We start from the raw sequence: 72089 nt of genomic DNA, 5'->3' as shown, positions 1-72089 counted from the left end.
CGGAGTCCACACGATTTGTATGTATGGAGGCAGCTGGTGCGCTCCATTCAGAATGCGATTGCAGCCCTGGAAATTTTGGCCCAGGAGTAATTTCTGCATGCCGTCTGAGAGTCCGTCAAAACTATGACGCAATTCCACTGCGGTCTCGTTGTGATGGCTAACGCTATCGCTAGTTCCTCTGCCTCCGCAGCGCTCACTCTGGAAACCGACGATGCATTTATTTCGGTCCCGTGATTATCGACTACGCTGGTGACGAATGCGGTGCATCTTGCGGTGCTGGCCGCGTCTACATACAAGACATTGGGGTGGTTTCCATACTTTCTCGCGAGCGCCTGCGCTCGGGCTTGTCTCCGTCCGATGTGCAAGTTTGGGTGCATGTTCCTGGGAATCGGTGAGACGTGCATAGTTTCTTGTATTCGTGTTGGGATTTTGGTCAGTGCGCTGGTCTTCCGTACGGAATAGCCAAGACGTTCCAAGACGCAGCGTCCCGCTATTGTGCGTAGTAGTCTTTCCTTCTGGCTTACCAGGTGGGCCTCTATGATTTCCCGTGCGTTGTTGTACACCCCTGTCTCCTCGAGGCGAAAAGTAGCCGTTCCGGGTGGGAGTCTGAGCGCTTGCTTATACGCCTTGCGTATCAGCCGGTCGAGTACCTCCACTTCCGCGTTCCTTAAATTTAAATATTGTGCCGAGTACGCGATGCGGCTCACAATCAGAGCTGCACTAATTGGATAAGGTCCTGTTCCTTGAGTCCCCTCTTCCTGTTAGTAATTCGTTGAATCATGCGCAAGATCTGCGTGGTCGCTGTGTTGTAGCTTCTGTATGGCGTATCCTCCGCCCCCGTCCTTTTGTACAGGCTTTATTACAGCACTGTGTGTGTGTGCAGTAAAATAACTTGACAAATCAAAGCTGTGGTTTTTCAGTATACTGAAAGCAACTTTGCATGTGGCTTAGGTAATATAATGCTCCTACATATGGGTCAGCTTAGTACCAGTCGATTTCTTTACTAGTTGTTCACTGTTACGCCTGAACTATACGGTGCCACCAGGCACTGCTGTATTTCTGCAGGCACGCCAGAACTGCTTGGCTATGCACAAACAACCCTCTCCATCGCGCCTAAATTAAGGTGGTGCAGATTTGCTGGCAGAATGTGCTTATCAGCATTGCTGCCTAGCATTCAAAAAAGCATTTGATATGTTAGGGTGGATGCTCAGCTTTCATTCATTCATTCACAAAATTTTATTAGAGTCCTGAAGCTCGGTTTTCTCAGACCGAGGCGGGCCGCGTCCACGTCTGCACCGTCAGGGCGAGCCTTATGGTGCAATCGTGGACCCTCTGGACAGCCCGTAGTTGATCTTGTTAAGAAGAGCTTGACATCGTGTTGTGCCAGTAAAGCCATTTTTCGTCGGGGTCGGCGAGAGTCGCGGGACAGCCCGCCAGCATGTGTCTGATTTCACTGATGCTTTCGCACGCGTTACATTCTTTCCTAATTTCTCTTTCAGGGTGAATTTTATTTACGAAATAGGGAGTTGGGTACGTACCGGTTTGCAGTAAACGTAGCGTGACTGCCTGAGCCCTGTTCAACTTAACGTGTGGCAGTGGGAATTGCCTACGCCCCAAGTAGTAGTACTTAGTTATGTCTTTGCAAGTTAGTAAGTGATCTTTATGATCCCCGGAAATGTAGTGGGCGTCGGTTCGGTTCTGACCGGCACGGCAGATGCTCAGCTTTGCTGGTGTCACATTTTACACTTATAGTACAAAACCACATCATTGAACAGGAAGGACACCACACAAATACTCGTGTTATGAGCTCTCAGTCATAATGCAAGTAGTTTCCTGAGGTTTTCTCTGTGGGTTTTAGCTGTAAACATGTGAAGGAATCTGTAAATTCGAAACTGTATTAAGTAAACTGAGACACAATGAAATGCACCATAGCACTGCATGAAAAGCAATATAACACTCAGGTGTACACAATTTTTTGTCACATCAGCTCTTTGTGGTGCATATATATATGCACTATTTGTAGCTGAAAACAGCAGGCATTTCACATTTACTCTCAGAATGATCAGTGCAAGAGATTTTTAATATGTCAGACATACACATGGTCACTTGTCCAATGCTGTACACATTGATAGCTATCTTTGGTGCAACTTGAGTAGCACGTATATAATGGACTACTACATACAACACCCGTTTTGCATCTCTACTTTGATGTTCTACCCTCCGACACAGCAGACATAAACAAGTACAGACTGGAATTTTTCTTGATGTCAATATTCAAAAGGCAAACCGGTTTTAGGCACGACACGTCTCCATTTTCCTCATCATGGCACGTATTGCGTGTTCTGAATGTGCATTCATTGCCGGTGGAATAACTTCTAATGTGAAAATACTTTGTTTGACGTATTTTTACCTGTATAAATTCTCTCTGCTCTACATGCACAGAGACCTCTATCAGTAGGGGTAAGTGTGCAGTGCCTTCATTAGTGCAGTAACTGTTATGAAAGCTGTGAATTCATAACATAGAAGGGCTATTAAATATAAATAAGAAACCGGCAGGCAAGAGCATGATGACAAGGCCAGCTGAGATGGTGGCACTATTGTATAGCTTAGTCCCCCTTGTGCTGTCATATGTTTGCGATCTCACGAAGGTTTGGGTCATTTGCATTTCAAGTGATGAGTGACAGTTGCATAAGTACAACATCTTCATCTGCCTATATCAATGACTTAACTATATGTAGCAGCTTCAGATCACATATAGCTCACGAAGGTTTGGATCATTCCCATATTAAGTGATGAGTGACAGTTTCATAAGTACATCTTCCTCTGCCTATATCAATGACTTAACTACATGTAGCAGCTTCAGCTGTGTGATTACTGGTGTAGCTGAAGTTATGTATTAGACATAGTTTCGGCACACAATCTGATTGGCCAAAAGCATGCAGTAATTGGTCTTGGAGATATTGGTTCAGTGGTGACTTTCCACTAAATTCACTGTTGAAGAGCCAGATTCTACTTCATCGAAAGGCCCAAGTGAAAATGAGCCTAGAACTCATGACACCAAATGCAGTCACCATTTGTGATTGAATCACAACATGTGACAGAACGATGAACTGTGGAATTCTCTCACTAGTGTACAAAATAGTGTAGCTGTGTTCAGTATTTCAGTGCTGGTATATTAAACACAGAATTTTATAAGAGTTGTTTAGACAGCATAATCAACAAGACCCCTCTAACAAGTGATGGCAAATAATAAAACAAAAGCTGCTGCCTCAGGTACTGTCATTGGCCTAAAATATGCATTCTCACATGCAGCAGATGCAGTTCATAAAGTGGTTTACATACAGGCAAGAAATATAACTGCATCACATGATAAAATATAAATAATACCAGCTGAGCATCATATAGAGCATCTTTCATGGGATCTAGTTGTAGTGACATGTATTGATATTAGAAGTTGTGCCGTTTTATTTACACACATAATGTAGGCATACAATTTGTGTTTACGTGTTACTGTGTTCATAAAATGAACAGCACAACTTACACAATTAATACGTAAATACAAATAAGTTTTTTACTGGACTAATGACTATTAGTTTCACAATTATTTATTTTCTCACTTGCAGGAACTCAACTGCGTGCATACGTTAAGCTGATGTTGCTAATCTAAGCAGGGCTTGGGTACCATTTCCAGAATATGATAAAATAAAGAAGTGTCCATGTGTATCAGAATAAAATTGATGGTTGGACAATATCTTATCTGGCTGGGTAGTAAATTTGTGTCAAAGAAAAATGCAGCACACTGACCAAAACATTGCGGCTAATATAACATAGGGAGCAAATATTCTGCCGGCAGAGTCACTTGGAAAATTTTGCCACCAGTTCGTCCTCATTGGCTGTCTTCAATCACATAACTAATGCTGACATAATAGTGAAAATTTCTGTTCAGAATATTCTCATGGCAGCCAATAGGCACCCTTTTTATTGTGATAGCAGCTTAATTCTCAGGCGCAAGGCACGGTGGCCATGAAAATGCTTAAGAATGATAAGGTGAGGCTCCTGTTTCCATAGTCTGGCAGCGCAGCTAATAACTGTTCAGTTAGTGAGTGGAACCATGGCCTGTCCAAAATAAATATCACCGAGATGGCGTCCATCATCCTACATCCATGAATGATAGATAGCAGTACGCTTACAGCTAGATGAAAGTTCACCTGAAAAACACCTAATGGACCTACTTTGCAGGCTCAAGTCAGTTTAACGCACATTATTTGGTAATGACTGTGGGCAGAATGAACATGACGATAAAAAGTATAGCACTTCTTAGTAAGATAACGCTGGTACTTGTGATAAATATTGTTCGCATTAAACTGAAGGCTCGTGCTAAAACACCCAGAGATTGAAATAAGGTGGATGCACACAGTAACGGCAAACTTTCGTTTAGCTTATTCTGCCTGCATTACTAACGCTGACCATACCTAGCCAGTGAGGAAGAACTCTGGGCAAAATTTCTTTCACGCGATTCTACTGGCTGCTAGCAGAATATATCCCCATACCTGTGTTCAGTCTTGTTAATTTTTTACATGCATATTGTTTTTTGTCAGGAAACGTAAATCTGTACTTATTCATAAGGAAGTATCCAGTTCTCATCCATACCATATTCATCTATAATACCACTGGTTTCTTCACAAACAGACTCTATGCTTAGTCACCAGCAAAACCACGCAGTTAACATTCTTGGGCATGGAAGCGGCTTGCATCACAAAATATAAAGGTATTTACTTCGTGCAATGTAGAAATTCCTGCTCTTCACAACACTGCTCACATGATAAAAATCAAGACTGCTAGAAATTTACATTCATAGCATTAGTGCTCAGGCGCGTCCACATTTCAGGACAGCGCAGTATTTCTTGACGTATGTAACTTTTATGATGTTCCCTAAATTACCCTCACCAATAGAAGCATCTTCAAACGTGCAGTAACAACTTTTGAAACAAACGACACATGTACGAAGCTGAAAGGGCGGTTTGATAGGGCTTCTCTATCGCGGTACTACACAAGAAAACGCGATCGGCAACACTTATGCATAGTCTACTTTTGAGTATACGCACATCGCATAAAACGGGCACTTTTACGCCTAGTACCGCTGCGACACATGAATATCCCGATTGGTATCTTGCGAACACTTGGTAACAGCAACAACACAGCTGTCACCACAGCGCATCGCAGGTGGCAAAACGGCTCACGCAGTATATCATACGAGGAATGACAGCAATACCGAAGCAAGAAATCTTATCGCTACTCATCTTGTCATCACTTCTAAAGGTTGGAACGGACTGGCGTTCACCACTTCGCTGCAACGAACCGCATACACAGAACACATACAAGTCGCTTACGCTGGGTGCGCCGATCGGACACCTTTCACTTCGCCATGCCCTGAAGATGTGTCGTACTCGGAACGCACGTGTATGTAATGGCCTTCTCGTTTGCAATGCACACGCGAATCACGGCACAATAAATGACGAAGTTGACGGCTTGAAGTATTTCTTCCGACGCTCGCTCAAACACAACACATTTCCTCTACTCCGTCTGCTTCTGTTGGTGATTGCCCGCACTGATGAGTCCTGGGAGGGTACACCGGCTTGCTATCTTCGATGACTATCGCCGTGGTTGCTGGATAACTCTAGTAAGGAATCACAAGAACTAGCAAAATAGACTGTTTCTGACGCGGCTGTAGCCTAGGCCTCGCGTCACCGCTTCGCTTCGCTTTGAGCAAGCGCCATATTTGCCGTGATGACGTCCTCCGCGATCCGCCTCGTACCAGCCAATGAGAGACAAGCAGGCATGCGGATGGCAAAGTTGCGTCCGCCCGTGCAGACGATCGGACAGGCTTACGCCCCTGTCCGTATGCTTGCGGAGCGGACGGGCGGATTGAGCGCGTATGGGCCCTAAAGAGTCCGTTGTCGACGGGCCTATTCTACATTGCGAGCCGCTGAAGGTGCAGCACTCCCCTAACGCCGAATAGATCACCTGACCTTCCCTTGGTCAGGGTCACGGAGAAAGAATAATACGAGGCGAAACTCGGGGCCGGCGCCAGCGCGAGCACTGGTCGTGATAATGTCACGCTGGGAGAGGAGGAGACGCGCTGGTGGATGATGATGATGATGATTTATTGGCATCCCCTTTGAAACGGGGTGGTGACAAATAGTCACCTAGCCTGCTTGATTTAATCAGGTATACTACACATGTTCTTTATCTAGCATTTATGTATACCTCTCATTATCTTTCTTTTTCAAAAATTTAGCTTGTACCGCTGCCTATGATTTTAAGAGATCAGGTCGTATCCATCTTTTCCCTGCTTTTTTCCCACCAGTACTCTAACCGTTGGAGCTGCAGCACCGGGCGGCCATCCGACTCTGCCTGGGCGTCCCCCGGAGCTCCCAGATTGCCGCTACCCTTGCGGAGGCTGGAGCATGGCCCCTGTCGCTCCTCTTCCTGCAGCAGGGGCTGAGGCACGTCGACCGCCTCCACCATGCTCCTGATGGCAGAGGCCTGCTGCGTCGCCTCCAGTCCCGGCCTTCCTCAAGGATGGGTCAGCTGTGCCGCCTCTACGAGGAGGTGGTTGGCAACCCACCGCCGAATGCGGTACAGCTGCCCCCACCACAGAGGCCTCCTGTCCCCATCGCCACGGAGCTGCCCGGGATTTCGAAGAGGCGCTCGCCCGCTTGCGCCCTGCAGCAGACGGCCACCTGCCTCCTGGACGAGACCCTCGGAGACCACCTCCTGGTGTACGTCGACGGTTCGGTGGTACCGGACACCGGCTCTGCCACGGCGGCCTGCACGGCACCAGCCCTGCAGAAGAGCAGGCAGTGTCGACTGCCCAGACACGCCAGCTCGACTGCAGCGGAGGTGGCAGGCCTCCACCTGGCCGTCGACCTACTCTCCGAGGAGCTTCCTGGGGTACCAGCGGCCATCCTCTGCGACTCCAAGGCAGCCCTCCTCGGCCTGCAGAGGCCAGAAAGCGCCAGCCTTGGAGTCGCACTGCTGTCTACCCGGCTGACAGCGCTGCAGGACGCAGGCCACCCGGTGTCCCTGCACTGGATCCCCGCCCACGTAGGGATCCCGGGCAACGAGGCAGCCGACACCCTGGCGAAGGACGCCCACCACACCACTGTGCCCCTCAGTCGGGCCGTGACGGAAGGCGACTTCACAGGACTGAGGCTGCGGCGACACCTGGCGACCCACCACCCAGACAAACGGGTGGCACTGGGATGCCCCCCACGACCACTCCCCCCGCGAGGCCTGGCTCGCAGGGAGACCTCGCTCCTTCTCCGGCTCCGCATCGGCTGCAGCTGGACGGCAGCGCGCAGCTACCGACTGGGACGAGCGACGTCCCCGGCCTGCAGCTCCTGCGGGGAGCCGGAGACGATCGAACATCTCCTGCTGGCCTGCCCGGCGTACCTCCAGCAGCGGGGCCCACTCCTGCAGGAGTTCCGCCGCCTGGGCCTCCCCTCTGGCAAGGAGGAAGATCTCCTCTTCCCCGGCCGACACCACCTTTCTGCACTTCGAGGCGTCGTGGAGTTCCTTGACTCGTCAGCTGACTCTCAGGCTCTCCGCCTCTAAGGACATTTCTACAAGCGGGAAGGCCACCCCGGGCCTGACCGGCCTGGCACAACACCCCTGCAGACTCTGCAGCACACCAAGGCCTTCCATCTCGGCCTGATACGTGTCGCCTATGCCTGCCGGTTTTGCTTCGCCCAGCCATGGCGACTCCACTCTATCCCTTCTTTCGCTCCCACTTACCCCTCCCCGTTGGCGCTGAGCCGTGCTCCCTCAAGGGCTGCAGAAGATAGCGCCAACCTTTCCCTTTCCCTCAAGAACCACTTATCATCATATCATCGGCGCAGCGCCCCTTGCGGCGACGGAAGGAACTACTTCCCTCGCGGTCGCAGCGGCGCGCGCGTGGCCGCGGTAGCCGCGGTCTCCGACGGCGCCCGGCGTCGTCTGCTACTGTCGGACACCGCCGAAAACGTTTTGCTCCAGCGCGGTTTGCAATCCGGGGATAGAAGACCTGTAGACCGTGTAAGTAGGATATTTTTTATAGATTATTATTTAGGATCACATGCTATTTATGTGGCAATAAGAACAAGAAACTTGAAAGATCAGACGATCTGCGATAGTAGCCAAGGCGGCGCACTGGCATCAAGCCGTCGCGTGCGAGCAGACGACAAGAGCCAACGGAGGCGTTGCAAGAGCGCGCTCGCCGCGCCACGGATCCGCTGCATCGCTTCGACAAACCATCACGTGACCATACGTTATGCGTCCGGCGTTCTGTAGGGGGCGCTGTCACGACGTCCGCCTATAGGGGCTTTACGTCCGCCGCCGCATGGTACGTCCTGTGCTCCTGTGTGACATTATGACGACGCGGGAAGGAGCCGAGTTGCGCCTCCTGTATTCTTTCTCCGTGGTCAGGGTCAAGTTACTCACAAGAATCATAACCTTCAACCACAAGGTGCACCCAGGAGAAACTTCGCTTAGCACCATTTTCCGGCAGGGGAAAGGCTGACGAATTTTTGTTACATTTGGTTTCGCATTGAAGGTCGACACCCTGAGAAGCCTTTGCTTCGAGCTCGTGCGGCAAGGCATTCCCGCGAAAGTAAAAAAAAATGAAGATAAAACAGGCTGCAGCAGTCTAGACCGCGACTTCAAAATCCAATTACTGAGTTAAAATTTTTTCAGAAAACCGTTACCTCATAGGATACTTTGATCAGAGAGGAGGCTTGGTGCTGCAAATCAACATATTTTGTAGACTTCACTACACGCATCAAAAGATTGCTTGCCTAAGTTGAGAGTTCTTCTCTTGCGGTTCTCTCCGCAGAAATACAGTTACGTGAGGAAAGTACTGGACACATTTTTGCCACGTACATTGAAAGTTATGCTCACACGGCGCATCGAAGAGGACGAAGAGAGGATGGGCTCGCGACCGCCAGAAGGCTGATGTTAGGCTTGTTAAGTTTATTTCGACATTTTTGGATGGATTAGCGCTGTGCTGCAATGAACCCGGCAGAAGTGTGTTTTTCCACATCGTATTTTTGGTGCCGAACGACTCGGTAAACCAGTCACTGTCTTTGCAACTAGCGGCTTCGTCTGAGAGAGACTCCGGCAGCCAGAACATCATAGAGCGCATCAAAAACAAGCAGACATCGCTGAGCGCAAAGCACGAGGATCATAAACGAGATGAACGAGATCATTCAATCCGGACAGTTCGACCCGTCTGCTCATTTATCACCGAGGAACCAGCCACAGCAGATTGACTCCGTCATTGAATATATGAATAAGGCACTGCTACCAGCGCCTTGGCCTTGCTCGATCACAATATAGACTCACTAAAGGTTTCCTCCTAGCCTCCAACTCAGCCACCGACCGTGTCTGACGGGAACCAACAGGCTGCTTCCTCAACGAACACGACACGTTCACAATGTGAGTTTTGCGGCATGTTACCGGTGCTAGAACTTATGCGTTTCGACGGAAAATCACCCGATGGCAGCCATTCTTGGATATGTTTCTGCTTTCTGTTCACGAGAAGTCGAGGCTGTCTGACACGGATCGCTTGCATTACCTGGTTCCTCTGATTGACGGAGCTGCGGCCCAAGCGGCCGCTGGAATTCAAGTGACGGCGGCCAGTTACAGCGGCGCGTTTGCAATATTGAAGAAGCGCAACGGCAACCGCAAATTCACCGAGCAGAAGCTCTTGGAAAACCTATGAATGCTCGGATCGGTGACATCTTCGAAGAACGTTACAGCCTTTCGGAAGTCGTTCGACGAGGTTTAACTCAACCGAAGAGGACACGCAAACCTTGGGGTGAGCCCTTCATCGTTCGGTTAAATACTATGTGTAATACTCCTGAAAGCTATACCTCAAGATATTGTAGTAGACTATTACAAAGGCGGAGGCATTGAGTCCACTACGCCATTGGTAGACACATGCAACAGTGAGAAATCATCTGAACACGAGTTGGAGCGCCTGTTGAAATTTCTTCAGGCTGAAGTAGAGAGAAGTGCGCTCAGACTAGAACACCAAGCATGAACGAGAAACGTGTTCAACACAGTCAGAGCTTCAATATTTCGTCGACTACTGCTGCAAGACTGCTTCACAACAAGGCAGAAGTCTTAACAGAACCATGCTTCTTTGGTTCAGCAGAGGAGCACAGGACCGAACGATACACCAGTGACGTTATCCTCGAAGACAAACACAGTATGCTCAGGAAAGATGGCCGATGCTTCGAGTGCACGACGAACGGACATAATGAGCACGACTGCCGTCGCAGGATACAGTGTAACACATGCAGGCATCGTCATGCTTCCACGAGGTGCAACGCTGGGGTTAACGATAGCTAGCCTTCAGCGCCAGAAAAGACTGCGGGTGTTACCATGCGCATTGTAACGAACGGCGCAACGCTTCAAATAGCCAGTCGAGATTCTCCTCCAGACGCTCCGTACATGGCTGAAGACTTCAACGCACTCATGTTACGCCCGTGGTGTTTTGTACAATGGTAGCTATATAACTTTTCCTTGAGAAGACGTATGCGAAAACCTTAAGCTACCCTCGATTAGGGAGATAGATTTCGTCACCAGCACGTTTGTACGAGCTCGATCTTATCGCACTCAGCGTGCAAAGGTTGTAAGTGTTACGCGTCGGGGCCAACACGACAACGCGTCGGTGCAAGTGGAAGCCGTTGTCGTTCAGTTTATCTGCGATGAGACGATAGCAGGGCCAAAAAAGTTTCTGCAAGCCATCGCTGCGGAGGGCAAACCTTTGGCAGGTATGGTTGTACTCCCAAGCGTCACCTGTGAGCCCAGAGTGAGCTTCCTGATTGGGTACGACCCACTCTGGAGGTCATGCACAATTCTAGTGGGACCAGATGGGATCCTGAGAACAAAGCCTTAACCACAACCAATACAAACAATCGGCTGGACTCTTCAGACTCTTCAAGGACCATGGTCTTCGGGGGCACAAGTTCAGCCATACGAATATCTGCTTTCTGCGAACGGACTCCCGTGAGAATGAAGATCTTGTCTCTCTGTCAGAGTGAGTTTGGGAACTTAATGCCACTGGTTTTGTGGACAAGTCTCCATCAAGCACCATTACGCTTACATATAAATCGCTAAATAAAAAAAAGTGACGAATCATCTGAGGTGTTAGTTGATGAAACAAAACTGGCGGATGGTTCTGTTCAGGTGGCTCACAGAAAGCCTGAACCTCTTTCCGCTCAGACATTTGGCAGGAAGAAAAGACGCATGGCTCAAGGCTTTACAAGCGCAAAGCTGCTGAAATGAGATTCCTGCGCTTACCACGAAAAAAAAAAACTCTCGGCAAGACGCCAAACATCCGACACCTTCACCCATTCGTGGATGCCAAGGCATTATCAGGATCAGGACTCGCCATAACAACGTAGCAGCTTCGGAAAACGTAAAATGTCCTGTACTTCTACCCGCAGATCATACTTGTAGGCACCTCACCGTGTCCAGCGAACGTCGACGCATTCTTCACAGTGGTGTCGGTGTTACACTCACTGAGTTGCGTGAGAAATTTTGGATAGTGCGGGGTCGGCAGTGCGTTTAAAATGTGCTTGAACAATGTGTTGTCAGTAAAGTCCAGGTGCTTTTCCCTCTCTCTCTCAAGGGTACGGGTGTTGCTTCCCCACTTGGACGCCCAGGAGGCACCGCCAGAGACAGTCTCCGCCAGCGAAGAATACTGCCGCTACGGATAGCGGCGATTAGTTCGCTGGAGGCTTCAGATGGATTAAAGCAAACACGGATGAAGCTTTAAGACACTTTCTACTTACAACTGTTAACAAGTAATTACACGTAGCAATGTAAGGTGGAACTGGAATGCATAGGGCGGCCCTTATCAGCACAGCCGATGGTGCATAGCACCTGAAGTTGAGTTCAGAACGCTTGATTGGGGCAACGCGGCCACGTTTTCTATCCCTCGGTGCCCCGCCCAAAACAGTTACAGCCCAATCACCACCGAGTGGCTATGAGAGTGGTCCGCCGGCATACCAATCAACAATCCTGTACGACGATTGTCCTGTGAGTGGTCCGCCAGCTATTAAAGCTTTGCGCCCCTTGTGCACCCCGTTTCTTTTACCACCGTTTAAGTTGTTTGCTCCTTTCTCTAAAAACAATATACAAGAAAAACGCAACAAGGGAGAGGGTTACGAACGAAAAGCAATCTTACGCCGTGAAAAGCGACAAGCCCAACACATCGCGTGCAATTAATAAATAATAAGCAGTAAACTTTTGCTAACTACGGTAGCAGGATGATTGACAGGTGGTGTCTCCACGTCCCACTCTCGTAACTGTGTACGATCTTTGGAAAAACGGATAACGTGGTAATTGCGGGCCATTCGTCAATGAAAGATGCCAACACGGTAATGTAGTGTCGCGTATATTTACCGTGTAAAAATCTGCTCAGAAAAGTTTTTCCATGACGGTCAATTGGCCACGGTCTTGGAAGCACGGCCCGAATTCACAAAACTTTCTTTCGCTTGAATTGTTCGTAAGAAAAAGTTTTAGGCAATCCTGGCGCTGGAATTATCATTAGCGAAGGAGGCCGGCCAATGGGAAGAAGCACTTACGAAAGAAATTCTTTGTGAATTCGGCCCTAGCTTCCCACGCTGATCACAATACGCAGGGTGCGCGCAGTGCACGGTAGATACGGAATTTGCGCGTTCGGTGCCGTCACCACGATAGTCAGACGCCGATGACAATAAATTATCTTACTGTGCTTGGCTCGTCAAGCAAGGACCATCGACAACATGTCACCAGCCGTTTCTTTACCTCCTCTTCGCAGCCGTTCCGCTCGGTGAGACCGGGATGAAGGAAAACGCCGATACCAAGCTTTCCGAGCAACAATCAAAAAAAAAAAAAAATTCAGAGCCCTTGCACTATGTGAAGATGAAAGACCAGTAAAGCTTTTGGCTTTTATTATATTTAATGTTTTTTTGAATTTGGTGGTTACGTTAAACTGTTCAAAAGACAACACATAACTTCGCTGTGTCGCCGCGTGTCGTGTGGTGTAAGTGCGAGTGAAAGCGAGTTTAGGCAACTCGATTAAGACCACCTTGCACCATCAACCGCAGCACGCTGGGCCGCGGCGCATCTTGCTTCTCGTGACTTTCGCATCCATTCGTGCTGTTGAGCACGCCGGCGCTCCTGGAAGGCGCGCTCTTCCTATTCAGAGCGAGTGACACGGGTCCTACATATACAGAGTCTCAGGGGCAACTGAAAACGTCGCTAGGGAAATGGCTATGTCAAGAGAGAATGAGACACATCTATTGGTTCGTAGCCTATTACGTCTTATCGCTGATGTATCGAGATGCATCGTCATAGACTAGCGTTTGGGCAACAGCGTTCATCGCTCCGGCGCATTATTTTTGTCGCTTTGGGTCCCACGTGTGACATGGGTAGTTCAAGGGCGCGTTACGGGTGCCCGAGCCCATAGGGGTATGTTCTTGGACCCTCTCTGTTTTATCACCAGGATCAGACCATTTTCTTTTTCTACGCGTCATTTTGTCTGCGGACGCGATCCGCCAGAACCTAGCCATATACAGCTTCGCTGTAAAAGAACTCGCGCTATTCAGCAGCAGGCTTGCAGTGTCTGTGCGTAAATGCAAATAATGTCAAATTATGTTTAGTAACACTACAGTACAGTACAGAACTTTCCAAAGGCTCGGTATATAAAAGAACCAAATGGACAGAGCTCGTCAAGCCTTTTTTGAGGGTTTAGTGTTTGCGTGAGGGGTTCACTAGCCCTGCAGAATTTTCTCGTTCTCAACAAGAAATTACTGAAGTGTGTTCCGGGGCACAATATTTGCCAGAACCATCTAGATTTTTTTTTCATGAGAGCGCATGGAATTACAAATGACAGCCCCACATAACAGTTTAGGGCAGCATTACGAAAAGTGATATTTCATTATTAACCTTCGGGTGTTGTCTATGTAAATTACGATGTCCTGAACAGCATTACAATTTGGCCATACAGTTCCACCGCGCGGCATTGATCACACAGATGTGTTGAATTTCATCACATGGGGAGTCAACTTTTCAGTGAGTGGTCATTTAGTCAGCGAATATGATTACTCTGTATCGCTGGAACTGATCAGTGATTTTTCAGTCGTCTGTTAATCTACATGGCTGGATACTTGGGACACAAATTGGGCTCATTGTTGATGTGCGAGAAGTATATTGAGGCATTGTTTAGCACTCGTGGTGCGACAGACACTGTGTATATGCAAAGTAAAAACAAAGGGCTTTACTACAATCAGTTTCTTTACAATTTACACCTCTATCATGTCGGAGAACAGAAACGCAAAGTTTTCACAGTAGTCAAGCGCGCCAGATGCTCATGGAAATATTCAAATTTAAATGGCACCAAAATTCCGTTCGGACATTTCTTTTTCGTACATACAACTTGCATGCAAATGAGAAACTTTCATTTTTTTATTTTTCTTGCCTACTCCCCATTTTTATCAAGGTCTGATAATGCTAACGCTCGATGATGATGGTATGTGGGCTTTAATGGCGCAAGGGGGAGGGATGGTTAAACAGCAGTAATTAAGCGGTGACAGTACTATTCAGTGCTTCATTAGCCCTGCAATTACTATTCCTTGCACTAAGGTATTCAAGTGTTCCTGTTGATTGCAAGATTGTTCATAATCACATTTCTATCTGGTATTACTAGTATTCTTGCTGACGATTATCTCGGACCCTTCCACTAGGCAATGTATAAAAGCACTGGGGGTATGCAAAATGAAATGAAAATGAGAAACGACCCTAATCCTTGACGTACGTGTCTGCTAGTGGCACTCGCACCTTGGCATTGGTGTACCCTGGTGTATTGTTTGGGTCAACTTTGTGTTTTCCTTGTGTTAACCTTGTGTTATTTAAGTGAAGTACGACACAGACACAAAGAATGCTGGTGAATTTCTGATGTAAACGATGTAAACTGCACTACACTACACTAGGCCCGGCGTCCTCGTCGTCTACTTCCATGGCGAACGGAATGGGCGGGAAACCGAACTCAGAGGAGCAAGCGAACGAAACTGCCGGAAGCCACCATGCACACGGAGCCAAACTTTACTGATGGGGTGGGTATCTAAAGTGTACGATCGTGTGCTTTGGTGTACGGCAATTAGATTTTCCTTAATTGTGTCCGATTATTCCGGCACCTATCTTTACTGCACTAAACCTGTGCTCTGATGTCATATCTATCGTCAACCATCGTCAATCTGTCATTGAACTGTCACTGTCGCTAACTCGTCATTATTAATTTCATTGCGATCGTGCCGTCGTGGTAGTTGTGTCAGCATACAATCACCGTCAAGCCGTCATGTTTGTTCCGTCGTTCTCATTCAGACGTCTTCATGTACTTGTTGTCGTTTTATCGTCGTGACGCTGTCGTATAGATCTGTCATCATGCCACTGTTATTTCAGTCGTCTGTCCATCTTCGTCGTTGCGTCGGCGTCATACAGCCGTCATCATGGCATTGTTTTTTTTCGTCGTCCCAGTTCCCTCATCGTAGCGGTTTCAGTGTCATCACGCCATTTCTATTCTATCCTCGTTATTGCGTCATCGCCATACAGTCGTGGTCATTCTATCTTCGTCAATAGTTTACGTTGATAAAACATTCTATAAAACATTATATTCGTTTGACTTAATTCGTGTACTTGCGACAGTAGGTTGGCTATTGAGTATATAAAGGTCAGAGCTGCCATTTTTTTTTCTTATTTCGCACATAACAGCAGTCCCCATGCATTAGTGTGTCGTCGCAAATTTTAAAGTAATTTTTTTCTGTATTCAAGCATTTGTGGCTCACAATTTTTTTAAAAGTGAGTGGGATCCGCCTTTACGTCTAAAATAATAGCTAGGCTCGACTAGACGACGTCAGATGAGGTGACATTGTGCCGAGCTGGTGCTAGAACTTCAAGGCGGCGTCGACACCAGTCTTTCATTCTTCTATATTTTCTGACTTGCTAAACATAAACACGGCAAGAGCGACTTATTTTACAACAGTTGTTTACAAAAAAAAACCTCAAATACAATTTACTCTGCATAGTCTCAAATGCGCCGATACATCCATGTTTCAAACGCAGCCACGTTTGTGGAACCATATATTTTATTATTGCGCGTAAGAAACAAAAGCGACGCCGTCTACCAGTCACTTTTTGCATTTAATGCGCATTGTACTGCCGTGAATTTTATTATGAATTGCCTAAAGCCCATGCGGGTTGGCTTCCCTGTCCGTAATTCCCAAAAGCATAACTGCTGCACGAACAGGAAAACGACATATATTCGAATCCAACAAAGTGCATGAGATACTTGTGATACGCGCGGATATTTCCTTAAGTGCAGCATCATTAGTAATTCCTGCCACACCAAAGGCTCTCAGTATAGTTTCATGCTTTCGGGGCGGCAGTGTCGAAAATAGCAGATATGCATAATAATGAGCGTTTGGAAGTGAAATCAGAATGAAATTAATTTCAGCACAGGAACAACCAGGTCAGTATTTCTTGTATCTCGATATAAATTAAACCACTTCGCAGGTTTTTGCGCAAACATTTAAACTGACGCATCAACCCAGGTATCACGTTTCAGGAACAGCGCAGCACAATACCAACAAGGAAAAAAAAAATTCTCGCGGAAAAAAAAGTACCAAGCACAGAATGAAGAAGCGTTAGGATTTCGCGGCGTGGCACAACATGTAGTTCGAACCAGTGCTCGCTGTCAGTCCTGCAACATTGTCTCGGTCCATCGCATTAGCCCCTTTTTACGCGCACACTAAACCACCCACGAATAAAGCCGGCCGACGAGCTCCGACTCGAGTTAGTCGTCGTGGTCGGCTTCAATTTCTTCGTCGACGCCTTCTGAAGCTGCGGCCGCCATCATGCGGGCGCGACCGCGCTCCCATCGGGCTAGAGCAGCGTAGACGTGATCCAGAGTGGTGGCACTGATCAAGAACTCGAGGACATTGTGCTTGTGCTTGATCATCTCGGCCTGCGCGAAAAGTTCGCTCCAGGGAAGGCCCATGTCTGTCATGTGGTATTCCAGAAAGCCCTGCGACGCCGGAATAGAAAATGCCATGGGCAACAAGCGCTATCCAGGTGGCGCTTCGGCACAGTGACTGTGTAACTACCATACGCTGACACCATCGGGTAAGGAGGCCACGGAAATATGACGATGCTTTGAAGGATAACAGAAGGTCTCGGACGCTTGCCAAGCTCCAAATCCTTGGTCAATTTATGCGCATCCAATCCTGGCGGGTACATTCTTTTCACGTGTATTGTGGATTCTTTATATTAAGCTATCACCCATGATCCTATAATGCCAAGTGTGTGGCGTATACGTATAACGGAGAATAAGGATGAGGTAAAATTGGTTAGCGCTAGTGTATCAGAAAAAAATTTTTCTTGAAATTTCAGTCGTTTATCCCGAGTCCACATTTGTGCAAAGAATTAGTTAATTGCATCGACAGTGAAATGTGCGCATTGGCTTGAATGCGGCTCTAGCACTAAGGAGTATATTTCCTAGTCAGGTGGACAACACATCGAATACAATCCGAATATATTCCGAAGGACCTTGCCTTACAGGGACATCAGACTATCACCAAGTCGCTTTAGATTGATAATGCCGTCTTTCAAAACTCTACTGTCGTTAATTTCCAGGGTGAGAGATTGAATGCTTCAAGATAAAATCAAAGCAGAACTTCTATTCACTAAATTAGGTGCCGAAATACCAGCGTCGTCTATAAATACCAGATGCTTGGTGATGGAGAAATATAAGGAACGACACTTTATATTTCTGCGTCACTAAGCATCTTCTCGCGTTAAGAGTGGCTTTCCTGGTATTGTAGACTAATAATTTACTATTACAGCTCATTTGAGAATCTGTTTTGTTTTTGTGTAATGCTGCACTATGGACAGAGTAGTGGGAGATCTAAATTTTTTTCAAAGAATGGAGCCAGGGGCTGGTTTTACATGTGATTAGCCAAGCGATGGAGAGGTACGGCTTTTGAATGCAATACCTAATGTTCTAGCCACGTTTACTGGATGCACAGTCTGCGATTGGAAAAGCACCTCTTCAGCTATATTGTCGGCCACTGAAAAGTACGCTACAATGGCGTGTCATTTTGTTGTCTGACCGCGCCTATCGCAAAATCCTGTCCGGGAAAAAATATTGTTTCAGGAACCGTGTCACCAGGGGCGGATTCCTGTAACGGTTTTGAAACGAACGGTTCACTTCACCGCTTGCGTCACTAAATCGGCCGCTCCGAAGCCGGAAGTGGAAGAATGGGAAGACGCGGCCAATACACAAGGGCATGCCACCTCTGAAGTTTGTACCATCATATGACGCACTAGGCCAGAAAATTGCAAATATTCTGCTTGCTCCATAAATGCAAAATATACATAAAATATTATATTGGAAGCGCTAAAGTATAAACGAACGGCGCCAGGTGCTTGCAAAATTTTTGAATTTATTAGTGTCATTCTTATTCATTCTTAGCCTACAAGTAGTGTTCTAAGCATAAAAAAGTTCGCAGATGTTTGTAATTTCAAGCGCAGCGCCGCATCGTCTACTACCAGAAGCTAGCACGATGCACGCAGCAGGAATGTGCAGCCATGCACTTCCGAAGTAGCCAGTGAAAACAATGGTGAACTGGATCCTGGGGCCACGTTTTCTAACGTTCCATGGTAATTTTCCTTTTTTCTCGTTCTTTTGTCATCGACTCGGACTTGACTAGCACGCATCGGCACTGCGCTATCGCTGAGATATGCCTCTCGACGCGCCGCGCGATAAGAACAATAGAAAATGAAACCGAACATTAAAAAAATCGCAGCCATTCCACGCTGTGAATGCAGGCTACCAACGGAGCTGTTCTTCGGCTTTAACAATATGCAAATTCTATGTAGCTTGAAAGAACCAAGGTAATGCTTGCCGTTTCTAATTAGGTCATTAGTCTTAATCTCGCGAATGCACTACACGCGGCCTCCCCATACCAGCGCAGGCAACATAGTAACTGCCTATTCGGTTCTTTGAACAGGCGCGGAAATGCAGGAGGTGGCGTGTTAGCAACCACGTACTTGTCACACCAAATGATCGATGCACGCTACTGCCATTAGCGCTCCCTCAGCGCAGCCAAACCGAGCAGTTGGCTAAGTCATGAGCTGAGGCTATCTGCCAAACCGCATCGCATTGGCACTTCGCGAAATCTCGAAAGTTAGCAATCACCATCAAATCCTTCTCAAAGCACAGTCTGTCACACACCGTTCAACTGAATCCGAAATGTTTGTCCAGAAATTTCCTATGAAATATTGCATACACACCCTTGTGCTCGTCCAATTTACTGGCGAGATACAGGTGTCGCTTCGCCGAATTCTGCGCTTCGCGGAACAATTCTTCCGGTCGAGCCCGCCGCTTACGGGCAGCCTCTCCAGCACGATCTTTGCTGCTACTCGGTGCCCGTTTCCTAGGTTTCCTCTTGCTACGCCACGTGTCAGCACATGCCTTACTAGTTTGTTTGCCTCCTCATAGAGGGCGCGGGAGTTTTGAGGCACGGACATTGGAAAATCTATGGGAGGTTAGACATATACAGCTCCGCTGTAACAAAAAAAAAACGGTTCATGCATTGTCTGTGCGAAGTAAAATCAAATAGCGCGGTGCTGACGCCGTGCGCTATGCTGTGAAATATTGAACAAAAGTGCGGTACGCAATCTCGTCAGCTGATCAAAGAAGCGCCGGAGCTGCCTGGCTTGAAACTTTTTGACTGCTAAATGGCCCTCTTCGTGCTATGGACTCTGGCGAAAGCACACGAAATTCTACGTCGCCATGCAAGTGTCTCCTTAGCATGGGCTTTCGCTGCTACGGTGCACAGGAAAGCTGACCCAACTGTCCAAACGGCAAACGACCGGAAATTGCGAGAGCAACTTCGCTAGCAGCGCCGGCGACAGAGATCTGAGCAATGCCGATGAATGCATCGCTTCCGACAGACCTCTGTGGGCTGCAGGCTGACAGCGAGAAAGCTCAGCGTGCCATTACCACCTCTCCGTGGAATGGCCACTCGTACGCTGGTAATTATATCATTAGTCTTAATCACACGAACACACGCGAAGTGTCTCGAGCGGCAAGTCGCGGGGCAATTTTGGGTGTATTTGCGGGCTTCATTCGCGCTCGGAAATACACTTTTATGTAGCACGTACGAATTGAGCAACAGAAAGCTCTATCGAGAGGTTTTCATATTGCTATACAATTTTCGCATTGACGCATTTCGTCTAATTATAATAATTGACAAGTTCACTGATTAATTGAGACTGTAATTAGACAGGATGGAAAAAAAGTAATCTGAGTATCTCCAAGCGAACGCAAACAACATTATCTTGGTTCGGACCAGCCACATGGCATTTGCATATTTTTAGAGATTGGCCCAAGTTACGTGAAACGTAACTTGGGCCAATCAAGAACACACATAGAGAACGACAAAGGTGCTACGCGACACTTACTTCAAGATCAACTTGAAGAGTATTTGTAGCACTAGTTGATAAGTAATTGGGCCAATCAAAAACACACATAGAGAACGACAAAGGTGCTACGCGACACTTACTTCAAGATCAACTTGAAGAGTATTTGTAGCACTAGTTTGAGGGAGCACATCTTGCACCAGTGAGCACCTATGGATTTGGTAAGTTAGTCAAAGCTGTGTGCACAAATTACTAAAGCCTACTGTCTGCATATATGCGTGCTACAATGTCGCACATAACTGTTAGTGCAACATAATGAACAACACTATAGTTTATCTCAATTTTGCGTAACACTGTCACAATCACAGCATAATAGGGCACGGCCAGACGAGGTGGTAGTGACTTAGTAGTTACTTTGTAAAAACTACTATGAAGCCTTTCTGGCTAGAAAAAGCCGCACTTACTATCTTTACTAGCCGCTGGCTAGTACAGAACTGGTAAGAATGTAGTAAAATACACAGTAATCTAGTAAACGCGTGCATTTACTAGCTATTTACTAACTTTATTTTTAAGAGTGCATGTATAGACGCAGGCATGCACGCCTGCTTGAACGCACCTCGAACGACTGCTGTATCTTGCTGTTGGGGAAGGTGTCAGCGATGGCCCGGATGAGCTTGTTACGGTACTCGTAGTCGTCCTTGTACTCATCGTGCAACTTCACGGCCATCGTGTAGCCCTGGGCGAACTTGGACTTGAGACGCGGCAGCGAACCCAAGCACTGGAACTCGCCGTCGATCATGATGGCCAAGCGGTCGCACACGTCCTCCACTTCTTCCATGCTGCGTGCGATAGCGACAGACACGCGTTATTGTGATTAAGTTGTACAGACGTTTGTACAAGTTGTGATTAAGTTGAACAGACGTCTTCATACTGTCTCGGTATACAGACTGCGCACTGCGTGGAGGGTTAGAAGGTCTCTACAGGCGTGGACTCCGTTTCCCTCCGAAAACGACGAAGCCTAGTGGACTGCTAAGCTCGAGGTCGTGGGTGCGATGGCGGCCACATTACCATGGCGTCGAAATGCAATAAAGCTTGTGTAGTTAGATTTACTTGGACGCTAAAGAGACCCTGCTGTTAAACGCTAATCCGGTGTCCCTCATAATCGGCGTGACTCATAATCAGATCGTGGTTTTGGTACTATCTCAGCGCAACGAACAGTATACATAAAGTCAACGCTCTCTAATCCTTTTTTAGGGCGCTTACTAAAACCGATAATTTTTTGTCGGTCTCAAGTACGTTGTCGAGATGCCACTCACCCGCCGCGGTGGCTTAGTCAGCTAAGGCGTTGCGCTGCTCAGCACGAGATCGCGGGATCGAATCCCGGCTGCGGCGGCCGCATTTCGATGGGCGGAAAATGCGAAAACCCCGGTGTACCGTTTGTTAGGTGCATGTTAAAGAACCCCAGGTGGTCAAAATTAAGCCGGAGTCCGCCTCTATGGTGAGCCTCAATCAGGTCGTGGTTTTGGCACGTAAAAACCCAGAATTTAGTTTTTAGTATAGATGCCATGCTTGCCACGCCACTGGTGGCGCTCCTCATAAAGCCAGCGTTGTGATACGTGATAGATGCTACGGCGCTATTTGTTCTGCACATAGAGTTTCTCACTATAACACCTAGAGGGTAATCTGGCGCAACGGTCTATGCGAGTTTCCTAAAGGGCGCTGTGCCCTCTTGAGATGATGGGATATGTGTCTGCGAGGCTTGCGTTGGGTAGTGTTGAACGAGGCTTCGTCTAAAACGTGCATATGGCTACCCTAATACTTAGTTCTTAAAATAAAATCTACATAAAAGGCTTTCATTCATTCCATCTCTCAATAAAGTTTACTCACCTACAATGTAGGATCAAGCGAAGAAAAGCAAGAACAGATGACAAGTTGTTTCAAAGCGCGCGAGAATCTTGTTTGACCTCCAACTTTAGCGGCCAGCTGATACTTTTTACGCTTCATACAATTGTATATTCAATATGATGTCCTCAAAATTAAGAAAACATGTTTTTATGTAATAATAAAGCTAAAACAGCATTTTACGTGGTGTTTGAGCAGGAAATTAATCATTGCGACAGATGAAACGGTGCTAGCCAGGCGCGTCTTCAAGGCTTCCTGGCTCTCCGAGAACAATGTCAATCCGAAGTCACAATATACCGGCATTCCCATGCAAACCACAGCGCAGCAGCGCCAGATTTCCTTCTAGGTAAATAGTGAGAAACTCTATGGTTCTGCACAGTAGCAGTCGCCTCGCGTGCTGCGTTGAGCCATATCGGTTCCATTTAATTTTTGAAAACCTTCTGAGGAGCTCGAGCCCAGCGCCAAGCTTGCTATAAGTGTCAATCATTTGGCCTTTAGGCGAAGCCACCGATTCTTTTTTTTTTTGTATAGCGGTGGGAGCTGAATGTGGGCCGCTATGCTGTTTCGAAATAATCTGGCACTGCTGTGCAAGCAACAACTGTGTTCGCCTGTCAGCAGCGCACGGCGATAGTTTTATTGCCCCGAGTGTCTCGGCGTTCTAATGTATCATTTGTCGAGCGTACACTTTTCGCGAGCGGAACCTCTTATGACACAGTACGTCCATTAGCTTGGCCACCAATACTGCCTCAATTTAAAGCAAAGTATAAGAATTTAATGTTCAAGGTATAGATGCAACGACACAATACGTGAAGCAATGGTAGCAGCCGTTCTTTAAACCTAACGCAGTTTGTTCAGAAGTCGTAATTTCGCAGTTTGCGCATAATCCGCTATTATGGCCACATCAGCTAAACGAATTTTATGGTATTTGTGCTATCGAGGGACCGCTGGTACAACAAGAAACCACAGAATGGCGACCCACCTTCCCGTCGTCATGATCACCGATATGCGAGCCACATCCTGGAGTCCGCGCAGTGATTCCCACATATTCCTCCGGGCGGCCACGTCCACGCCGACCGTCGGCTCGTCGAGCAGCACCAGGGGCGGCAGACCGGCCAACGCAATGCCGACCGACAGGCGTCGCCGCAAGCCAGCGCTGTAAGTTTCCACGTAGTCCCCGATCACTGCGTCGAGCCCCATGAGGCGCGCAATGTCCCGCGTCACGGCGCCCACTCGGGACTCGGGCACGCCGCGCAGCCTGGCGAACAGCGCCAGCGAATCGGCGCCCGTAAGCTGCTCGAGCAGGCCGTCTTGCTGTGGACAGTAGCCCAGGCCGGCCCGCCAGCGAGCGGGTGCGCTGTGCATGGTGATGGTTCCTCGCGGCGTCTTCATCAGCGCGCGCCCTCGGTCATGGGCCACGTCAGTGGCGATCATGCGCAGTAGAGTGCTCTTCCCGGAGCCGGGCACTCCCAGGAGGGCCAGCACCTCGCCCTGGGCGACGCTCAACGAGATGCCGTTGACGACTAGCCGCTTGCGGTACACCTGTGCGCCGCCAATGTACGGCTGCCATCTTTACTGACAATCGTTGACAGGTCGTAGAGTATCTTTAGGACGTAAAGCAGGTTTCCTAAGACAGGATTGTACGACTCTTATGGCGGTCCCTAAGGTGAAGTCACTTGAACGGCAGCGCCAGGCAAGACTGGAGGTTAAAAAGGGAGCGAGTTTTTCTTCCGGTAATGATTGTATTCTCCGCAGTGCCAAAATAGTGAAAGTAAAAGCGCGTACAGGCGATTGGAATGTCCCATGGTACGTGCATGATATCGCGACAGTGCAATAAGGAGCCACTTCACACTAAGCTAGGACACGTTATATAACAGGTCCGCTTAAATACAAAAGAGTAGATTCGTGTTCCGCAATTTACGCCACACTTGGTTGAGGTCTGCCATCATACCGATGCCTCTCACGTCTAATCCAGTCATCAAACGCTCCACAGCCTATGATACGCACGCTCCAATGAGCGTAGAAAGCTGGCATTTTCGTTACTCTGGCCTTTCTCACAGTTTTGGTTATCTTTATGTTGTCAGAGTAAAACACAGGCACGGAACGGCGCACTCCTGATGCTTAGGACATTTTTATTAAGCCAAGGACAGTGTCACAAGTAGAGTCAACGCTAACATCTTAGCGACGTGTTATAAAGGCATTTGCAGTTCAAGCATTGTCTAGGACTTCCGAATTAAAAATAGTATTTTCGCCTAATTGTAGTTATTAAGATAACATGTATTAAGATATCATGTAAGGATGAACTATGAATTCGGTTTTAGAATTCAGATATTGCTGCAAGAATCTATCCATATAAAACAAAGCTTCCGCTTCGCCACCCCATTATGAAACTGCAGGCAGTGCTTCATGCATTTCAGTAACTCGAGCTACAGACCAGCGTTAAAAAGGGCGTTTGCGAAGAATCGAAGGGTCTTCTACGACATGCTGCAGCTATAAAAGGAAGTTTACGATGAGGTAAGGACATATTTTTGGGCTAGTTGGTTCTTCGTCATCAATTAAGAAACAGCGCCAGAATATGCACAGGACCAAACGAGTAACAGGACAGACACAAGGCGCACTAACAACTGAAGGTTTATTCACAAAAAGCGCAGAATATGTATACCGGCTGAACATGAATAAACACAAAAAAGGAAACTGTCACTTGCGTCACATCGCCAAGCCTACTGCGCGCGAAATGCGGTTCTTGTAAGGAATTGGACATCCTTATCCGAGAGTATGACGGAGGGCATGCTAACACAGGACTCATCCAGCTTTTTTATTTCCAGGGCTTCAACAATCTCCCTTGTTAGTCTGTCTGCTGATTTGAACATGATGCTGGTATTTTCCATTAAAGCAGCGCAGCCGCAGTCCCTACAATGAATACCTAGATGTCCCGATATTGTCTTTGTTGTGTTGTACTTATCTTCTTTCAATCTCTCCTTTAGGCACCTTCCTGTTTGGCATATGTAAGACGCAGCGCAATCCAAAGGAATTGAACAGACCACGTTTTTCGCGCAGTGCACAGGCTTATCTCGATGATTCGTGGTACACACAGATGCCTTGCTTCCTTCATTAACCGCTGTCTACATTTTTGCGAGCTTTTCCGGTGCGGTAAAAAAACAAATTTTACTCCCGCCCTTTCAGCTACATTCTTCAGGTTATGCGAAATAGAATGTATGTAGGGAATGGCGGACGCATTCTTCGTGCCTTGTTGTGCTCCCGCGTGGTTGGCGTTAGTGCCTTGCTTCTTCAGTCTGAGCATCTCTTCTGCAACTGCAGAGAGCAATGTTCGCGGATACCCCGCTTCAGTTAGGCGACGTACTTGCTCGTCGAAACTCCTTCTCAAACGATGAACGCATGATTTTTTAAGGCATTGTCAAAGGATGAATGAACTATACCGCGCTTTACGAGCTTTGAATGAGAAGAATGAAACATCAAAATTCGTTTCTTCGCTCTAGGCTAGAACTCTCAGCAGACATGTTTGGATGAGAAATGCGGCCCTAAATCTAGAAAACGTATATGACAGTCAACTGGAAGCTCGTAAGTTACTACTAAAGGTGCTAGGCACTCACTAAAGACTGAAATTATCTCGGAAGACTGCTTTTTCAAGTTTTCTTCGTCACACTCTAAGACCACTAAAAAATCATCAACAAATCGAAATACACGTAGTACATGCATGGATGATAGGCGCTGTTGCAACAGCCTGTCTAATTTCGCTAATGGGTTGCGGTGATGTCCAAGTCGATGTACTTGTCAAAGGCAACCGACGCATTAGCTTCAACGTTTAAGCAGTGTGAGAATGTATCTCTGCCGAAGATTAGAGCCAAAGCCTTAAATCTGTGTAAAATGCTAAATCTGATCAAGCTATCCAGTGCTATCAGTGCTAATAAGGCACTAAGACTTGACGTGTTTTTTTCAGCTAAGACCCATAAACCTGCGCGTAATTGTATCGGAAAACCGAACATGGCAAAAATCCTTATCCTTGTACTTGAAGCAGCAGTTAGACAAATTGTTGATAAATGACCCGTTCAAAGTAAGAAATTCTGAAGATGTAGTATGCTTCCTTGCAAGAAATGAAATCTTACAGATGAATGCTTTTTCAATAGATATCAATGATCTGTATTAGACGATACCACAAAATTCCCTTCTAACTACCGTAGCAGACTGCATAGGCAGCTACGGGGTGGTGGCCTTCCAAAATGCTGCAGGTATAGCGGTAGGCTGGTTCTTGGAGCTGCTAAGCACCTACCTTGGCTCTACTTATGTTGAATGGAAGAGAGACACTTTTTTTACAGAAGGACGGCATCTGCATTGGATCTTGCATTGCTCCCGTTCTGAGTGACATCTTTTTAGCGAAATTAGACAGGCTGTTGCAACAGCGCCTATCATCCATGCATGTACTACGTGTGTTTAGATTTGTTGATGATTTTTTAGTGGTCTTAGAGTGTGACGAAGAAAACTTGCAAAAGCAGTCTTCCGAGATAATTTCAGTCTTTAGTGAGTGCCTAGCACCTTTAGTAGTAACTTACGAGCTTCCAGTAGACTGTCATTTACGCTTTCTTGATTTAGGGCTGCATTTCTCATCCAAACATGTCTGCTGGGAGTTCCAGCCTATAGCAAAGAAACTAATTTTGATGTTTCATTCTTCTCATTCAAAGCTCGTAAAGCGCGGTATAGTTCATTCATCCTTTGACAATGCCTTAAAGAAATCATGCGTTCATCGCTTGAGAAGAAGTTTCGACGAGCAAGTACGTCGCCTAACTGAAGCGGGGTATCCGCGAACATTGCTCTCTGCAGTTGCAGAAGAGATGCTCAGACTGAAGAAGCAAGGCACTAACGCCAACCACGAGGGAGCATAACAAGCACGAAGAATGCGTCCGCCATTTTCTACATTACATTCTATTTCGCATAACCTGAAGAAAGTGCGTCCGCCATTTACTACATACATTCTATTTCGCATAACCTGAAGAAAGTAGCGAAAAGGGCGGGAGTAAAAGGTGTTTTTACCGCACCGGAAAAGCTCGCAGAAATGTGCAGAGCGGTTAATGAAGGAAGCAAGGCATCTGTGTGTACCACGAATCATCGAGATAAGCCTGTGCACTGCGCGAAAAACGTGGTCTATTCAATTCCTTTGGATTGCGCTGCGTCTTACATATGCCAAACAGGAAGGTGCCTAAAGGAGAGATTGAAAGAAGATAAGTACAACACAACAAAGACAATATCAGGACATCTAGGTATTCATTGTAGGGACTGCGGCTGCGCTGCTTTAATGGAAAATACCAGCATCATGTTCAAATCAGCAGACAGACTAACAAGGGAGATTGTTGAAGGCCTGGAGATAAAAAAGCTGGATGAGTCTTGTGTTAGCATGCCCTCCGTCATACTCTCGGATAAGGATGTGCAATTCCTTACAAAACCGCATTTCGCGCGCAGTAGGCTTGGCCATGTGATGCAAGTGACAGTTTCTTTTTTTGTGTTTATTCATGTTCAGCCGGTATACATATTCTGCGCTTTTTGTGAATAAACCTTCAGTTGTTAGTGCGCCCTGTGTTTGTCCTGTTACTCGTCGTTTGGTCCTGTGCATATTCTGGCGCTGTTTCTTACTTTGCGATGAGGCTTCTTTCGTTAGTAGTCATGAGTAAAACAGAGAAATTCTGTTGTGTTGTGACCACGTAACTCATTTTACATAATTATGAAGCAGTCAAACTGAATTGTCGAGTTGTCGTTACTGCTTGTATTAGGTAACTCCGAGGTAATTCATAATTTTTTCGTTAACAAACACTACCTATCCCTTCGTTTTCCGGCGAAGAAATAGGTAACATTGATAAAGCATCAGGCTCTGCCACTTATGAGCTAACTGTGATAGCAGCGTCACTGCTCAAGAGCGAATACCTGGGCGACTTGGCATGCGTTCTTTGCAGTGCAATAATGACGCGTGCAGGAAAAAGGGGAGTTTCCATTTACGTGCTATCTAGGGACTGCCCGTGCACAAGTGTTTTGCGAAGCCACTGATGCAGGAAAGGCGGCGAGCCTAATGGTAGTGCATCGAAAGGTTAGGAGAAGGGCGAGAACGGCTGGCGTAGCTAGCCTCGCGTATGTGGTACCCTCGTATTCACGAAAACAATTATCACGCAAGAATGGTTGCCAACGACTGCAAGCATCTTTCTGTAAATAACCGAAACCTGGACAACTTTGTATACATTCGTACGGCGTGAATGAGCCCGGCTTATAGCAAAACCTTGTGGAATAGCGTAAACCTGGGCAAACTCAAATACCCTCGTCTTTACTGGGTTCTGTGTATTGCCACGTGCCTTATGGTCTTAACATCTGTTCCGATGACTTTCGCATGACGATTGCTATCGTGTTTAAGCACTCGCGCAAACCTATCGTGATACCAGCTTCGTACTTACGATGGGCCCATCGTATCAGGCAGGGCAACTCGCGCTATCTCTCGCGATAGTACTGCGCATGTTCCTTCGCAGCCTTTAAGTACTGCCCGCACATAGGTGATGCTCGCTGTTTTTGCCGATCGCCGTCCGTGCTGGAACATGTTGCTTTTACTTGGCTATAGTTGGTTTTTGGTTATGCGGGGCACAAGTTCGCCTCAATAAATGTTTGTCTTGCCGTACGCTCGCCTACTGTAGTTACCGGTGTCTAGCACCACTCGTGACAACTGGTGGAGGTGTGCCGTGGACTAGAGCAGGGCGCCCATACTGTCTTCTTCGAACGTCGAGTGTGTTTTCGATGGCTGGTCGGGGCCAAGATGAAAGAGATGGGCGTGTCTTCTCCTGCCAGAGAAGACACGCCCTACGAAAGAGGCCCCGACAGCCAAGATGAGCGAGCCCCTCACTTCTACCGCCGTCGTGTTGCAGCAACACAACGCCGACATTCCCTGGAACCCCCTGCGATGATCCTGAGGACTGGCTCGAACAATTCGAGCGCGTGGCGAGCTACAAGTGGGACGACGACGCGAAGTTGCAGCACGTTTACTTCGCGCTGGAGGAGCCGGCACGTACATGGTTTATCAACCAAGCATCCCAGCTCAGGACATGGGAAAACTTCAAGCGAAGCCTTCTTCTGACATTTACAAGTGTCCTTCGCAAGGAAAGGGCAGAGAGACAACTCCAAACACGTCTCCAGCTGCCTAACTAAATCGTGGCCGTCTTCGTAGAAGAAATGAAGAATCTTTTTGGTCGAGCAGATCCAGAAACGCCGGAAGAAAACAAGCTCGGTTTTCTCATCAGAGGCGTGAAGGAGGAGCTTTTTGCTGGCCTTATGCGGTACCCACCAAAAACCATCGTCGAATTTTTAACTGAAGCCGCAGCCATCGAAAAAACACTCGACGTTCGAAGAAGACAGTATGGGCGCCCTGCTGTAGTCCACGGCAGACCTCCACCAGTTGTCACGAGTGGTGCTAGACACCGGTAACTACAGTAGGCGAGCGTACGGCAAGACAAACATTTATTGAGGCGAACTTGTGCCCCGCATAACCAAAACCCAACTATAGCCCAGTAAGAGCAACATGTGCGAGCACGGACGGCGATCGGCAAAAACAGCGAGCATCACCTATGTGCGGGCAGTACATAAAGGCTGCGAAGGAAGATGCGCAGTACTATCGCGAGAGATAGCGCGAGTTGCTCTGCCTGATACGATGGGCCCATCGTAGGTACGAAGCTGGTATCACGGTAGATTTGCGCGAGTGCTTAAACGCGATAGAAATCGTCACGCGAAAGTCATCGGAACAGATGTAAAGACTATAAGGCACGTGGCAGTATCATGGCGCTTTGCTTTGAACACCACCCTGTGGTTAAGCCTCCCGTTTCTTCGTCAGCCAGTCATTCTGAAGTCCTCCTATGTAGTCATTACGTGCCAAATTCCTTCGGGCTGACAATTCTCAACCAGTATTCGCACTTTTCCATTATCTGGAGTACTCTACACTTGGCCGTTGGTATGCGGTATTAAAAAAACTTCAGATCACAACATCCTGCATATCGACAAGTTCAGGCATGCTGAGACTAGCACTGACGCCTGTCTTTTTCTTTTTCAAAAACATAGAAAGCCTAAAATACCAATAAAGGAGACCCCTCGATTCCTTGCTGAAGGATAGAATATTGTAACCATTTTAAACGCCGATCACGTGACCCACTCATAACGCGAGCTGCCTGTTGCGATTTTGTTCACATTGTTTTTTCCATCATTACCGTTTCCAACAAACTCACGCCCCCGCTATCGCATAGATTAGCCACTCGGACGAACGGATAATAAACGAATAGAAATGGAGGAAAACTCAAAATTGAGCCCCTAAAGTCTGACTGCTTCAATTATCTTGCAATGAAAACACAACCATAAAGATTACAATTTATGAAAGGAGCTTCATTGAATTGGATTATTCACTTGCCCAATAAAAAGAAAGATCATGAGCCATTCGACTCTGTGAAGGTAGATTACTAGCGAAGCTGTTTAACATACGACACTAAGGTGACACAGAATCGAGAGGTCGCGTATAGTCCGAACTCCCGAGGAACAACGCGCCTATGCAGAGCAATGGCAGGAATAAAGGTGAGAATGCAATCGACACAGACGCCTCATGCTCTAACATGGGGTCATACGCGTATCCAATAAATACACCCGGACAGACAGCATCGATAAGCCAAGCAGATGGACCGTTTTCCAACCCTGCCAACATAGCCACTCTAGAAACTCACGCGATAATATATGCCATACAAGAAGGCTCTCTACTCAACTAAATACCAGCTCAATAACATCAACGTTTATACCGACTCCAGCAAAGCCATTCGCACCATACCACACTGACTACTGGAATCCCACCTACATGACATTCTAATAGAATCCTGCAATCGCAATCCGGGCATTACAGCCACCCTCTGTTGGGTACTTGGTCATGCTGGGATCGAAGGAAATGAGTTGGTTCATCAACGTGCCCAGGAAATTAACCTTCGGGCGCCCCCGTTTCCTTGGCCAAATCCAACGACAGAGGAAGACGCCACCACGTACAAATAGCAAATAGCTGAACACTACAAGAACATCAGGGGAAACCCCACTATTTTACCCCACCCTCATCCTCCACTAAACACGCAAGAAGCACATATCCTTCGCAAAGTTTAGACTAACTCTCTCCTCACACCACTAACGCTCTGCAACTTTGGATGGCGTAGCACAGCTCACTGCCCCAGCTGTCTGGAGATAAGGGCACATACATAACACATCCTGTACTCAAGTAACACTGCCATTGCCTCTCCCTTATTACCCTTACCCACCCCAACTTTTCTGAAGAGCTTGGCTTTATTCGGACTCGGCGGATAATGAGCGGGCGCTCTTCTTTACTGGGCCTTAGTGCTGGCCTAAAATAAAGTTCCTTCCTCCTCCTCCTCCTGCTCCTCCTCCTCCTCGCCGGGAGGGCACACTGCACATGGCCTCTCCGTTACGACGAGAGAAGACAAGTGAAATTCAAAATAGCGATCGGCACCTTGTCTTATATACCCGCGCGACTCCGCCGCCGTCCCGGGAGCCGGGCAGGAAACTAGGCACGCAAGCGGTTGGATCGTCGAAAAAGAGAGCGGTGCGAACGTACGCATGGCTGACGCTGGGTCGGCTTTTCGGGCATAGATCCGATCGTGGTACCTGTTGTTATCCTTGTTCCTGGGACCTCTTTGGGTCCCGGGTGTCACAAGGGTAGTTCAAGGGCGCGTTACAGGTCCCGCAACCCACCTCCCAGAGGTTACAGGGGTAGGGTACAAAGAGCAAATAACAGAACACTACAAGAACATTAGGGAAGATCGCACTATTTTACCGAACCTCATCCTTCATTAAACACGGAACAAGCGCACTATCACCTGGAACGGCCCACATTTATGCATACGCTCACGAAAAATGCACGGAAGCCTAGCCATGAACAGCTTCGTTGTACAACGCTTTATGTCACGACGTATGTGTAGTATTCACGTTCATTTAATAAAGAGCTTTATCTCTCATATTACCATAGGTCGTCTTTCTGTCCGGCAAAACAGTAGATTCAAAGGCGCGGATTAGCGTAATACAAAATGCGGCTGATGCATAAACGTGGCATGGCTAGAACTGTAATATGTGTCACCAACAACGAAAACATGCTACCTTGCAAAACTCCAGGATGGCTACCAGATCCGTTTCCAGGTTGTTGGCCAGCACTTGGCTACGTACGCGAGCCTCCTCGGCCTCCACGTCTTCTTCCACCATTGCGTGAACCGGTACTACGCGGTGAGCTTCTTTCTGCACGGTACATACGCAAACATTTCGAGTAGTTACTCGGACATTTGTAGAGAGAGCGCCGCCCGTCTCTACGCATGCCTTCGTAGTCTACAGGCTTTGAAGTCACTGCGAACGAATCGGCTGGAAGCCGGCAGGCTGACGACGCTTTTAAAGTGCTAAAATGTTTTTGCTCGAACAGTCTTTCTCACTCTGCATATCCTCCTGAGCCCCGAACACAGCTCAAGGGCATAATCGCTTGAAATGTCAGTAGCTATTAAAGAACCGCATATGAGAAAGATGTTGCGTAAGTGAGAAACCTAACTTTTTAGGTACCGTGGTAATATGACAAAAGCAGCGCGTCAATGTAGTTGGGTAATGCAACCATTTTGTGCTGAAAAAGTACCGTACTATGCAAGAGCACGGATAGAAAGCTATGGCAAACCGTAGAGAACTAGAAGAAACAGGTTAATGATGTACTCTGTTGCAGAATAGGTGGCATGAACTAATCCGCTGTTGCGAACTAGTTCATGCCTCTTTTTCTGCCATTGCTACAGTATCTTGCGCGGTACGGTGTTAGCTCAGTATGGCCCAATGGGCCCGTGAGAGAGTACTTCTGTAACCGTGTCCCCATGTTTTCAGGGCAAAAACAGGTTTCTTTTGATGCCAAACAGAGTGTCGAAAATATAACATCTTCTGGTGAACTTTCAAAACACACTTCAATGTTGCTTTTAGTCGTCTGTCACAACACAACGCTCTAGGCCAAAGTAGTTAATGTTATATCAAAATCTTACGGAAATGTGATTCAGCCCCTTCTATATTGTTCTACATGTATATGACTTCATATTTGAGATGAATATTTTACGTAATCGCTTGCCCGTTAACTTCTAAAGTGAATGAAGGCAATGTGAGATATTTTGTACAATAGGACGCAATATACGATTGCCGCCTTCAGGAACAGCATTAAATTTCATGGAGACACCCAGATGCCTCGCTATGGCACTCCACTACGGACACGTTTGATACGCGGTTATGGCCGTCCGCAAGCTGATTGGGGTAGGGTAGGGGCAAGTTGTTTTCGCGCAGCCTGTTGGCAACCTGATTGCCGACAGGCTGCGCGAAAACAGCTTGCCACCCATGTCCAGTCGTCCACCGAATCGCATGTCCCCTTCGTACAGGAAATCCTCGCGCTTAGCCGGAAAGTCGATGAGTACATGACCGAGGTTGACAAGGTTGGCCATATACTAAAAGGAATCGCGGACGACGCCTTCAATTTGCGTGTCTATAACGGCGTTTGTACTGTCGAAGCAATCGTCAAAGAATGCCGCCGTTTCGAAGTATACCCAAAAGCCATCGCGTAGTCCCATAATTTTCCCGGCTTCCAAAAAACCTGCCACGTCCTCGCGCTGCGATCTTGCCGCCACACGACCATTTCAAGAGAACGTCAGGCGTATCGTTCGCCGAGAGTTTGAAGCGACCGAATCCGGCCCCACTTTACACACGACCATTTTTCGGTACCTTTAATCAAGCGCCTACAACCATTTCCGTTATTCAAGCAGTTGTGCGGCAATAAATTGCAAACCTTGGCATGCCTACCGCCTGCTCTGTCCCCCGACCTGATTAGAGACCCATTCCCATGGCCACAACCTGCAATGACCAGTATTTCGCTCCGAGACCACGCAATCCTGCTGAATGGCGAACCCCAGACTACAAACCGATATTATCCGCTGCCACCGAGTTGGTCATGTACGCCGCCACTGCCGCACCCCTTGGATGCCGCCATACTGGAGCTGATTCCCTGATCCTCGCCCATACGTCGCCGCTCGCCGTTATTCACCTCGCTGTCTGTACCCTACTTCTGATATACCTGACAGCCACTCATCCGTGCGATCACCGTCACCTCAACGCCGTCGCTCCCAGTAACCCCAACCACGGCGCTTTTCCTCGCCAACCCACCGAACGGAAAACTAGGCCATGCAGCTCTTGGGGGTATTGCTGCATCGCGTTCGTCCTGTCCAAATTCTCCGTTGACGCTCCTCACGAACACGAACCTAATTGAATTAGACGTAGACGGTGTTTCTTTGACAGCACTGGTTGATGCCCAAGTGTACATGTTGAGCGCTAACCTATGTCGTCACCTCAAAAAAGTTCTTAAGCCTGCCACCACTCGAGCCGCGCGCGTCGCCGATGGCGCCACTGTTGCCGTCAGTTGTATGTGCACTGCTCTAACAGGAATTGCTGGCCGCTAAGCACCAGTCCTGTTCACCGTGCTGACAAGTTGCCCTCATGACCTAATCTTCGGGCGTCACCCTCATGACCTAATCTTCGGGCTGGACTTTCTGATGATGCATTCTGCTCTCATCGACTGTTCCGCCGGTACGTTGTGCCTCGAGCTTCCTGCTTTTTCACACATTCCCTCCCAAACCACCGAACACCCTCTGCACTACAGCGTTTGCTCGCTTGCCTCTAAAAGCCTTGACCTTCGTCGCATTGGCCTCAACGGCAACCGTGCCTGATGGTGACTATGTCCCCGCACCTATTCTTGATGTCCTCGTTGAGCGCGACTTCTCTATGCCACACTCCGTCGTAACCCTTGCCGCTAATTGGATGTGCCTCCCTGTTATCAATTTTAGCTTGACGAGGCAAGTGTAACCTGAAGGCATAGCGGTGGCCACGCTATGGTCGTTGACAGACGACCATGTCACTGCTTTTGCAGCCGGCACGTCTACAGATCCTCCAGATTACCCGCAGGGTGCCATGAACCTCGACGACACATTACGTACCATGGTCGCTCCGGACCTCACACCTGTCTAAGCAGCCGCCCTATATCGTCTTTTGCTTTCCTACTGCGACATGTTTGACACCGACAATCGACCACTGGGTCAGACGTCTCTTGTTAAGCATCGGATAAACACTGCTGATGATGTTCCCATTCACCGCCGACCGTATCGCGTGTCCTCGGCAGAGCGGCAAGTTATTCATGAGGAATAAACAACATGCTCGTCAAAGGCATTGTTGAGCTCTCATCCAGCCCTTGGGCGTAGCAGGTCGTGCTCGTTAAAAGTAAAGATGGCACCTGGCGTTTCTGCCTTAATTACTGCCACCTAAACCGAATCACTAAAAAGGACGTGTACCCTTTACCACGAATTGACGATGCTCTTCATAGTCTAGTCTTCACGATGCCAAATAATTTTCGTCCATAGACCTTCGATGTGGTTTTTGGCAGGTTTCCGTAGATGAGCATGACCAAAAAAAGACCGCTTTCATCACTCCAGATGGCATCTACCAATTCAAGGTTATGCTGTTCGGCCTATGCAATGCCCCCGCCACGTTCGAACGGATGATGGACTCGGACGCGGGCACCATCACTCAAGCAAAGAGGCAGAAGAACGAATTGGGCTCGCACTGTGAGTCCGAACGGTCAGCGCTGCCACCGCTGCTGTAAATATAATCTGTAAATAGTTTCTCGTTTATTTCACTCGTCCTTTAAGTATCAATATTGTACTCGCAAACTACTACTGGTATTGTATACAAGCCACATTGGTGCTGTAATTTTCATATTACCAGTGTACTCGCTAATTGATGCTGCGCATACTCAGCCTTCTTCTAATGTATTCTCAACTAGCCATATCAGCTATGATTCCAGATCTGTCGCAGACATTTTGTATACCTTTTAGTGCATTAAACATTCTTCTTATTCACCCAGTACTTTGATGTACGCACACATTAAAACGTAAGATAGTCAAAATAATACGAATTATTTCACTGTTATGTGTACCACAACCCAATTATTGCTTTGCGCGTGAAACAGCATGATACAACTTATACATCTACTTTAAATTCTACATCTATTTCACGGCTCCAGTTTTTCAAATCAAATGAACGCTGCTCTCCAATAACACTCCTTCTCAATTAAGACACCGTAGCTTCCTTGAGAAATGACGATATGCTCTAGTACAGAGCTAGATATGCTAAGAGAAACTCGCAAAGGCGTCGCCACACTACCTGCAGCATTGTCTCGTGACAATAACCACCTGCGTTATTGACGATGCTGCGTCCACGGCCCAATCCCTCTTGCCGCCAAGTACTGGGCACGTTTGTACCCGCGTCGATAAAGCAGATGGTTATCACGAGATGATGCTGCAGGTATAGACGGCCACGTGCTTGAATATGTCCACCTGTACTTATTACCTAAATCATAATCAATGGCAGAACTAATTGCGCTTGTCTACGATGTGCTGCAGCGTATACTCGCCTGCGTGGGACCGTAGTTTTCTTGAAAGCGGCTCAACCCGCCACCATCCAGGTAGAGCAGTAGCATGGCGAAGATTACGGCCTCAAGAAGCATGAAAAACACCTCGACGACGTCGGACACGCTCGGTTGGAAGTCCGGCAGCTGATCGGGTCCCAACGCGATGAACTCCGGGCAACAGTACTCCACGAAGTCCTCGTTGTTTTGCCGCTCTTCCTCCACCGTCACGCTGAAGCCCCCCTCCGGCTCGATGCACACACGCCGGTACGAGTCCAACGACGCTGCGTGTCACAGATGCGCAATAAAAAGACCCACTTTGAAAAATATTGCGCCCATCTCACGCACTGTGGGAATGATGTTATGCGAAGCATTTTGCAGGTAGCGGGCTATCCAGCATTATACAGGGTTCCGGAAAGCGATACCAAGTGGACCAATGCCTTTGTGTAAGTGCGTGGGTCACGAGTTTACGTGTGTGTTACAACAACAGCACGACGACGACCACGTTAAAGTCTATCGTTTGGGGGCCATAACTTGGCTTCAACGACCGCCGTTTGGCGTGATCTTACTACATGGCGATTAATGGGCTCTACGTAGGTAGTGGACGAGCGTAAGCAATAGCAACACGGCTTATGGCGTCATCAGCTACTACTTGTTATACAATCGTAGTATCCATGACTATGCTATGTGTAGTGGTAGTAGTAGTAGTAAAGCTTCATTATATTGAGAAACCGGACGGGCTCCTACCTCCGTCGCCCAGAGGGGGTAGGGGGTTAAAGACGAAGTTTGTCCAGCTGGGTGGTGCCCCTATTCCAAGGCCCCACTAGCACGTGCCATCCGCTCAACTCGTTCGATCCGTCGTAGCTGATACTCCAGAGCCGGGCTAGACAGCAGCGCCTCCTTTTCGGTCTATACGCCGTTTGTTTCGTGTTCTCCGTGTTCTGCACACTCCCACGTTATGTGAAAGAGTGTTGGTGTTGCTCCACACCACGCGCATATGTCTCTGTATGCCATGGGGTAGATCAGCTGGGTGGACTATGTGCAGATGTACGCAGATGTTCGTCTGTAATCTTCGCAACACGGTTGCCTCCGCAGCGCTGAGTATGCCGTGCGGTTGTGGATAGATTTTTCTATTTTCTCTAAGTATTTCAGAATTGTTGCAAAGCAAAGATCTAGGGGTATGGGTCCTCAATTGCAGAGTCTGGGGCGGCACGGTGATTTGTAAAGCCTCGAGGCGCCTCGTCCGCATGCAGGTTCCCGGTGACGCCCTCGTGCCCCGGTGCCCAGGTCACAGTTTGGATGTATTGAACCATGGGGTCCCATCCAGTCCCGACAAGTATTCGGAGCGCCTGTGCTCCAACTTTGCCTCTTAGGTAGTTTCTGCAAACTTTCTGTGAGTGTGTGATTATCGTTAATGGAGCATTTCGCGTCCAGCCCTCTTTTATTGCGAGCGCAATTGCAACCTCTTCTGCTGCTGTTGTAGAAGCGCGATCTATTGAAGCGCAGGCTGTAACTTTCCCTCTACGGTCTTTGACCACTGCCACCGCTTTCCATGCATCTGTCTGATAAGGCACAGGGTCAGTGAATCTTGCCGTATTCATATATTTTGTCATTTTTTTATGGATTGTGTCCTATCCTTTCTTCTCCCAGCATGCAGGGTCGTGTAACTAGGTGCTTCATAGTGTACACGGGCACCTAGTTGGAGCCTACTGCGCATGTCGCACAGTAAGCCCCAACTAGGTGCCCTTTATAAACAAGACTGTATCTTACAAAGGTTTTTTTCATACGCTGCTCAAGCACGTGCACATGGTGTAAGAAGTGATGGGCGATGCGTTTTGCTTGCCCGTTCACCAACGTCGGCCCCCGTGTCTGGCACGGCCCAAGTAGTGCTCAAGACGCAACAAAGTATGGCATCGACGCTCCTTCCACCGCCAAGGCCGCTCGACACTACGGGCGATGCTTTTCACAACTGGACCACCTGGAAAATGAGTTTGCTCTGTTTTATACGGCGACCGGATTGAACCAGCAGCCTAAGGAACTTCAGGCAGCAGCATTCCTTCTGATAATTGGCGAAAAAGGAAGACGAGCATTCTATACCTTGAAATTCGAAGATCAGGACAAAAAGCAAGACGTTTGTAAGCTCATTGAAAACTTTAAAGCCCACTTCAAACCAGCAACGAATCTAACGTTCAACGAGTTTCGTTTTGGCTCTCAAGACCAGCGACAGGGCGAGGCTGTCAACGAGTGACTAATCGACCTTAGAACTCTCGCTCGCCAATGCGAATTCGGAGAACTAGAAGAAAGAGTACTGCGCAATCGAATAATTCTAGGAATCAGAGACAAAAGCTTGCAGGCGGAAACTACTGGCGGAGAATCCTTCATAAGTCAAAACAACCGAAATTTGCCGGGCTAGAGAACAAGGAGAGCATTGTTTTAATGAAATCCAGGAGGTTGCAGTGAGCGCAACAGATGAGAGCAGTATACATTCTGTGAAGGCGCGAAACACTCTCAGTACTTGTCAAAACTGTGGTCTCGCATAGCACGGAAAAGCAAGGTGCCCTACTCTAGGCAAACACTGTAAGAATTGTGGTGACCGAAACCACTTCGCCCGCATTTGTCGTCAACCACAAGCAAGACGTAGGAGTCAACGACTCGGAATACAGCAGGTCGAGATAGCAGAGGAGAGTGATTATTGCCTTCAAATGTTGCAAGTCAATGCAATTGATGAGCATGACCCCTGGTCAGCTACTCTAGACATCGCGAGAGCCACCATCCGTTGTAAGATTGATATCGGGGCCAACTGCTGCGTCATTCCCGAGGCTACGCTAAAGACCATAACTACACAACCAGCACAAGTTTGCTCGTCTACGCTACGGTCGTTCTTCGGACATAACGAAAAGGAGAAATAAAATCTGTACAATATACCACTACTAAAACCGATCTGCGCAGCCCGTTTCTAAGGCGCGGTACTCTCTACGGGCGTGCAGGAAGAACCATCCGGGGATTTCTAAAATCAGCTGAGTAGACTGCAGAATAACCAGTATCTAACCTGGTACAGCGTTATTTTCAGAATTCGCGAAATTCGAAAAACAAAGTCTTAGTTTAACGGAAACTCGCGCGAACGATCTACATCTCTCTGCGAGGAAAAAAAAACACTGACGCTATCCTTTCTCGATTCCTGAAAGCAAACATCAAATTAACTTGAAACTTTATATGCCTCTACCACGTTCAGAAGAGACCAACACTGCCCTCTGCCTAACAGAACGTTCCTAAAGCTCAAAGTTGTTCCAAAGTATCCCCAGAGAACTGAATAATAATGAATGCGACTTGCCATATACGTGCTTTGAAAGAAATGCACTACTGTCAAACAGAACACGACTAGTCACAAACTGGCTCATAATCAGTGATTTTATAATCATTCCTGTTGCTTAACTAAAACAATTTATAACTAAACTTATGCTTTTATTTCGTATCAATCAACATAAAGTGGAATTATCGATTTCGTACAGTTTTGTTTATTTTTATTGACTTTTTATTGAATTTTGAAACAATTTTTGAAGTTCGCACAAACCGGGAGTCGCTACATAAGCAACAAGAGGGTCAGTCGCTCCTCGTGGCAGTGAGAAGAGCTGGCTGCCTTTGTAACAAAAAAAGTTTGCGTGCGGTTCTGGCCTCCGGATTTCTGTTTCCGGCAGTCGTGCATGAGCAGATGCAGGATGTTGCAGCACCGTCGGGGCTGCAGCTGCGGCGTCTTCTGTCCACGGAAACTGGGTTTTTGCGCAGAACACTGAATAACAAGTTCTTCCCAGTTTACTTCCACGTCCTAGATACGACGCTTGCCAGCATTTCGGATGTAGGAAGGGTGCAGTCGCACGTACGCCGGCATCGCGGGTCCGAAGGGTAGCGAAGATTGGTCCGAACTAAATTATGGACGAGGCAGAAGCTAAGAAACATCAGCCTCTGGATTTGTACCGGATACGACGAAACCGACCCGTACAAAAATGACTGTTGATTTTCCGTTGACGTATTGTTGGGGTATTGTTGAATCAACGGACTTTCAACAAATTCTCTCAAGTCTTTGAGTTCGCTCAACAGTTGCACAATGATATTACCATTGAGAGCTTCTCAATAAATAATTTATTGAGTAATTTGTGTTGATTTTCGTAGTTGTTTTTTTGTTGTGTAGCAGTTGAGTTTAGCATATACTAATTAGGACTCGCATATGAAGGCGACATTTCAAAACTTTATTAAGAAGCATTCTTTGCCTCATTCTTGTCACTTTGAGGTAGGTAGGTAGGTTCTAGTTTGGGCTCGCTTTCGTAAAAAGAAAACAGTATGTGACCGACTTTGGCACCGAACGTTGACCGTCGAGCGCAGCAGCCCGGTGCTCTAACCTTTAGGCCACGAGCGCACGCGTACGCATCTCGTTCCGAAACCAGTCAGCGCTTTGAATGCTCGGCGCGCGCCCCCAAGTAACTTCCTCGTCTTCTTGCGACAGCTCGCGCTTTGAGGCGCCATGTTAGACTGTACTATGTCCGGGACCAGCCCGCTTTCGTAGCCGTTTACGCTACGTAGAAACTGCGACGTTGAACCATCTTCATGATCGCCCACGAGTGACTTGCTCGCCGGCGTACAAATGCCATCGTCGTTTTAACATACAACATATGGCATAGCCATAGGTGCGATCCAAAATGTGCACGTTTTAGGGAGCAAAAGAATGTGAAATTCACTTGCAAACACGGTGACTGCGTGCATGGGGAGTTCCCCAAAAGTAGACACGGCGGCAGCGCGGATGGTGGCGATAAGGCAGGCGCCGACAAGCGACGACGCTACCTTTGAGCATCGGACGCGCTGTGCGAGCCGTAGGATTCAAGCGCGCACAGGCTGTAAACATACACTTCAGAGGTCTTAGAATTTCCTGTGCCACACCCTGTGTCTCGAAAGCATAACAGACTTTTTTATCCAACGGCCGTGGTACTAGATATCAAACAACGAACGCGCTTTGAGAGCACAGCGCGTTGAAAGAGTTTCGGATTCAGCAACAGCCGCAACATTACGCCAGCTAAACGGTGTCTCAGCGGCTGCTGCCGACACTCGCCTTGCAGAAGCATGCGATAAAATTCTTGCCATGGAAACCTGGAAACAAACGTAACAAACGAAAGAAATGGAAACTAACGAAGGCCAAAGAGAAATGAAAGAAATCAAACAACAGTTACGAGCCCACGTTATACCCTACTTTTTACCGCGTCATCTGCAAAGATGCTGCAAACTACTTAAACAAGTTATTGTTCCTAAAAATAAAGATATTAGTCATAACTTTTACTCATAGGTGACGCAATGAACGCCAAACCAGTGTTTGAGCATGAGTGTTTCAGTGTGTGCGTGCGTGCGTGACTTTATTGTGAGCAGTCTTATGCAACGGTATCCAGTGTGCCGTTAGTTTCGTAGTCGCAATTTTGTTAATCGTATTATTTATTTTTTACGCTACAAATTAAGTTTTCCTTCAAAATTTATTATGTTTTTCTATGATCAAAAATTATCAATCATTATTTATGGATTTTAGTGGTTATTTTTGGTAGGAACGATTTTATTTACTTAATACGATACTGAGGCTGTGACCGGTTTTCGACTCTGTCACTCGTCTGAACTTGTGCGGTGGTTCGTGCCGCGCGCGCTTTGTTGGAAGCATTTTTCTTTTGTTTTTGGACATCATGACGCAAGTTTTAGCGAAATTGCTCTATGATGATAAGTGGGATGTTTATCCGTTGAAGACGTTTGCTGACGCAGCTACTGGTCTTCGGGTGATGTTCGAGCCTGGCAGTTTTGATGAGTTGCGCGGCAGAATTCATGATGGAAGGAAGGCGAACAAAGCCGCAGCCTAACTTCTGCCCACAGGTAAGTGATTTCGTTTTCTTGAGCACATAGCCGCCTTTTTTTTTCACTTGGACCAGCGTGAGATGTTAAGCACACCGTTCACTTTCTGCAGGCAAACCGCATGCCCTGGAGCGATAGCGTGCGAAGCTAGCGCTTGCTGCCGCCGCTGCTTCGACTGAAATGTTCGTAATATTATCTACTAATTTGCTATCGCAATCGATGCTTCGTCTTTGGAGCGACACTGCGATATTAAAAAAAAATATTCTTAATCTGTAGTGGCCCATCGTATACCTTAAGGCTAGTGTGCACATTTTCTCGCGTAGTCGTTAACTGCGTCTCTATTTGCGTTGTGGCTAATGTCGCGGTGTGCTGCAAAATATATTTCGCCTTTTCGGTATGTGCGGAGAACAGCCTACCGATAAGTCCTGCATCGGCTGATGATTACACGGATACACATCGTAATTGAACAGAGGCGTGGTGGCGACGTCGGCAAAGCCGCCGACGGGCTTGCCTTATCACACATCGCCACCCCAGCCGCAGTAAGCATATTTATCAAACGTCACGTGTTGCCGTTTAAGGCGTACTGCACGCTTTTAATAGGCGATAACTCAAGCGCACCGCCGTTCTCTGATACCTCTTTGAGCTGGGCCGACTCGAATGTGCGTTGCTTGCAGAAACGAAAGGAACGCCAGACGGCTCATCGGCGCATCAAGCTAAGCGCCGCTTTCGAGCACCGTTAGCGCGGCGAGGAATGGCACGTTCATGAAGATAGCTCACTGCACAGACGAAAGCGTGCAATGCGCACAGGACGCGTACGCAACGCGCGGCACACAAATCGCGCGGAATGTTCTTAGCCACTCAGCAGCGGATACTAAGCTTCAAAGAAGCGGTGCCGGTTCTCACTAGCACGCTCGCGCGCGCATCGCTCTCGGCGAATTTTTAGGTCTGCCCTGCTGCTCCCGAAGATTCGGACTGCTGCTTGGTATCGGCTGTGTACTATAGCATGGTCTTTCGTGTTGTGAGAGAGCCGGGAATATATTTCACCGGTGTGAAACAAACATGGCTGTGCGTATCTTTGGTAACATTTACTGTAACAATCCATTTCATCATTTTCGCGACGGCCCTCTTGAAAGAGACGCAAATATTTAATTGCCAGTGTAGTGTGTACTAATATTTAGTGCGTGGTTATGTATATTGTGTGACAGATTTTTAATTTGCATTATCTAATTCTGTCTACATTCCCTTCTCTACAGGTTACACATGCACCAAATGCCCAGGTGCTAACGTGTCGTTCGTCAAGAACAGCTTGGCGTCGTTTCTCGCAAGAGACATCCATTCATCTGCGGCTGATTCACCAGGAAGCTTGCATCTCTGTTGCCACTCTGCGTCAAGTGGGATTTTTAACTATTTGTTATTCTGCCCTGTGGTGTACACTGTGACGCTGTGAAGACTTACTTTCATGGACGCTGTGAAGGCTTACTTTCGATGTGTTCTGCCTTTTAGTTGTAAAGAATTGGCTACCTTGTGAGTGGAGGTAGTTCCTTTTTCTTGTGAGAATGTTTATCAGCCTAACCAAGTGGTACATGCGTACTTGAAACAGCAGCACAGACGAGGATAATGAAATAAGTAGGAACACATACAAGCGCCGACTCAACTAGAAGTTTATTCTTGAAGACAGGTTGTAAACACATTGGAACTTGACAAAGATAAGAAACCATGTATGCGTGGCCTTTGTGATTAAACAAAATTGTGTTTTCTGCTGTAAGGGGTAGAACGAACAATTGTTTCATCACAAAGACGAGAACACAAGAGAAATTATGGAAGCCTTATTTATTGATTGCAAAGAAGACAAATGCATAAGCTATCTGTTGCTCTTAATGGGAAAGAGTTGGGATTTTTAAAAGAGCTCTCCTTGTTTGGTGGTATCAGTTATAGGACATCTTTCACTGTTTTTTTACCTGCATATTTATACTACAAAACACGTCTTTCGTTCCTTTTTTTTGTTGCACCGGGCTGTCTGCCAGGCATGCATGGCTATTTATTTGTCAAGTTGGCCAGTGTGCTTAATATCTTTGTCGTCACGAACAAACTTCTAGTTTAGTCAGCATTATTGTGTGTTCCTACCTTATTTCACCGTTCTCATCTTTGTTTGAGCTGTTTGTAAAGTATGTACACACACCAAATTACCAAAGTATCCGTAAAATTGAGATACATGAAGTTATTTGCACTGTTCATTTCTGCAAGAATGGTATAGCTTCTCATCTCGTTTGCTCTTAACGTTGTTGTACAGTTTTTGTAATATATAGCTTGGAAAGACGTTTTCTGTCAGATTAAATATGCATGTATGTCACTTTCGATATTTTTTTTCAACATGGGTAGTGCAGCTCCTTCCGTCTTTCAGTTACTGCTTTGTCGCAACTTTTATATATTTTATGCAGCGAAATGCTGGTGGAATTATATATATTTATGTGCGCAAGTGTGGTAAATGGTGTTTTGTATGTGCATTTATTTGCGTTTTTTACTAGCTCTCCAATCTGGCTGTACAGTTAATGAAACCTTTTCTCATGCTTTATAATGAGTCGTTCTGGGCTCTTTGATGACGCAGGTGACCATTTATTTCACTGTTGGGAATTGCGTTAGCTGTGTGTCACTCCATTTGTCTGTGTATTTTATGTCACTTTATTATATCGTTGAAAGTATTAGCCTTGCATTAGCTTTTTATTGACCGAGGTACCAGTTAGTTGCTGTGTAGGGTGAAAAAGGTCCGAAGAAATGATTTCATTAGCTTTGTTCAAGTCAAAGAAATAAATTCACTGATGACCTCACTAAATTAGAAAATGCCACCAGTAAATTCTTCCGTACCCAAAAGTAACAGAAGAAATTAAATACTGTTCACACTCGAGAGGGAAACAGCGCGAAAAAACACGACAAGAAGGGAGACACACACCAGCGCTTCTTGTCCTTCTTGTCTAGTGTTTTTTGCGCTGTTTCCCTCTCGAGTATGCACCGACTAGCCCAAGCCTCTACTGTCTTGAAATACTGTGCAGTTCTTGACTTATGCCGGGGAGGTAAGCTGCTTTTACAGCACAAATGTTTTAGAAGTTTACCTCTGAAAAACACGATTCAGGTGTTTTGTATATATACACATGAAGTCATTTGTTTCCAGTTTACTTGTTATTTTGCCTACTCACAGGCAGCCGTAAACCCTTCTGTGAGTGTTTACTGGGTGTGTGAAGCATTTTACTGTAAGGTATCCAGTGGTCTTCATTTTTGTATTTATGCATGCAAGCCAAGAGCTCATGCGCTCAAAGTTAGTTACAAGGGTATGCTTAAGGTCTGCCTTTGAGTCACTTGACTGTTGTTTTTACAAAATATATTTTTTTCTGCTGTAATTGTGAAATATAATTCTTTCTGCTGTAATAAACTTCGTTGAGTGAGCATTCATGTGTATTCTTGTCTTAATTCAGCGTTCGCATCTCTGTTTGAGCTGCTGTTTGTCAAGTCTGTACATACACCAAATTGCCAAAGTGCTCGTAAACTTGCGACACATAAGGCTATTTGGATTGTTTATTCCTGCAAAAAGGATATAGGTTTCCATCTTCCGTTTGTTTTTAACATTGCTGTACATCTTTGTAGGTCAAGTTCAAGGAGTCCCTTAGGTAGCCATTAAGAGTGATAACTTTGTAAAATTTATCAATTTCATCCATCATCATCATAGTTTTAAACCCACTAAGTTCTACTTTTCAGTTCTCATGAGCCTGCTTTGTGCTGTGCTGTACAGGCACAGGAAGCTTTTTTATGCTGTAAGTGCAGGTGGTGTTGTATATCTTCCAGAAAAATTGTTGCAAGTTTAACTAGGCATGTGTATGCTTTTGCTACATTTTTTCAGCATGTGTGCTATAGTTCTGCTCCCTTACACTTAATAGCACTGTAGGCACTAGCGTATGTCTTCGGGTTTCATACAGTTGCGCCTTATATACTGTAATAATGTGTCATGTGCACGCTGTATTACATATTAGGGTACATGAAATATGTCAGTCGCTCCTTTCCTTCCGTTCGGATTAGGGAAAGTTATGTGAAGAGGCACCGAGGCATGCAAGTGCAAATAGCAAAGCAATTTCAAAATTAAGTGCACTAACATGCCACAAGCCCAACAAAATATCAATTATATTTCAGTGGCAATTTTCGAAATATCAATGCCATCTCAACAGGCGCACAATGTACTTTTCAATAGTGTGTCAATAATCACTCAACAAATGGTCAACAGAACAATCACAACAGCATTTCAAGACTGCATCAATTGAAACCCAACAGAAATTCAACAGAAATTACACAATGATATGTATAAGCACAATGTGCTTTCAATACAAACTCAACAACTATTCAACATTGACTTGCCCAATGGTGTTTCAATAAAATTTCAGTGGCCAATATTCAAGAGCCCTCAACACTTGGCTCAATGATATCCCAACGAACTCCCAATGAATGCTCAATAAGATACTCAACATTGACCAATGATATTTCAATGCATTCTCAACAAAAATTTTTGTAAGGGGAAGCTAACCAAGCGTCGTCTAGGCCGAAAGGTGTCCAAGGAATGCACAGATTTTTTCAACAGAAGATTAACACCGACGTACAGGGCGTTTCAGGCAACAAGGTGGCCGACAACGTGGCTGTCAAGACAACACCGATCACTTTGTGCAAGAAGACCAAGATTATGGACGTGACTCCCAGAGCAGCCAGCCCTCCGAATGCTTCTGGTGCGACGAACCAGGCTGTAGGAAACCGGCCTCGTGAGAAGACCGTCGTCGACATAGACAAGCCAGTCGAAAATGGGGAAGAAGGGCCTCCTCCGAAAGGGGCGCGGGTAAGGTGTTCGACGATGACAACAGGGATGAATATATAGACGGATACGCGGCGGTTTTACAAGCGAAGCTTGTCTATGTCTAGCATGAACTTCCATATCTGTGCGCAGAAACTATCATCATTAGCAATGGCTCGAGCGTCGTCGTCTGCAACAACTGGCACGTTGGCGCCCCTCGGGGCAACCGCGCAAACGCGCTCGTGCCATTGCTCTCTCGTTCGTCGTCGTCGTCTTCTTCCACAGAGGGCTCCGTTGCCGCTCATCATTCTTGCGTGGAATTTCACTTTTCTGTCGTCGTAATGGGGAGGCCGCGTTTACGGGGCCATGTGCCATTGCTTATGGGGGTATGAGCCATTCTTTGTCTTACGTGACGGGCAGATTTAATTTTGAAGCAATTAAATTTTGAAAAATCACAAGCGGCAATGGCGGGCGGATGCTGCTAACCAGGCCGCCGAGAAAACTCGACACATCGAACGAAAGCGTTTGTGTTTCGATAACAACTTGTCGAACCAGCTTATCAAGCTTGCATTAGTGTGCCGCCTTTAACCTTGTACAGCGCTGAATATGTTTTTTTTTTTTGCATTCTGTCACATGAGTGCGCTCTGGTGATCGGATGTTGCAATGGTTGCTGCGCATAGTGCTCACTGCGCATGTTCTTCTGGATTCTGCTCTCTATAAAGGAGTTACGCAATCAAATGATGTCAGTTGAGAGTAGCGCTATGTCCTGTCAATTTTCTTGTGTACATTGTTTTGCCCTAAAGAAAGTAATTATGGAACTTTTATTTGGTTTATGGAGCACGATTTGAAACTCGTGGCAATGGATATTCATTTCGTTGACAGAAACTACGAAGCAGCAATCAGGTATATTTCCGATCACTACAATGGGGCGAATGAAGCTTTTTCTGCTTTGGTATATTCAACTTAAATAACACATTCCCTCAAAAACTCATTTGCTGCATATTACATGCATATTACAGTCAATTGGTAAAGTAAAGGGCTAGTCAGTGTGTTCGTGAAGCTTTGGGGTAGCTACCTGTTTCTTGAGCAGCAAAATGCAGTCTAAGGCAGTGCGTCTACCAGACGATTTGTTCCACAAACACTATAATCAAAATTGTTGCGCCTTGCAATAGGGCTTTGGAAAAAAGGCTTAAAAACTCCGATCTTCAAAAATATTCATATTGTCACGAAGATAATCAATTCGAACTCGCCGAAAGAGAACAGCCTTCTTTCATGATGGCCGACACTCAGAGAACATGCGCACACCTGCACCCTTCGTCGTCTTCTCTCTGGCGATCTTGTGCCTGTAGTGGGCAGCTTACTTCGTGTCATTACTCCCCACGTGAAAAGCGACCGTCCCGGTCGCCGATTGGAGAGGGTAAATAGCGACAGAAGGTGTGGGAGAGAGTTGATCAGAGGGGCAATTTTTTCCGAGCGTAGTACGGCTTCATCCGTACTAGGTGCACAATCTGGGCTCATATTCGCCGTCGGCTCGAGCTCATATTAGTACTCTGAGGGACGACCTCGTAGTTCACGTCGCTGAGTCGCCTGACGATCTTGTACGGGCCAAAGTATCTGCGAAGTAATTTTTCTCACAGCCCCTGATGACGGACGGGTGTCCACACACAAACATAGTCACCGGGTTCGTACTGGATGTTCCTTCGGCCACTGTTGTAACGGCAGGCGTCGGCACTCTGCTGGTTGCGGATGCGGTTGCGACCAAGCTGTCGAGCTTCTTCGGCTTTCTGGATGATGTCGTCAGCGTTGTCACTTCTTGTTCCGTTGTCTACCGGGAGCATGGCGTCTAAAGGTGTTGTTACGCAGCGCCCATAAACCAGTTCAAATGGTGTGAATCGCGTGGTTTCCTGCACAGCTGTATTGTATGCGAATGTCACGTATGGTAGAATTTGGTCCCAGGACTTGTGCTCTACGTCAACGTACATTGAGATCATATCGGCCATAGTTCTGTTGAGGCGCTGGGTTAGTCCATTAGTTTGTGGGTGATAGGCTGTGGTTTTCCGATGATTGGTGTGGGTCAGCGTGACGATCTCTTGCATTAAGTCAGCAGTAAACGCAGTTCCTCGATCGGTTATTAAGATGGAAGGGGCTCCATGACGTAGTACGATTTCATGAACAAAAGAAAATTCCGACTTCTGTAGCGGTTCCGCGGGGCACAGCTTTGGTTTCTGTATACCTCGTTAGGTAGTCCGTTACGACGACTATCTATTTGTTTCCTGCGGACGACGTAGGGAACGGACCGAGGAGGTCCATTCTCACCTGTTAAAACGGTGCCGGAGGAGGGTCCAGGGCTTGCAGAAGACCAGCAGGTTTCAAAGGTGGAACCTTGCGCCATTGACAATCACGGCAGCTTCTCCCGTAGCGCTGAACGGACGAGAATAGTTGTGGCCAGTAATACTTCTGGCGTATGCGCGCTAACGTCCTGGCGAAGCCTAAGTGTCCGGCACAGGGGTCGTCATGACACGCCTGCAGCACTTCTTCGCGCAGTGAAACTGGGACGACAAGAAGGAGCGTTTCTTGGCTGTTTTCGAAGTTCTTGTAGAGCACGTCGTTCCGGAGGCAGTAAGAAGTCAGACCTCGTGACATCGGTCGTGGGACAACAACGTCGGCTCCCTGAAGGTATCTAATGAGGGGAAGCAATGTACTGTCTGCACGTTGGTGGTCAGCCATATCGACAGTGTCTACTACACCAAGAAACGGGAAATCTTTCTCTGCGTCACAGGGCTTCCAATGTATAGGTGCACGTGAGAGGCAGTCAGCGTCACCGTGCTTCTGTCCGGATCGATATACCACAGTGACGTCGTACTCCTGAACGCGGAGGCTCCAACGAGCGAGGCGGCCTGAAGAGTCCCTAAGAGTCGCAAGCCAACACAGTGAGTGGTGGTCACTTACTGCGCGAAAAGGTCGGCCGTAAAGGTAGGGTCGGAACTTGCCGATGGCCCAAACGACAGCTAGACACTCCTTTTCAGTCGTGGAATAGTTGAACTCCGCCTTAGTGAGACTGCGGCTTGCGTAGGCTAGTACTCGTTCGGCGCCGGCTTGCCACTGAACGAGTATAGCACCGAGCCCCACGTTGCTGGCGTCTGTGTGGATTTCAGTGTCAGCCTTGTCTAAATGCGCGAGTACAGGGGCTGTTTGCAGTCGCTTCCGCAATTCTGTAAAGGCTTCCTGTTGTTCTTCCGTCCACTCGAAGGGTACATCTTGGTGTGTTAGTCTCGTTAATGGTTCGGCGATCCTTGAAAATCCCTCGGCAAAACGACGGTAGTAGGCACAGAGACCTAAGAATCGCTGAACTGCCTTCTCGTTTGTGGGACGCGGGAACTCAGCGACGGCAGCTAGCTTCTCGGGGTCTGGCCGAACACCGCGGGGGCTGACTACGTGTCCGAGAAACTTTAGCTCCTGAAAGCCAAAATGACATTTCTCAGGCTTGATAAGTCAGATTTGCTTTGCTGATTGCGAGGAGTACATTCCTGAGTCGTTCTAAATGTTCATTAAACGTTCTTGAAAACACCACAACGTCGTCTAAGTAGACTAAGCACGTCTACCATTACAGTCCAGAGAGAACAGTGTCCATCATCGGCTGAAGTGTGGCAGGTGCGGAACACAGGCCGAATGGGAGGACTTTAAATTCAGATAATCCATCAGGAGTCACAAATGCCGTTTTTTCGCGGTCACGCTCATCTACTTCAATCTGCCAGTACCCAGACTTAAAATCCGACGAGGTGAAAAATTGGGCGTGGCGTAGACGGTCCAGAGCGTCATCGATCCGCGGCAGAGGATAAACGTCGCGTTTCGTGACACTATTAAGCCGTCTGCAGTCTACGCAGAAGCGTAGTGTGTTGCCCTTTTTAACTAAAACGACGGGTGACGCCCATGGACTTATGGACGGCTGAATGACGTCATCATCTAACATTGCTTGAACCTGGCGCTTTATCACCTCCCTTTCCGTAGGCGCAACGCGGTAAGGATCGATGCTCACGAACGGGGCGTGCTGACTCATCCGTAGGAATGCGATGCTTCGTAACGGACATGCGCCGTACTTTAGAAGCGGTAGAGAAACAGCCAGAGAAGTCATTGACAAGGTCCAGTAGCTGCTGTTTCTGTCGTTCCGATAAGCCGGGGTTAATCTGAGTGCGATCGCTCAGGTTGGCCTCTTTCGATGAATTAGGGGAAGCAGTTTCTAGCGAGGCGACATTAGTGAAGGCAGCAATTTCATGGAGGAAGGCGACAGCTGTGCCTTGGGGTAAGTGCTGGTATTCGTTGCTGAAGTTTGTCAGCCGGACTAATGAGCGTCCGTGCTGAAGCTGAACGAGACCCCGTGCAACCCAGATGTTCCGCTCAAGCATTAACGGAATGTTTGGTTCGGCGATGCCCTCATAGCCGTCGAACGCGTCGTACGTTACCAGGGTCAGTAGGCTGCTTCTTGGCGATACCGTTATGCTGTCTTCGACGATTCGCAAGGCGTTTCGGTGTGATTCTCGTCACCAGCGTCGCTTGCTATGGCTTTTGCCGTAGAGAACATCACGCTTGATTTTACAGGTTAATTATGGCTCCATTTGCCTGTAGAAAGCCTATGCCGAGTATCAAGTCTCTCGAGCAGCTGGGCAGAATAATGAAGACACCGACGTACATAAATCCACGAATATTTAGCCGAGCGGTGCATCTGCCCACGGGAATTAGTAGATGCCCTCCAGCAGTACAGACATGTGACCCAGTCCACTGCGTAAAAACTTTCTTTAATTTTGACGCAAGCTCTCTGCTCATAATCGAGCTGTCCACACCAGTGTCAATTAAAGCGGTAACTTCTTCGTCGTCTATGGTAACCAGTATGTTTGACGTTACCACTTGCCTTTGGGCACCGGAGTGTGACAAAGTCGGTGCTTTGTCGTCGTTGTCGTCGTGATGGAGGATATTCGAAGCGCTCGGCGTGAGCGGCTACACCTCCGGAGGTCGCTGGACTCAGTTTTCCGGGTTTGCAGGGCTGGGTAAACGACGTCTACGAGCGTCTCGATGAAATAAGGGACTTGGCGTTCGGTATCGAGCAGGCGATGCAGAACGGGGCTCGTGCCTTCGCTGCTCGAATGAACTGTCGCGACTCGCGCTGAAGTTCTCTATCTCCATTAGGCGTTGACCTGGTCGTGGACGAGGTACACCTGGTACACCAGCCTCTCCACATGGAAAACATAAGGGCCTGAGGTCAGGAGCCCGCCAGACGTCGCTTTTTCTGGGCCTCGACTGGGAATGGGTTCAGGCCAGGCAGACGCTTAGAAGACAATGTGTTTGTACTAACTCAGTGCATAGAGATTTCAGTAGCTCAGAAAAGACCTTTATGCATAGCATTTCTAGATATTAAAGGAGCTTACGACAACGTAGACAGGGAATTGTTGTGGGATATTCTTCAATACGAAGGCATAGATGACGATTTCGTGGAGCTGCTAAAGGAGATATATCGAGACAACCAAGTACAAGTGGTATGGGAAGGCCGAAAAGGAAATGAAATGGTGGGAATTCACCAAGGATTGAAGCAAGGATGCCCTCTGTCACCATTGTTGTTCACGCTTTACGTCAAGGGTATAGAAAGACGACTGAAAAACAGCGAATTAGGTTTCGATTTATCCTACATGCGTAATGGACAAATGGTGCAACAGAAGGTCCCTGGACTGATGTACGCAGACGACATTGTGCTACTAGCGGACAATAAAAAAGATTTACAGATACTTGCGAATATCTGTGGGAACGCAGCGACAAATCTAGGGCTTAAGTTTAGCACAGAGAAATCAGGGATTATGATCTTTAATGAACACACGAGTAACTTCGTGGTGTCAATTCAACAGCAAGTAATACCCATAGTGAAGCAATATAAGTACCTCGGCATACACATAAACGAAGGGAAGAATTACTCAAGCAACCACCAAGATAATCTGAAAATAAAGGGGAAGCGGAATGCAGCAATAATGAAACACAGAGCACTATGGGGCCACAATAAGTATGAGGTGGTGCGTGGAATCTGGAAAGGAGTAATGGTGCCAGCGCTAACATTTGCAAATGCCATTATATGCTTAAAATCGGATATATTGGCGGGTTTGGAAGTTAACCAAAGATCAGTAGGCCGGTTGGCTTTGGGAGCACACGGTAATACGACAAATGAGGCAGTGCAGGGTGACATGGGTTGGGCCTCTTTTGAAGTCAGAGAAGCACAGAGCAAAATTAGTTTTGAAGAAAGGCTCAGGAACATGGATGAAAATAAATGGGCGGCTAAAGTGCACAAGTATCTCTACATGAAAAGCGTGGACACAGAATGGAGGAAGAGGTCAAGGAAGTTGGCAACCAAGTACAGGATAATCGAAACTGTAAATAGACAACCAGGGGTCATCAGAAAGAAAGTGAGAGAAATAGAGACCGTGAATTGGATGCAAAGAATGGAAATAAAAAGGACAATGGAGATTTACAAGAATGAGAAGAAAGAAATTAGAAGGGAAAATTTGTACGATAACACAAAGGGCAGTGCCTTGCTATTTGAGGCTCGAGCCGGTTGCCTAAGGACGAAAACATATCGGAACAAATATTCGGAACTAGATGAGACATGTGTATGCAGCAGTAAAGATCCAGAGACCACTCAGCACATCCTAATGGAATGCGACGGGATCCACCCAGCGAGAACCGTAGGTAACGTGCAACTCCCAGAAGCGCTTGGGTTTAAAGTGGAAGGAAACATAAACAGATCAGCCGTAGAGATCAGCAAGAGACGATTAGAGTACTGGTGGAAAAAAAGCAGGGAAAAGATGGATACGACCTGATGTCTTAAAATCATAGGCAGCGGTACAAGGTAAATTTTTGAAAAATAAAAATAATGAGAGGTATACAAAAATGATGGATAAAGAACATGTATAATATACCTGATTAAATCAAGCAGGCTAGGTGACTATTTGTCGCCGCCCCGTTTCAAAGGGGATGCCAATAATTCATCATCATCATCATCATCGACTCCTCTATGGACGGTGGACTACGACACCTGAACACTACTTCTGTTTGTTCGGAGGGGCGCATGACGTTTGAGGGGCCGTACAGCGACGGTCGTCGTACGGCGTCCACATAAGTCATTGGGACTGGCTCCCGCTGTTGTGGTACCTGGTAGCGTTCAGGAGCTTGGACGGCTTGCCTAATCTCGTCGCGCACTATCTCCGCCACAGAAATTCGGGCTGTCGTCACGTCGGTTACCTGCATTTTGTGGAGCTCTTCTCTTACCACAGCCCTGATCAATTCACGTAGGTGCTCGAGGTGGTTTTCCGAAGTCATGCTAGAGGGGCTGTGCGAAAGTTCCATCACGTTGCGGTTGTATTGTCTGGCACGTTGTCGAAGGGCCCTTTCCATTGCTGTCGCTTCAGTAAGGAAGTCCGCAAGTGTTGTGGGCGGATTGCGAATAAGTCCAGCGAAGATCTCTTGCTTCACACCTCGCATCAAATGTCGCACCTTCTTGTCTTCGGCCTTTCAGGCATCCGCACGTCTGAAGAGCCGAGCCATGTCTTCAGTATACGTGGTGACGCTCTCGTTCGGGGCTTGGAATCTTGCCTGTATTGCCAGCTCCGCTCGCTCCTTCCTGTCCATGCTGGAATATGTGGCGATAAGCTGCTGTCGAAATTCGTGCCAGGAAGTCAATGTCGCTTCATGGTTATGGAACCACGTCCTCACGGAGTCTTGGAGCGCGAAGTACACGTTGCGCAACTTGCGGTCTTCGTTCCATCCGTTGCGTTCGGCGACCCGCTCGAAATGGTCTAGCCAATCTTCCACGTCTTCAGTAGCATCTCCGTGGAATGCAATCGGCGTCTGTGGCTGGTTGAAGATGATCTGCGCCGGCGAAGCACCCGCAGCAGCAGGAGGCTGTGGGCTCAGGTTCATCGTCCGGATACGATCGGGCAACAGACCGTGCTCAGGTTGGAGCCCTTGAAGACGGCGGCTGGTGCGTACGTGCACAGGAGTAATCTCTCCCGGACTACTCAATGGGGATGAGTCAGGGGTACGCTGCGTCTCCGGTAATGGTATCATATACCCACCACCTCCACCAGTAAAATGTCACGAAGATAATCAATTCAGACTCACCGAAAGAGAACAGCCTTCTTTAATGATGACCGACACTCAAATAGAACACGCGCACACCTGCGTCCTTCGTCGTCTTCTCTCTGGCGATCTTGTGCCTGTAGTGGGCAGCTTACTTCGCGTCAATATATAGGGGAAGCTGTTCTACCCCTATATGGAAGTCTGCAAAAATCTGTCCATGTTTGCAGACTTGAATAACCGCTTCAGTGTGTGCTTGCTGCTGTCAAAAGCTCTGACAAAAACGCATGAACTGTCAACGAATGATGCCATCTGGTTTCCAAGCCTGAAGCTTAGGAATTACTGATTATTTGTGCTTGATACAAAAGTAACGCATAAGGATAACACTTTTGCCATTTAAAGGCGTTCACACAAAGCTGCTAAAACGAAGCACAGACCATCTCTGCCTTTGTCAAAATGACACTGAGCTTAGCAAGTTGGTGGAGAATTTCTGGCACAGGAATCTATTCAAACAGAACACAAGCACAATAGCAAGTACCATACAAATAGCCTTTGTGTTGTCTTTCTCGCTCTTGTTGTTTCCATGCTTTGCATAATCGCATTTCCGTACTATTGGCAAGTCTTGTGTCCTGAATGTGCCTAATATTTTTTATTCGCGTGCATGGCAGCTTCATTCAACCAGGTGAATTCAAGGCTTTCGGTTTCAAGAAAATAGTCACGGCTTTCTGCTATAACAAGTCTCAACGAGATAATGGCTTAATTGTGCAAATTGAAGCATATCGACCGCGGGTGCTATAACCTAAAGTTATTAGAAACTTTTCTATTCCAATTATGCAATCAACCCACCACGATTGGCCAGAACATTTTTGGGCCACTCCCAACTTTGCCTGCCTGTCACGCGACGTCCCGAAAACCGCGATTGCTCCCCATCTGATATAACGTGTACACACTGATTATGCATGATTGAACCGCACAAAACAATTATTCCCGATACAATGCCTTCTCACCATTAGCCCTCTGCTATTGGTCCATTTTTTTTTCGGGCTGCGGCCACATCGAATGTCTGTCACGCGACCTCACAAAACCGGAAAAACTCACCGCGTCTAAGTGTCGTATACGCGAAAAAAATGTATTAATATGCCGAACAATACTAAAAAATTTTCTCAATAGGCATCGACTGCCTCGTTCCAAAAAGAATAGAAGATGGCTGCCCGCCGGTCGTCAGGCCCTCGTTACTCGCACCTGCCGGTGTGCATGTATTTGCGCATTGATAAACGTTTTTGCGTTGCAGTAAAACGTTATCGAGCCCTTTCGGCACGTATACGACATCACTCTGTCAACTCTTCCTTGCAGAGGATCCGTTTTAGCGGCATTCTCATCCTTCTGTTGCACGCCGCCACGATTTTCGACCAGGCACCGCAACCTAAGTAAAGCGAAGGGGACCACTCGGAGAAGCCGGCACCACACTCTTCATGCGGTTATCTACTTTCACTGTGCTGGCTCGGACTCATCGAAACCCACTCCACTAGAGCGTGCTCCTCGCTTCTTGTCAGGCAGTTAGATAACACACACCTCTCAGTGCAGGCAATGTTGTTCGTTTTGAAAGCGAACAAAGGTGACCTCCTATAAACGAGGAGAGTGCTTGATTGCGTTGTTCATACAACGCAGCGGGTCACCGCCCGATGCTTGCGTCGGTAGTTACGTAAATTCGGCGTCAGGAGAGTGGAATAAAAGCATTTTGGAATAGATTTACGTTATCGCGCTCCATATTTTCCATGGTTTAAACCGCTATTTATCCTATTTTCTTCGATTGCCACTGTGATATTGATCGAAATGCGGCTGCCTCGGCGGGGTTGTGACCCCACACTCTCGGTAATGCCATCCCTCAATGTCTCACTCTGGGGAGAATCCACCAAATGATAGTATCTCCCTATACTATTAGATAATTCATTCGAATGCAATTATTTCGCAGGATCTGTTCCCCAATCAGCACCAGCAAATACAATACATAACAAGGAACCCTACTGGACGAAACAACTCAGTGCAACAAGCCAACGGTTAAGCAATGTACGCCGCCAAATGGAACAGGTTCGCAAAGTTTGGGCATGGACGAGGTATTTGCATTGCTAAAGACCAATTTATGGTTAACCACACCTTTTTATGTCCAGTCTAGTGAGGGTGTGATCCGCAGAATCATTTTATGCTTATCTACCGGGTAGAGAGGTAAGGAGTGTTTTAACCTTCTCCACCAGGTATAACGAAGGCAGTTTAAACGAAACCACGGCATGCGAGTGAAGGAGTGCACTCACATCGACTGCATATCCAGGCGATCTGGCTCTTGGACACGACCTTCAGGAATGCCGACATGAAGGCGAAGGATGGCAACAGGCGCAGTAAGGGAAGCAGGTTCAGCAGCACAAACCTGACATTCGACGACGTCGTGAGCAGTTGGGCGGCAATCGAGACACTCGCCATGAACGCTGCACAGAACCATCGCTCCTGCTTAGAGAACATTTTAAGGCGAAAGTTGGGAGTGATAAACTACAATTTTCGAGAAAATTATTTCCGCTTCACGGTTAGTTCATCTCTGCCACCGAGTTTTTTTAGATGTTACGCCTGCTTCATCTCCGAACCTGAATAGCCAGATGCAGAATCTACGTGAAGGATAGTTTTTATGAGGCGGGTAATAAATTGCTGCACAGCTATATGCGACGTGCACGCTTGTCACAGTCATCTTATGCAATATGTACTTGCTTTCAAGCAATGTTTATGAACCGCACAGGTTACAGGTTTTCCATATCTACTGCCCACTGCGTTTATCATGTTTCTTATTGTGTGGAATTATCCTTGCACGGTCCTTGTGTTCCTTAGTGTCAGAAGCCCTAAATAGTCTAATTGGTGTCATTTATGAGACGTAAATACTAGTGATATAAAGCTACATGTTTAAAAAAAAGTAGTGTGAGGCCTATCGCTGCTGCGGTATTAGTGCCTGGAGCATTTTAAAGCTGCAAGGGCAGCTTTTGGGTGCGAAGCACTTTAAGGGCCCAGGGTGTCAGCGTGTAATGGGATCTCATGTCGTCGTGATCACGCGCAAAAGCAGGGTCAAAACAAGTGCAGAATTGATCAAAACCAGTTCAAAGTACACTAACATGATTCACAATAATGTAAAAGATAGGAATATAATCAAGGATTATTCGCATTATTTAGCACAAACTCGTGAAAATCGTGAAAATATTGTAATGTGATCTCATGTCGTCGTGGTCACGCGCCAAAAAACTTTCTCAAAACAAGGTAAACACAAGTGCAGAATTATTCAAAAGTGGTTGAAAATAAACTAACGTGATTCAGAATAATTTAAAAGCTCAGAATACACATTAATTATTTGAATTAACAGAAATTCGTTAAAATCGCTTCTATGATCAGCAAAGGCTTTGGCTCCATGTGCATGGCGGTTTCACACCAGTTGTGTTTTAGCACAGGTGTCTAAACGGATGACGGATTTCTAAACACAAGACAAACACAGGATAAACACATGATAAAACAAGATAAACACAAGGAAAACTCAAGGGAAACACCGGCGAATCACTGCTTCGCACTTCGCCAGCTTTCATGTTAAGTAGAACTGCATTACAGCCGAGTTTACCAAGGCCACTGTCCCGGACCGGTACCCAATTTCGTTAACTTGGTAAGTACTAAAACTGACGTAGTATGACAGGACTGTATGAAGAACATAAATGATAGGTCATGACATGCCTGTCATGTAGGTCATGAAACAGCCGCCTACGTCTTGGTGCTCTCATGGTCGTTTCGTTAATTTGGTAGGTACCAAAATTGGTATAGTATGTGTGGTATTCAGCAGTTGTGTTTATATAACCTAGATGAGCGCTAGGCACGTGCCTTATCACGTCAGCTGACGCATGCACCTGTAGATATGGTCATCACAGACTAATAAATCTTAGTTTTGTTCGAGGTACGGGATGGTGCGGTTCACTTCGCGTTTCTCCGACGCCTGCGGCGTAGTCTGGCAGGGCGCGACGGCGGATACAACAGTTGGCGACGAGGAGGAACCGTCCCGCACCTGCTACACATGGCAGGGAGCTACAAGAATGCTTTTAAGCTTTGCCGATGAGCCATTGTGCAGCTGCGTACGCCGGATCCTGCCCGGACGCAACTAGCGTTGCACCTGTGCCACGTCCGGCTGTGCAGGGCGTTCCGTCGCCACTCGTATACAACGACGAGTGAAGTGACCGAAAGCGGAAGCAGTGAGCTTACATCTACCGCCCGAGTTTCTGCCGACGCCCGGGAAGCCCGCCATTCCTTGGACGCAGTGGCACTGCCTGTTCAAGAATTATCTCTGGCGTCTGGGAGCGACGCTCACCCACCTGCGCGTCGTAAAGTTTTGCTACTGCACTGTTTAGGTACTGAAGGCCAACGCTTGTACTACGCATTGCCGGAGAAGAAACCGTCGACGCCGCATGCAAAGAAAAAGGATACAGGCAGCACGAGCGACGAGTACGATGCAGCAGTGGCCACGTTGGACGCTTACTTCACTCCTAAAACGAACGTCGTCGTCGACCAGCACAGGTTCGGACAGGGCGTCCAACTGCCTTGGGAGACCGCAGCAGCGTTCGTCATGGTGTTGCGTGAGCTGGAATTGAGTTACGACTTCGGTGAACAAGTTGATTTTATTCGTGACCAACTTGTAGCGAAAACGAGAAACCATGGCCTTTGGGAACGCCTACTTCTAGAAAGCACCTTGAACTCTTGAACTCTTTGAACTTTGTACTCTTGAACGTGCGCTGGCTATAGTCTTGTTTTCGCTGTGGGTCTTCGCAGCATCTTGCAAATTACAAGAATTGCAAGGTGAAGAATAAAATATGCAGCAAATGCAGCAAACGAGGACATTTTCAGCGCGTCTGTAAGAGCGGCATGCCAGACGAGCGGGCCCTCGTGGTCCGAGCAGTCAATACCTGCAGTACACCCAGCGACCTCAACGTCTTGTTTCTCGCGTGGCCGAGCATAGCAGGAATGCATATCCAAGTCCTCGTGCAAAATGTACCCATACGTTTCCTCGTAGATACGGGCTCTGCTGTCTCGATTCTGTCCACCGTCACGTATTCAAGGTTGAATTGCCTTTCCATGCAGCCGACATCAGTGGCACTTTACGATTTTTATAGGCACAGGATAAGCACAGAGGGGTGTTTGATAGCGCCAGTTGTCTACCAGGTTTGACACGCCGAGATACAGTCTACGTCGTCAACCATGCCACTGACATCCTCGGCATCGACGCCATCGAAGCACTGCGGCCGCACATCAACGGTATGTCATTGCAATGCACCCACATTCCGCAAGCGCACAAGGCCTTGATCTCGAACTGTTTTGTCAGTTCTCGCACTTGTTTGATGGGAAGTTAGGTGTGGCAAGAAAATTGTTCATAAGTTCAAGATAAGAGAAGGAATCACGGCTGCCACTGCTAAGTTACGGCGTATACTATTTTTGGTGCGAGATCCGGTACGTGAAGAGCTGCAGCGCCTTGAGCATGATGATGTCATAGAAAAGGTTGATGCGTCTGAATGGGTATCGCCAATTGTCGAAGTTGCAAAGAAAATGGCAAGATAAGAATTTGTGTCGATCTGCGCGAACCAAACAAAGCGATTGTTGTGGACAAATTTCCGCTGCCGCACACGGAAGAGCTACTGCACAAACTTCGCGATGCAGGGTATTTTTCCAAGATTGATTTATTAGCCGCCTACCACCAAGTCCTGCCGAGTCCTGAAAGCAGTGAATTGACTACTTTCATCACCGATAGTGGATTATACAGATTCAAACGTGCCTGCTTCGGCCTTGCATCGGCCTTGCATTGGCACCGTATGCCTTTCAGAAAATGATGGTCACTATTTCTCAGAACTGCAAAAACACTTTGTGCTACATCGATGATGTCATTGTGTGTGGAAGCACACGTGAGGAACGATTCAAGAATGTGAAACAAGCATTGAACTTCATTGCAAAGTCTGTATTGAAGCTGAATGACAAATGCACTTTCAATGTACAAGAAATAGACTTCCTTTGTCACAGGAGCAGCCACAAGGGGATACGCCCTTCACAAAGCAACATGGACCCCATCGAGGCTGCGCCAGCACCAACAGATATTGGCACTTTGCGCTCATTCTTGGGCATGGTGGGCTATTACGCCAAGTTTCTGCTTGATTATGCGGTGTTTGTCGAGCCTCTTCACGAGTTGATACGTAAGAATACCCTATTCACTTGGAATGATGCGAGACAAGTTTTTTTTGAGCAGCTGAAGAGTTCCTTGGCCACAAGACGTTTACAGCTATTTGATCTTGCGGGTGACGGAATCGTCACTTCAGATGTCTCGTCCATTCGTTTGGGAGCAGTGTTGCAGCAGGCAAGAAATGATGACCTTGTAACGATTGCTTTTTCTTCTCGCAGACTTGCCCCACGGGAATAGAAGTACTCCGTTGCAGAACTGGAGGCCCTTGCTTGCTTGTGGACATGCGAACATAAGAGAGCCCTTTGGGGTCGCCCATTCACATTGTGCACGGACCACCAGGCTCTGGTCACATTCCTGAGTACAAAAGGAGTAGGTCAACGTCCGTTCAGGATTGCAAGTTGGCACACCCAGCTTCTGGCATACAACTTTACCATTGAATTCCAGAAGGGTGACAGGAATACTGTTGCTGAGGCTTTTTCAAGAATGTCCCTCCACGGTCATGTGGACGAGGAAGAGAGAGAGGAGAGCGTGTGTTGTCTCTACTTGTGTTACTCATGCGGAGTTTGTCGATCAAACAATGCAGGAACCTCTGCTTCAACAGCTCATAAAATAGGCAACGTTGGGATGGCCTGCAGTGAAGATGTTGCCTCCCGAGGCAGTTCCGTACTACCGGGTGCGGACTCAGCTCTCAGTCGTTGGAGACCTCCTGCTTCGGGGATACAAATTCGTCGTACCTTCGTCCCTCGTAGCACGGCTCCTTGACGCAGCCTACGACTCCCATCCGGTGATAACAAGGAGAAAGCCGCGACTATGTGAACAATACTGGTGGCCTGCTATATGCAAACAGGTAGAACAATTGATTGCATCTTGCGGGGTATGTCAATCAGATGACAAGACAGTTAAACTGGTGACACCACCCCTGCAGCTAGTTGCACTCCCATCGGCACCATGGAAGAACCTAGGAATCGATATCGTGGGTCCTTTTTCCAATGTGCCTGCAGATTGCCGTTTTGCCATTACGGCCATTCATTATTTCGGCAAGTGGCCAGAGATTAGTCTCTCGGCGAAAGTGACTACTGCAACAGTCATCTCCTTTCTGCAAAGTATCTTCAGCAGGGAAGGATATCCTGACGAGATTGTGTGTCCACGGTCCTCAATTTACAGCCTGTGAGTTTGACAGTTTTCTTAAGGAACGCGGCATCGTCCATGCGTATTCGGCAGTCTACCATTCGCAAGGCAATGGTCAAATATAAATGTTTAATAGGGTACTGAAAGAGTACGTTCAAGTCTCCACACGAGAACGTCGGCCTTTGAAGGAAGCTATCACCCACTACCTCGGAGTCTACTGTTTCACGCCGCATGCCACCACAGGAGTGAAGCATTCTGTCCTTCTTCACGGCCGCTATCCAAGAACAAAACTTGATCTAGTAGGTGGGCCAGTTAAACAGTTTTTCCAAGACCCGCGCGCAGCGACGAAAGCCGTCCGCAGCAGTGTAGCGCAAAAGCAACACGCAAGTCCTACACTGACCGTCGACGAGCTGCGAAGCATTCGCCATTAACAACCGGTCAATCGGTTGAAGTCAGGTTGCCAGGTCATGTGCCTAAGGGCGTTTTGAGCTCCTCAAGCCCATTCACCATTGTTGACCAATGTAGCCAAGACGCCTACAAGAGGACAGGTACCCTGTCCTCGACCAGCTACACCACCTACAGTTGCAAGAAGCTGTTCACCTGAAGACGTAACACCTTTTGTCGAGCCACAGCAGGAAAATTATGATGCACCTCAACAGCCATCTGTTCAGATACCAGATGAATGGGACGTTACGGAACTGAGGCGTTCGACATGGCAAGGAAGACCACCAACGTGATTTAAACACGATCAAAAACATTGCTTATAGTGTTTCCAGATGATAATTTAAGTAACTCTTTTTGAGGGGGGGGGGATGTGGTATTCAGCAGTTGTGTTTATATAACGTAGATGGCGCTAGGCACACGCCTTATCCCGTCAGCTGACGCATGCACTTGTATATATGGTAATCACGGACTAATAAATCTGGGGGTTCGAGGTACGGGCTGGTGCAGTTCACTTCGCGTTTATCCGAGGCCTGCGGCGTAGTCGGGCAGGGCACGACGACGGATACAACAGTATGGTAAGACTGTATGACGAACCTAAATGATAGGCCATGACATGACATGAATGTCATGACATGCGTGCCGTGTAGGTCATGAAACAGCCGCCTATTTATTGGTGCTGTCATGGTCATTTTGGTAACTTGGTAGGCTCCCCGCACACTGCTTCGCATAACATCGATTCCCACAGGGCGTGGGATCTGCCAGCTCTATTTTGTTCAAGCACCTACGTTTTTTGCACAGTGTGTCATACCGCGATAATGACAAGATGTGATTGATTGATTAATGTCGTGCCATGTCTATGTTTATGAACTGCCACGGCCGCAAGCAATACCGAAATGCAAATATGAATTCAAACACACCAACATTTCGAGCCTCCGAAGAAGATTACCGGGTGGAAAGATTGCCGGTTGACCGGGCGGGAAGACCGGCAAACCGGGTTTTTCGCCCGGTTTACTAAACACTTTCTAAAAACAAGTCCGATGCTTCATTTTTGAGAGCGATGGGCCTACATTAGAAACTGGCTGCACTGTGGCGTAGCTCTGTTTTTGCGCCGATAGCCGCGCTTGTGGTGCATGTACGAGAAAATGAAGACATCCGTGACAGCAGTTACAAGCTCAAAAGTCAGTTTGGTTCTCCCCTGGTTCTGTAGTGGTTATGGCGTAATCTGCTCAGCTTGAGGTCGCGGGTTCAACTACCATCAGAGGATACCATCAGAGGATTAGAGGATCCCAGTTAATGTAAATAATTTCAGCCCGCCACAACGGCACCATTCACCCTAATTTTACTTTGGAACGTTCAATAATTGAATAAATCAATCAAAGAAACAAACTGCGTTTCTCTTTTTCCGTTACGCCGTCATGCTATTTGATGGCACCTCGTCATCCTTAGCTTCACCCTTCCCACAGCGCAATAAATACAGCCTGCCCATAGCCGCGGCTAAGGATCAGGCTCCTGAAACCGTATTCAAGAAAAGCTCTTAGGCTAGGACTATTCGTAAGAGCAAATTCTAGTCGATCCTGATGCTGGACATATTAAAAATAAGAGACCTGCCAATCGCCAAAAGCTCTTAGGAACGAACATTTCTGGGAATTCCGCCTCTGATGTTCCTGTAGCAACATGCAGTGCCGAGTTAAAAGGAATATTGACTGTACTATCACCTTGATTTCGAACCTGTATGGGTGCGAAACATCTCTGCTTTTCACGTTGATTTGGTCAGTGATCGAATTATTATATTTCAAATGCAACATGAGACATTTGTGCGTCAGACTGTGATAGTGGAGTCTTACGAGCATGTACTTCTTAGGCCCCATAGGAAGCTATACTATAGCAGACAAAGACTACGTTGCGCTCACCACAAACAAGGCAGCTCTCCAAGATGGCGATATTAGCACTGAAGAACAACAGCGACTGTTGCAGTGAATGAGTGCATATCTGGAGAAACGGCTGAAGCAGCAAGACTACTGTGACAGTACCCCTCTAACCGGTAAACGCATGGCGACCACTCTCGAGAAGGAAGCGCCGGCGACTTACCACCAAAGAAGCTCGCAAGCAGGACAAGGGCGTAGCCGGCCGTTGGAGTGTTCGCGCCTAGCGCCAGCAGGTAGGCCAGTGGCACAGCACACAGGCCGTAGACGATCAGGACAAACAGAATGGGTTCTGTGTCGGAGCAGAACAGTGGAGTTTGAATGACACACCAGAGTCCGGCATAGGGTGATGTGTGGAACTACTACATGTTAAAATGGCATTTACGAACAATAGTAAATTCGTGTAGTAAACACAATTTGACAGACCCGATCTCACGATATCTGTCGACGGTAGCGCGTTTCAGCCTTGAATATCAATGTAGAAGCACAAGGCATTGCGGAACGAGTTATGTATGATGTAAAACACGGCGCCATCGAGCGCGGCCTCCGCAAAGCATGCCAATAGCCTCCGAGATGCATGGCGCGCCCCGGAGTACGAACGCTTGGAAACGCGTTATGCGGTCACGGGGGTGCTCTCTTCAGCTTGTTATTATGGACATGCTGCTCTATACAGTGGCGCTGCCGAAAGATCCGTGCGTTGTCTCCGAAACAAGCGTGGCTCGCTGGTGCCTGCAAACGCTGAGAGTTCTCTCGCTTGCCACACAATCAGTGGAACATACTCAGAGACCCAAGTTGGCGAAAATTTCTTTGAAGAGCGACATATACGCCGTGAATTCATGGCGCAGCTCGCTAAACCATTGCCGTGTAACACATTATTTGAAGAGCGGCTCACGCCCTGTGAAATTGTGGCGCAGCCTGTTAAAGCGTCTGGTTGCTGTTGAAGAGGAAATCTCGTGACGTGTGTTGATTTAAGAAGTAATTTTTCGTCATTGTAGAGTGGCACACTCACAGTGGCACATAGATAGTTACAGAAGTTGGCATCGAAGAGATTCACCGAAGACAAACACAGACCGAGCGGCAGATACCCAGTGCTCCAAGTCAGTGTCAAAAAGTTTCATTGAACTGCATTGCCTAGCCATTCTCGCATTTACAGTAAGACATGTGGGCGTAAAATAGGTTTGTTGAAGAGCGGCAATGTTTACACATTGCCACATACTCAGTAACCAAAGTCGGTCCAACGGGTGGTTTTAAACCCTGTTGCCTCAGCACTGGAGGGCGATGCACTACCCATAGAAACTAACAGATAGCTATCCCTCGGAAAGTCCGTGAATTCCAGCGCATTAATAGTTATCTGAGTACTTCTGTGCCGTCCGTCCGTCTGTTTCGTTTTTCAACCAACCAGGAGTCCATGGTCTCATGGTTAGAGCATAGGGTTGTTCTGATGAGGAAAGCGGGTCCGAAACCAATCGTCGGGCCAATTTATATAAGGGGTATGTGACATTGCGTGTGTGCCCTCACCAGTTAATCTGTTTCATGCTAACTTGTATTACTGGAAGTAACCGATTAAAACTACAATTACGTCTGACAAAAGTGTAATTGGTTAGATTTACCAATAACTGCCCCACGGAAATAATTGAGTAAGTACTAAAAGGTAATCGGTTTAGTTAGCGTAACTTTCCTTTCTACTGTTATTAAGATTGCACAACTGCAGTAAATAAAGCGACCTGGCTTGGCTTATCCAATCCCTCCTCAGAAGCCCTTCACCTGTTGTTTATCGTCGCTAAGAATTAATTTACGAAATATAATTCGGTAATCTTGCCTCCTATTGTCACGTAGTAGTGACGGTAAAGAAAACAGTCGTAAAACTGTGTATGACGAAACTGGTTGTTTACTGGGCGAACCTGTGCCCACAAAAGCAAGTTACACTCAAAGCACAACGATAGCGGCGAACACAGTTGGCGATCGTCGAAAAACTGATCAGCAGCGAAACGCGTCGGCCTTTATATCTGAGTCATCGAAGGCTCCAGATTAATCCCTGATGCCCGCGTGTCTTCCAGAAAGTTCTAGACAATTCGCGTCGGTCATACAATCAGATAACATAAGCGTCGGTGAAAACAGGCAACGGAAAGACGCATCAATAACGTTCTACAATCTTCCGATACAGGCGCGTCCTGCGCCGAGCGATACCGTTTAAGATTTGTTAGCCGGTGGAAAGCGGCCACCGGTGAAAGATAAACATGTATACGTGTCAGTATTCTTGAGAAGACATCTGCAGGGACACTGAAAACTCACTCGATGTGTGCTCTGGAGAAAATAGATGTATAATCACGTACGAGCACTTTGCTCACAAGATTCCTCACAAGATGCGAAATAAAAGAAAGATGTTATGGGATAACGCCAACATGCAGCGTAAAGATGGAGACAAAGTAAGCCTTCGTTACGATCGATTCCTTGTTTTTCAACAACATGAAGTACATTTACGATGGGACACTTGGTTCAGTTAAGCAACCAGGGTGATAGTGAAGCAACAGTACCAATCTGAACGTAGTGCTAATGAATTGCAGAAACATTACAAATAAAGTCAATGATTTCGCTAACCTTCTTCATATGACTAATCCCACTGTTGTCCTTGGATCCGACTCGTGGCTAAACAGTGAAATTAATGACAAAGAAATCCTTCCCGCACATTATGCGGCTTATCGGAGAGACAGATCGACACGGGAGAGGTGTGTTTGTACTAATTAAACGGGAGGTTTATTCTAAAATGTTAGATATTCAGCCACAAACAGCTGAAACAATCTGGGTAAAGCTACGATTGCAAAATGGAAAGACTTTGTCTGTTTGTTCCTTTTATAGGCCACCGGGAAGCGAAATTAAAGTGATGAATTACTTCAAAGAGAAAATTGAGGTAGTAAATGATGAACACATAATAATCGTAGGGGATTTCAACTTGCCTGAAATTGACCGGTCTCAAGAAAATATGAGCCCTTGCATTAATAGTGGCTCGGGAAAAGAATTACTAAGGATGTGTAGCTGTTTTTCGCTCCATCAACTCGTTTTGAACCGACAAGAGAAAATAACGTGCTGGATTTATTACGTACTGGTATGCCTTCTGAGGACCAGAATACACTAGTCGTGCCTGGTAGAAGTGACCATAGCGCTGTCGTTCGCGAGCTGAAGTTACGCCATGTTAAAGTTGTAGATGGCGGGGCAAGGCGAAGATATAGCCATAAGAAGGCGAATACTGTGATAACACAGGCACTTGACCGTTACTGCGATATTTTTGAGACACTGACAGATACGTCTGATATAGAATATATGTGGGCAAGGTTGAAAACTAAATTGTGTGGATAACGCGAGCGACATGTTCCCTCATGGCTGATGTCAGCTAGACGCAGCAAAAGTAAGCCTTGGATTACGGGTGATGCTGTGCAAGGACTAGTCCGCAAGAGACAGAATGCCTACAATAAATAAAAAGAAGACAGGAGAGAGAGGGGAAATAAATCTTGCAAATAATTAAAAAGAAGACAGGAGAGAGAGGGGAAATAAATCTTGCAAATAATTACAACCACATTGAATTACGGCAGAAAAAAAGCAAAGGTCAATTACTGCGAAACCCTACACTTCAGAATAAGAGATCGCCCGAAAGAACTGTGGCAGATCTACGCAAAAGGTTGATCTAACAACACCGGCTATTGATAACGACGGCACGTTCTGGTAAACAATCCCCAGAAAGCTGAATGCTTTATATCGTTTTTCACATCGGTATTTTCTACACATGCACACATGCTCACGAATTTTCCCAGATCTTGGGATGTTACTATGGAAAAGGTTGTGTTTATTCTGCGTGGAATTGAAGCTATTTTAAAGAAATGAAATCCTACAAAAACCAGTGGTCCAGACGAAATACCGAATGCTTTGTTATCATGTACATGCTCAGTTTCAGAGTAGTTATATCTACTCTTTACAAAATCGATCGAACATGGCAGCCTGCCCTCTGATTGGAAAAGGGCAAATGTACCGGTGCACAAATCTTGACCATGAAATTTGGTGTTGAACTACTGTCCCGTGTATTTAATTAGTACAGTGTGTAAGGTGCTGGAACATGTTCTATTCTCTTACATAATTGAACATTTAAATGAGAACACCCTGCTGAACAATTGCCAGTATGATTTTCGCAGTGGATGCTCCTGTGTCACGCAGATCACGGAATTAACTCATGACCTAGGAAGTGTATTGGATAAAGGCGGAACAATCGCCAGAAAGCTGAATGCTTTATATCGTTTTCCACATCAGTATTTTCTACTCATGCACACCCGCCCACCAATTTTTCTAGAAGATCTTGTGATGTTACTAAAGAAAAGGTTGTATTTCACCACTGATATATCTTGGACACGTCACATTGATCACATTACTGCCAAAGCATCTTGTGTTCTAGGTTTTATGAAAAGAAACACAAAACAATTTCCAATCAAAGCAAAAAAGGCTCTACTCAATTTTGCCAGTATCCGTCAAAGCTTTTGACATTGTACAGGATGATCTGTTAATAGAAAAGTTGTCATGCTATGGTATTGGCACTACTGAAATAAGTGGATAAAAATTATCTGCAGCTTAGACGCTTGAGGGTTGTTATTAATGGCGAGAAATAGGGTGAGGCTGACGTGACGTCGGGAGTATCACAAGGGTCGGTGCTTGGCCCAATGCTCTTTTTGATCTATCTTAATGAAATTGTTGACTATATTAACTGTACTGTGTGCATGTTCGCAGATGTCTGCGTATTGTACAGGGCTATTATTAATTTAAATTATTGTGCAACATTACAATTAAGGTGATATCGACAGGATTACACAGTTGTGTTCAACATGGTATATGAACCTTAACGTAAAAAAAGCAGTGCACATGTGTTTCTCTAAAAAGAAAACGAAACAATTTCAGTCTAATTATTAGAGACAGGATTTCAGGCAAATGCCTTTTTTGTTCCTTGCGCTCCAATCGCCCCCCTTTGATATATGACCATGAATTAGAGGTTAAGAGGGGCTTTTATAGTGTTTTACAGTGCCTATAAATGCCTATGAATGCCTATTTTCCATATCGGCGCCTATGTGAACACTATTTAGCCTCAAGTTTCGCTTTCGAGTGCAGTTAGAGACCGTTATTCATGTTACCGGGCAACATGCACTGTTCGGAATTCTATGGGGTTCAACCTAGTCCTTTCGTTCAACCAACTCCCGGAAAACAACTGCTAGCAGCATTGAAATGCGACGCGCCGGCCGGTATACGCCGCCGCGCTGCATTGCGCGAGCGGTTGGCGAATGCGAAACCGCGGAGAGCCGCCATGGGAAAGGAGAGTGAAGAGAAAAATAAGAAAGAAATATGTGATGTGCACGCGGTTTTTGTTTTGCTTGTAATTTACTTTTTAAGGTGTTCACCGCCGTCAGGCGTTCCTTCTGAGCGTACGAGATCATTCTCATTAGCAAGAGGCACAATTTTGAATCCAAAAATCTGGAGATGGCGGTAGTTTGCTATTGTTTCGACAATCTTCACAGTGATTCTTAGAGTGCGTTCCGCGTGCTCTCCATACATATTTCTTCAAACATGTGCACTTCAATTGGACGGAAGTGTATTTGGGAGTGTTGGGACGTCTGGCCTGTACAATTCGGATAATGTCATTGTATATGAGAAAATTGCGAAGAGTTCTACCTAACAGCTAATGCTAATCTAACATAATAATGCTAACAGCTAATGCGGAACATGCTAATTTCTTAATAAATCGTAGTCTCTCTTGAATTTGTTTTTGCCTGTTTTTGTTGTGTCTTCATTAATTGCGTCAGGCAGACAAAGTATCGGTTTTTTTAATCAGTATTCCCAGCTTTCAAGTATTTTTTTCTTGCCTGTTTCACTATATGCGACACTCGAGTACAGTGGCCATTGAACATGAATATGAGCTGTGTGCTTATGGAATGAAGCCAATTGATCGTCATTAGTTAAGCAGTTTTATGGGACTATTGCACGGCTATGTTCAACTGTTGGCGCCTTTGTGCCATCATAGACAATAACATTTCTTGTTTTGCTATCGTACTCGTGCTCGTATTCGTTTGAAATTATTTGCATTTGTGTAAAAATTTATTGTGCCTATATTTACGACGTTGGAGGCCTAAAACGTTTTGCCTGCCCATTTTAGACGCCTAAAACGCGCTTTTTAAATGCCTAAACATCCGGCATCTACTAATTATAATAATATCGGGAGGAAACTGTTGACTATGTCAGAATTTAAATATTTGAAAGTATTTCACCACTCATTTATCTTGGACACGTCACAGTTATCACATTACTGCCAAAGCATCCCGTGTTTTAGGTTTCATGAAAAGAAACAGAAAACAATTTCTAATCAAAGCAGAGACTCTACAGTTTCCGATCAATACTTGAATATGCCAGCACGGTTTGGGATCCTTGGACACGAACGAACATAGACAAATTGGAAGAAGTTGAGAGTAGGACTGTAAGCTTTGTACGTAAAAATTACACAAGTAGGATTAGTGTAACAGAGGCCAAAAAGAAAATTGGGTTGGACATGTTGCAAAAACGACATTTAATTCATAGTACAAAACTGTTCAATTA

The 72089-nt window shown here is 46.9% G+C and overlaps 1 protein-coding gene and 1 pseudogene across 1 annotated transcript; one reads left to right on the top strand and one right to left on the bottom strand.

Annotated features, from left to right (window-relative positions):
- Window positions 1-16546: 16546 nt before the first annotated feature.
- LOC119459179 (phospholipid-transporting ATPase ABCA3) lies at window positions 16547-58112 on the bottom strand. Its single transcript, XM_037721005.2, has 6 exons — window positions 58055-58112; window positions 36943-37224; window positions 32581-32711; window positions 23393-23952; window positions 21128-21350; window positions 16547-17113 (listed from the first exon to the last, which is right to left on the bottom strand). Exons 1-6 carry the CDS (start codon window positions 58110-58112, stop codon window positions 16883-16885), a joined length of 1485 nt encoding a protein of 494 aa, XP_037576933.2. The 3' UTR covers window positions 16547-16882.
- Window positions 58111-60513, top strand: LOC125947215 (uncharacterized; annotated as a pseudogene).
- Window positions 60514-72089: the final 11576 nt, after the last annotated feature.

The sequence above is a fragment of the Dermacentor silvarum genome, chromosome 7, assembly GCF_013339745.2.
Source record: "Dermacentor silvarum isolate Dsil-2018 chromosome 7, BIME_Dsil_1.4, whole genome shotgun sequence".
In the NCBI taxonomy this organism is placed as follows: Eukaryota; Metazoa; Arthropoda; class Arachnida; order Ixodida; family Ixodidae; genus Dermacentor; species Dermacentor silvarum.
The sequence above is the reverse complement of the archived record's forward strand: the minus strand, read 5'-3'. Positions and strand labels throughout refer to the sequence as shown.

Bases quoted from the DNA above. Each gene is read 5' to 3' on its own strand.
- LOC119459179 (XM_037721005.2), bottom strand. From the start codon at position 58,112: ATGTCGGCATTCCTGAAGGTCGTGTCCAAGAGCCAGATCGCCTGGATA. The intron at 37,225-58,054 runs GTGAGTGCACTC...TGTGACACGCAG, and splicing joins CGCCTGGATATGCAGTCGAT to CGTCGTTGGACTCGTACCGG. The intron at 17,114-21,127 runs GTGCGTTCAAGC...CCGGCGTCGCAG, and splicing joins AGATACAGCAGTCGTTCGAG to GGCTTTCTGGAATACCACAT.